The sequence below is a fragment of the Salvia hispanica genome, chromosome 4 (genome assembly GCF_029641045.1).
Source record: "Salvia hispanica isolate PSC_SH4W2 chromosome 4, Shi_PSC_v1, whole genome shotgun sequence".
NCBI lineage: Eukaryota > Viridiplantae > Streptophyta > Magnoliopsida > Lamiales > Lamiaceae > Salvia > Salvia hispanica.
In genome coordinates this window covers 16,411,183-16,471,057 of record NC_142695.1, presented here as the reverse complement: position 1 = coordinate 16,471,057, position 59,875 = coordinate 16,411,183, and the positions used below count along the sequence as shown (strand labels likewise).

General features: G+C 36.2%; 5 protein-coding genes across 5 annotated transcripts; 3 read left to right on the top strand and 2 right to left on the bottom strand.

Annotated features, from left to right (window-relative positions):
* Positions 1-5,381: 5,381 nt before the first annotated feature.
* Positions 5,382-7,155, top strand: LOC125192306 (uncharacterized). The gene is made up of 3 exons (XM_048089843.2): positions 5,382-5,960; positions 6,406-6,591; positions 6,674-7,155. The coding sequence occupies exons 1-3, from the start codon at positions 5,466-5,468 to the stop codon at positions 6,953-6,955; spliced, it is 963 nt and encodes a 320-aa protein (XP_047945800.1). The 5' UTR covers positions 5,382-5,465; the 3' UTR covers positions 6,956-7,155.
* Positions 7,156-26,700: 19,545 nt separating this feature from the next.
* On the bottom strand, positions 26,701-28,224 carry LOC148927362 (uncharacterized). Its single transcript, XM_089069854.1, has 4 exons — positions 28,077-28,224; positions 27,524-27,574; positions 27,386-27,448; positions 26,701-27,135 (listed from the first exon to the last, which is right to left on the bottom strand). Exons 1-4 carry the CDS (start codon positions 28,108-28,110, stop codon positions 26,801-26,803), a joined length of 483 nt encoding a protein of 160 aa, XP_088925980.1. The 5' UTR covers positions 28,111-28,224; the 3' UTR covers positions 26,701-26,800.
* Positions 28,225-45,689: 17,465 nt separating this feature from the next.
* LOC125196861 (putative BOI-related E3 ubiquitin-protein ligase 2) lies at positions 45,690-48,184 on the top strand. The gene is made up of 4 exons (XM_048095520.2): positions 45,690-45,846; positions 45,962-46,062; positions 46,155-46,486; positions 47,594-48,184. Exons 1-4 carry the CDS (start codon positions 45,764-45,766, stop codon positions 48,119-48,121), a joined length of 1,044 nt encoding a protein of 347 aa, XP_047951477.1. The 5' UTR covers positions 45,690-45,763; the 3' UTR covers positions 48,122-48,184.
* A 1,193-nt stretch (positions 48,185-49,377) lies between these two features.
* Positions 49,378-52,462, top strand: LOC125193322 (receptor homology region, transmembrane domain- and RING domain-containing protein 2-like). Its single transcript, XM_048091093.2, has 4 exons — positions 49,378-49,772; positions 50,685-50,915; positions 51,239-51,643; positions 51,812-52,462. The coding sequence occupies exons 1-4, from the start codon at positions 49,646-49,648 to the stop codon at positions 52,207-52,209; spliced, it is 1,161 nt and encodes a 386-aa protein (XP_047947050.1). The 5' UTR covers positions 49,378-49,645; the 3' UTR covers positions 52,210-52,462.
* Positions 52,463-52,941: 479 nt separating this feature from the next.
* LOC125198961 (phenylalanine--tRNA ligase beta subunit, cytoplasmic-like) lies at positions 52,942-59,566 on the bottom strand. The gene is made up of 19 exons (XM_089069505.1): positions 59,425-59,566; positions 59,265-59,320; positions 59,065-59,165; positions 58,714-58,843; positions 58,497-58,612; positions 58,247-58,313; positions 57,933-57,974; positions 56,407-56,448; positions 56,170-56,246; positions 55,811-55,937; positions 55,556-55,723; positions 55,230-55,358; positions 55,033-55,134; positions 54,582-54,713; positions 54,427-54,501; positions 53,844-53,951; positions 53,561-53,656; positions 53,401-53,484; positions 52,942-53,276 (listed from the first exon to the last, which is right to left on the bottom strand). The coding sequence occupies exons 1-19, from the start codon at positions 59,480-59,482 to the stop codon at positions 53,208-53,210; spliced, it is 1,779 nt and encodes a 592-aa protein (XP_088925631.1). The 5' UTR covers positions 59,483-59,566; the 3' UTR covers positions 52,942-53,207.
* Between the last annotated feature and the right edge of the window lie 309 nt (positions 59,567-59,875).

The window sequence follows — 59,875 nt, the reverse complement described above, 5'->3', positions numbered from 1 at the left end:
TGGCCAGTTTTTGTGAAGACGATCAGGCACGCAAGTGATGACAAGAAGGCCTACTTTGCGGAACGGCAGGAGTCGGCGCGCAAGGACGTAGAGCGCGCATTTGGTGTGCTCCAGTGTCGATGGGCAGCAATCAAGGGTCCAACGCGTTTGTGTGATGTCGGCTGCATTGGTGATATAATGTACGCCTGCATTATCTTGCACAACATGATCGTCGAAGACGAAGGCGTACAACTGACTAATTGGGCCAATGACGATGAAGCCGATCCAAGCCACGGTGTGGCCACCCCTAACGTACGACGCGGGGTACCTCACGATGAAGCCGGCCGCCTCCAGGCACATGCCGACATGCGCCAAGTGAATGCTTATATTCAACTCCAAAAGGATATAATTGAAGAGTTGTGGGCACGGAAGACTGCACGGCGATAGTTTTTTTTATTATTATGTATTTTTATCTATGTCTCTTTTTTTTATTTAAATGAAATGAATTAATTTTTCCGTATATGTCTCGTAAATTTAATTCCGTAATTTATCGTAAATTTAATTCCGTAAAATGTAGTTGTTTTTTATTTATTTTTATTGCGGCTAGCCTGTGGCTGGCCTTAGGCTAGCCTATTTGCTTAAAATGATAATGTGGCAGGTGAATTTTTAGTGCTGACGACGTGGCAAGGAGAGAGAGTGGCTAGCCTGTGACTGACCTAAAGCCATTGGAGATGCTCTTACTAACATAAATTTTCAAATAATATGTCCTTCAGTCACTCCTTAAATCAGGTTTTAATAATTTATTGGTTTTATACAAAATACTTAAAACTATATTTTACTGATTTTGTTCTACTAGGGGAGTGATCAATTGCTAACGAATTGACAATCCCGAACTAAGACTAAATCTTAGCCATTAGATTAGAAGTTCTAGTGGTTGAAATAATACCACCTGAATTATATTTTTAATTAAGAAAATTAATAAATAAAATTAGAGGGTACTAATGTCAATTCCATCTTATTAAAATCATCTTAAAACTTTAAATTTATTTAACTCTCTCAATTTAAATTATTTTTTCGCAAAAAATATATCAAATTAAAGATAATTTTATAAGGATTCCAACGAGATCTCAATTGCATATGTTCCGACGACGTTCAGATGATGAAATTTGATATTTTTTTATTTTAGTTTTCGTAAATATTGATAACCGGATTTTTCTCAACAAATACATAAAAAAATCTCAATAAAACCATGTAAAAATCTCAATAAAAGCATGTAAAAATCTCAATAAATATGTGTTATATTTTCTTGTACTAGTGTTTGATATTTTTATGTCATATTGTTGATATTTGTAATACACTATGTTGATATAAAAAAAACATTCACGAAAATTATCATATGATAACATAATGGCGATATTACCCTTTTGTTGATATTTTGTCTACTATTTATTGAGATTCGCAAGATTTAATCTCATCCACTCATTTTAAAATCTAAAAGTAGAGATTTGGTCTTGATTTTGAATTAGAGTGCTATAAACGTTACAACTTATATTTAAATATATGGGACGATCAACCTACTCAAATTTATTGATATTTAAATATATGGGACGATCAACCTACTCAAATTTCAAAGCATTCACAATTCTTTTTATCTTTTCCCAAATACCTAATTAGTAACATATAAAATTAGGAGTATTATAATCTTTGTATGATTAATTAATTTCATCTAACCACCAATACAAATGACAAGCAAGAAATTGCTGATTAAACAAAAGAATCATTATTAACATATATTGCTGGTTATAAAAGAGTTGATTTTACAAGTCCAAAAACCAAAAGGACACAGCCCGAAAATCATAAATCAAATTATTACATTTATTGCTGTCCCAAGCATAAATGCATAATAATATGCCTTTGAACCGAAGAAAATTAAAGCAATTTTTGTTGAACACATGAGTATGGGATTCACGTTCCTACATGTGTTACATTTTTTTAAAGCTTATACCATCTTCTTTTCACATGGAGTATTACTTTAATATCGTAACAACTTACCAAATGGAGTATATGATTTGTACACTAAAAACCAACTTAAAGGTAAACGAACTCGACCATTCATTGACATTTTTAATAGTGACGATCTCGAGCTCTTTTCTTTTTAAAAATTTAGTGATATATAGCGGTTGGGAGGCGTCGAACCGTCTTAATTTCTTGTATTTTATCATCTAAAGATTTTTCTTCAAATCCAAACAAAGTCTCTACATATTGTTTATTCAATGTCTCTAACTCTCGACGACATCCAACTTTCCAATAATAAGAAATCCACCGCGATATTTGAGTTTCATACATTGTAAAGGAAAGCATGAGTCTCTTAGAAAACCACCGATGTGATCGTTGAAACCAAAAATATCGTATTTTTGGGATAAAGTTAATTTTGGTACGCACTTGATGAGCCTTGTCCCCAAAGCTAGCACATACATGTTTCAAGGCTATTTTGTTACTCGTATATAAGACCAGAAATATAAAGTTACAACAACTTTGAATCATGAAGAAGAAGTGGACCAAGTGATCACAATATTTTGAAAGTAGGATGTATTCATATCCTTTTTCTATATATTGTTCAAACATTCAACTGAATCTCAGCCCCACGATTTTGTCATCTAACGGTTAGATTAATGTCACGTATCATTTAATAATGCACATTTTCATTCTAATAATGTACACCGACTAATAATGTAGCATTATAATCTAATAATGTAGATTTTCATCCTAATAATGTAAACCGACTAATAATGCAACACTATAGTCTAATAATGCATTGATCACAACGATCTAATTCAAGAATCTAAGGCCTGTAATTTGTTTGAAGCTTAACACCAAAGAGCTGTGAAGGACCCTAATACACCCCTATCTTCATCTATCCCAAGTTAATTGATTTGTGTTTCTTTTGGGGATTTTACAAGCTAAATGGATCATTTTTATTTTGAACAAAATTTAAATGTTATTCAAACTTTTACTACCCTCTCTTCTCATTTCTACTATTTTATCTCATCTCCATATTTAATTTACTAAAACATTTATTTTAATTCTTGTTCCAACTAAAATGTCTTAGTTAAACTGAGACAGAGGACATATATAAAAATACAAAAATAAAAAAATAAAACCATGCATGTTCTCTCTCTCAGTGATCCATACGATATCGCTATGTGCTCTTTTATTAACAAATGACATTGGTCATTTGCCATATTCTAATTGGTGTATTAAAGATAAATCAATATATTATTTTAATTATATTGTAAGTATTAAATAAATTATACTAAAATTCACAATTTTTTATTCTCTATAAATGAAAGCCAAATTTGCTATAGTTTTACACACAAAAAGAATATTTTCTTTTCTCTACATATAGTCTTTCTTAATTACTACTATGTGTTAAAATCCATTTATGAATTTTTCAATTTTGTATCTCTGTAATTTATATATTTGAATTTTTTTATTTTTATATATCTGGTTTCTGTATTTTTCAATTTTTTGCCTTTTTACAAGTTTTGCAGTAATAGTATAATGTTATGATATGGACTAGTAGTTAAATGGTATTGATAAAAAGTGAAGACATTATTAATTAGAAGAAAGTGAAACTAATGAAATAGAACTAGTATAAAAAAGTGATTGACTAGATAGTGTATTTGATCTCTTATAAAAGAAAAAAAGGAAGTAGAAAAAAAGTGAGTTCAAATTTGAATGTAAGTGTAACGGATATTCAATGAAATTAACCAAAGAACAAAAGTATACTCCCTCCGTATCATAGTACTAGCAGAATCATTTTTTTCACATTTTAAGCGTATCATAGTAGTAGAGTTATTTTTATTTTTATTATCTTTACTTTATAGTCTCTCCTATTATTAATTATCTTTTTATTTAATACGTACATTACACACATTTTTGTTAATTTTCTTACCCAAAAAAAATCTCCACTACTATAAAACAAAGAGAGTAAAAAAATCTCCACTACTATAAAACAAAGAGAGTAATATATTACAATGTCCTTTTTCCGTTCTATAAACAGAGATAACTTTGTAATGATATAAATTTTAATACAAACTTAAAAAATAGAAAAAGTATAATAAAAAATAATTGAAATATTATCAATAGTAAACGAGGCTTAAAAGAAAAAATTATCTTAACAGACTAAAATGGAAGAAATCTTTTTTATATGGAGGAAGTTCTATTGTACTCTCTCCGTCTGCCGTTACTTGTTATTAGTTTTTTTCGTCTGTCCACCTATATTTGTCACAATTATTTACTTTTGGTAATAAATAGAATGAGATCTATATTTCAGTAATTCATTTTCATTTACATTTTATTAATAAAACTAAAACTCCGTCCATTTAAAAATATAATCTTATTTTGTCATTTTGGGATGTCCATAATAATTAGTCTCATTTCTAAAAATAAAAAAGTTTATCATCAAAATTTGTCATTAAAAGTTTACCAACTTTTTTGTTCTTTTCTTTCTTTTATTTTACTAATTTTTCATTAAAATTTGTGGCAAAATAAAACTATTTTTTATAGACATATGAAGTACTATAACAATAAAACTACTCCCTCCGTTTGTTATTAAGAATCTCATTTTTTGATAACACGTTTTTAAGAAAAATGAGTGGAAAAATGTGCCACTTATATAGTATATTAGTAGTTTTAAATAAAATGTGAGTGAAATGAATTACTGGAATGTGAGACCCTATTATTATTTATGATAAAAATAAATCGGAACACCTATTTGTAGATGGACTAAAATGTAAAACGAGACTCCTGTTAGCAGACGAATTTATTATATTTTATAGATGGGAGGAGTACTATAAAAATAAGATTTATATTTTATTAATTTTATCTTTATTGACTTTTTAAAAATTCGTGAGGGAGCATAAAATGGAGATTTATCCCAACTGATAAGCGCGGCGCAAACTCAGAAAGAACGCTGTATTGCCAACTCTAACGCAGCTGTCACGAACCAAACATTCATAATCACTTATTGCCATTTTTTTCTTGTCGGTGATATACTACTTTAACTAATCTAAGTTTTTGTCAAAACAAATTCTTCCTAATAACTGAAATCGATATAACATTAGTACTTATTGAAATAACTCATGGTCAACACAAACACTAATTACTCTACATTAATTAATTAATTAATTTAAGAATTTGGAGATGCAGTTTAACCAAGAGATCATGTATTTAAAGTAAAAATAAAAAAATCTTAAAACTCTTTCCTTTCAAGACTTCAGTGATAATACTAATTAAAACTGAAATTGAATAATTGCTGACAGCCATTTTAAAAAAATATAAAAATATTCCAAAAAAGTAGTAAATATTATTTCGATTAATATGAGTAGAAGAAGTAGAGAAAATCCGCTCTAGTCTCTTTCTTGAATATCAGAATCAGAAGTCTCCGAATTTTCACACACTCTTCACCCTCAGAAAAACACACAATGCACGCCAAGACGGATTCGGAAGTGACGAGTCTGGCGCCGTCGTCGCCGGACAACCGGCCGCCGGTGTACTACGTGCAGAGTCCGTCGCGCGACTCGCACGATGGGGAGAAGACGACGACGTCGTTCCACTCTACGCCGGTGCTGGGGAGCCCCATGGGGTCGCCGCCGCGATCGCACTCCTCTGTCGGCCACCACTCCAGGGAGTCGTCCACCAGCCGCTTCTCCGGATCGCTCAAGCCCGGATCGAGGAAGGTATCGCCCAACGACGTCGGATCTGGGGGCAGGGGGCCTCGCAAGGGCGGACAGGGGAATTGGAAGGACTTTGATGTGATTGAAGAAGAAGGATTGCTGGAAGATGAGGAGTCGCAGAAAGGTCTGCCGCGTAGATGCTATTTCCTTGCTTTTGTTGTCGGATTTTTTGTGCTGTTTTCGTTTTTCGCCTTGATTTTGTGGGGAGCTAGCAAACCGCAGAAGCCTAAGATCACGATGAAGGTGAGTTTCTCATTTCACCTCGCTTTTACTGATTTTTAATTGGTTGATTTCTGAGCTCAGAATTAAGTGGAATTGAGAAACAACGCTTGTTAGCTCTAGGATTTGATTACTTATTCTGGAGATATTATTTGTTGATTGTGATTTGTATGGATCAATCTGTATAGTGTTTATGTTTTGGGATGGTAGCAATGTAATTTGTTAGAATTTGAATTGCGTTGATGATGATGATGATATGCACAAATGTGAATATGTTGTGGAGCTGAGAAACAGAGCTAACAAGCTCTGTAATTAGGGTTTGGTTACTTATTGTGATGAAATTGTGTTGAATTGTGATTTGTATGAATCAATTTGCTTAGGGTTTATGATATTTGGGGGCGGTGGGATTGCAGTGTGATAGAATTCAGCTATTGAATTGAGTTAATGACATTTTATTGTCATCAATCAGAGCATTACATTTGAGAGATTCATGGTTCAAGCTGGTTCGGATTCAACGGGTGTATCGACAGACATGATCTCTGTTAACTCGACACTGAAGCTCACCTACCGTAACACAGGCACATTTTTTGGAGTTCACGTTACCTCAACTCCGGTCGCTCTCACCTACTCGCAGCTCACCATTGGCTCTGGCACCGTAAGTTACTACTCTGTAAAACCCTTTTGAGAAATGACTCTGAGTGCCTTTGGATGATTTTGTTCGTGACATTGCATTGCAGGTGAAGAAGTTCTATCAGTCACGGAAGAGCCAGAGGCACATGGTTGTGACCGTATTAGGCGACAAGATCCCGTTGTATGGTAGTGGAGCTAGTTTGAGCACCTCGACTGGGATCACCACGCTCCCTGTGCCGCTCAAACTGGAGTTCACAGTTCGGTCGAGGGCTTCTGTTCTGGGCAAACTGGTGAGGCCGAAATTCTACAAGAAGATCGAATGCCCCATCATTTACGACGTCAAGAAGCTCAATGTGCCCCTCTCCCTCAAGAATTGCACTTACAGTTAAGGGGAGGGGAGGGGAGATCATCATATTTTTCAGCTATTAATACATGGGCTTAGTTAATTAAATAAGAACGCTATCAATTATTCACGTGTCTGTTTATATATTACAGAGGCCATTGTATGGCTTATTAATTTAATTTATTTTTGGTACACATTGAATTTTGATGAATCTATGAACTTTTATAAAAGCAGCATTACCCATTATCAGCGATTCAAAACTGGTTGATCACTATAGTTTTCCTTTTTTTAGTAGTAGTATTGTTTTATTCAAATAGGTGCGTTCGATACATTCATGGTTGCAATGGTCGACGAAATCATGTGTCAGGTTTTTCGCATTTTGTGTTTTTGTACTGATTCAGTTTTCTCATGATGCTTTCCATATAACTGAAATCAATTGTATTATGCATAAATCTTTTTCAAAAAATTCGAACATATGCTGCTTGCAGACAACATGATGTTATCTAGTTGTGTCCGAAATGATCGAACGAACTACGTTTTTTCTTGTTAAATTTGAAGATGTTTAGATCATACTATGATTCAATTGTCCGTTTAAATCTAATAAAATTTCGGAAAATAAAGACAATATTTTTGTGTGAGGCAGCATAGTAATGTTTTTCTCCATTTTCACATTGTTCTGTTTTCATGATTCTTTTGTGAATTTTGGTTATTAAATAAATATGGTGTGTTAAATAATAATGACTCGGTTGTCTATTATTCTAATTAAATTAATTGTAGCATTTGGTTTCTTAAATTGTGTTCGGACATCTAGATAGTGATAAATTTATATAAATTCTACCCTCTCTCCGTCCCACAAAAGATGTCACATTTTCCTTTTTAGTTTGTCTCACAAAAGATGTCACATTTCTCTCTCCGTCCCACAAAAGATGTCACATTTTCCTTTTTAGTTTGTCTCACAAAAGATGTCACATTTCCCTTTCTGAAAAAAGTTATCTCTAACATAAATATAAAAATTATATTTTCTCTCCTCATTTAACACACAAAACAAAACCTCATAAAATCCCGTGCCTTCACAAGTGTGACATCTTTTGTGGGATGGAGGGAGTACATAATTGGATTTTTTTGGGTATTTTGTATTTAAAAATAATTCATTACTTTTAATTGATTTTAAATGAATTAGTATTTTACATCTTTATCCTTTTACATCCGTAATTTTTATCCTAGAGGAAGGTTGTTACTTGTTAGTGATACTCAGAGAATTCTGGTAGCAGACTCATATAATTGATCTTTTGCAGAGCTATACAAGGATTCCACTAGAACCATTACCGGTTTCAACTTATGCAAATTATTACTACATTCATTCAACATAATTTGTACGATACTGATTAAACTGCACAAAAACATGTAGTAAGGACGATCGAATGATCTACAAAATATATATGACTGAGAATCGTATAATTTATAAACTAATTTACAATCAATTTGTTGAATACATTCTCTTATTATCTTGTATTGTGAGTCGTATGTATCACTTCTATGCAAACTTTCGAAATCTAAAGTCGAATTCGGATCATTGTTTAGTTCATTTGCGAACAATGTTTCGTTTTCATCATGAAATCCGAATGTGTTCAAAATAATGTTAGCCATGATCATTACTCAAGTTCCTTCTATCTGTAACGATGTATCACGAGTTTAGTTATATTGTCGTACATGGCAGTGCAAAGATTTGATTACATCGCCAATATCACGTGCAATGTATTATTATACTCCCTCCGTCCCATGCTACTCGCACTTTTCATCTTAGGCCGTAAATTTGAGATTGATTTTTTTGTTTAATTAAATTAGAATTTTAAGTGTAATGAGACGTCACTTAATAAAGGACCTCTTAACTTAAACTAACATATTAATTAAATGCATTAATTCTAACTTAAACTATAAATAATGTAAGGAGTTTGTGACGTTCCGAAAAGTAAAAGTGCAAGTAACATGGGACGGAGGGAGTATAAAGTATAGTAATTCAGAGTAGCAATTGAGTGCGATGACATATTAGATAGGAAAATCGAAAGAATGGAAAAAATAAAAAATTCAGTTATTGCAAATGCCACATGACACCACCGGATTGGTCTTCATTGCGTTGGTCTTTGTCGTGCAGCATGGACAGCTATGCAAATCATGCATGTGGCCCATTTCTAGGTCCACGACCACTCTCACTGTCCATTGCAGGGTCTCACTTTCAAGTTCAACCCATTTTTACGGTAGCTTTTGAAAGCATTTTTACTTTTAGAATTTCTATTTCTATTTTTAATTGACACTACAAGTTTTTATGTATTTCTAGAATTTTTTAAAAATAGATTGTCACCCTATTAGGCATAAAATCATTTTATTTGACTTATGGACAAATCTAAACCAATTTATTTGAAATTAATCTTATGCTAATAACATCCACTAATTTGTCAATAATGATAGACTTGATTGTGGGATAACCAAGGGTTTCACCACCAAGGTGTATCTCCAGAGAGACCTTTGCACCAACCAATTGTCCAAAAAGTCACGGGTTAGACATCATAGTATTGATAATACTTGCCACATACTCCACAAGAATTGGATCACGAGGTATATTAAAATTCCAACATAATATAAAATAATCCAAAATGTTGACAAACCCACTTTTGGAAAGAAGGAACCACATAGTAAAATGTATACCAAACTTAATCAAAGATAATCCACACAACCACACGTCCAACGATCGGATGTGATTCGGGTCCAAGGGCGTTGGGGGTATAGGGCTTGTTAGCCTCCATCTATAAAATATCTGTCAAGTTCTTCATGAGGGATGGATCACCAACTAGTATCGTAAAATCTAAAAAAAGTAAAGAAATAATATCATTAAATTTTGAATAATCTTAAAGAATATATAAAAAAGTTAAATACTTACTACGTGGTATTGACTTGGTAACAGAGAGGAAATAATATAAGTACATTGTTGCACTTAATCCAACACCGAGTTCGTGCATTCTGTAAGAGTATTCAACAAATTCTCCTACCACCAATTGAGAGTAAGACACATCGTAATATCGGCAATAAGTTTTTATATCTTGTGTCATTGTCGTGTGATGTTCAAACATATAACAATATAGTACGTTAATATATATTGGAAATGAAACATCTTAAATGTAAATAATGATTACCTCATTCTCCTTTGATTAAAAAACAGACTCACTAATGGCTGGATCGTCAGCTGGATTACCACTATATTTAACAAGCTTTGTATTTGTGTTGAAGATCCCATGAACGTGGAATCTCTCCTCAAGTTGGGATATTTGGGATCCCGATGTCCCGTGGAGCCAAGAATATGCGAACTGTCCGCTAAAAGGTCATCCCCATATACGTCACAATCAAAATCAAATCGTCTCAAGCATGTACGGAGCCAGGTGGGGTTGCCCGACCCCACCATCTACCTCGTGCTGGGGTTTGGAGCCCCTTGCACAATGGAAGACTTGTACAAAACAAATAAATCAGATAAGGATCTATTTGACCGATTATGCGATTAATCAATTCACATGTTAAACATATAATTGCATGCTAGAGCGCAAATAATTCATGTTTAAAGAAATATAAATTCTAAACATGATTTCTACGGTTTAGGGTTACCGATTTGATTCTCCAAAGAATCGACGATTGCTCGCGCCTTCTCCACGTGATGATCTTCAATACTAGACCACGGATCTTCTCTCTGGTTCCCGAACTGTATCTCGATATCACGGTGGGCTGATCTTATCAAAATATTAGGGCTCGAATAAAGAAGACAGAAAATTCCTCATGGAGGAGGAGTTGAAATTCTCACGGAGGAGAAAATAAGAAAAATACTGTCCCTTCTCTAGAGAGAGATGGACGAAATTTCTCTCTAGTTCCCGAACTGTACTCCGATATCAGTGTGGGCTGATCTCACCAGAATACTAGGACTTAAATAAAGAAGACAGAAGAAATCCTTTTTGGAATAGGAGAAATTTCGAGCTCCTCTTAGACAGAGGGGGACGAAAATTATAGTATATAAAATTATTATTTATGTCTCCTTTATTCCCCTATTTATATTAAGTTCCTTTTGGGCCCAGATAGGGATCTATGGAAGGTTTTAGATATGGGCTCCCCCAATTAGCTTTTTACTAATTAAATTGAACCCACAATTTAATACAAGCTTATATTGGAATATTACGAGCAGCCACTACAGAAGTAATATTGAACTCTCCCCATCCAAATCCGAAATTACAAGTAATCCGGGTTTCCGTAATTCATATTATTATTTCTCACGCTTAAGATATAAATGTCCATTAATCAATTAATGTCTGCTATGGACTTAATTAATTAACATCTTATTAATTCCAAGAGTGGACTTAGCAAGAAACATTTATTTATTATTCATAGAGCGATAAAACTCCAACCGGCTAGTTTTCTGAATAATAAAACCTTGTTCGAGCTCCTCTTGAGGACATTATCAAACGAGACTCACCTCGCGCACGATTCGACATAATAGCAATCCTAGCACCGCTAGATATTAATCACCACTACCCAATATATCAGGATTATTGGGTTGCGAAAAACCCGCACCATTTGATAAGTCAAAGTAGTGCATAATCAATACCGTATGCTCAATGCTAACATATGTAGATTAAGAAATAGTATTTATCAAGACCTAGTCTTTCAGTAGATAGCATAAAGACACGTCTTGCTGTTAGATCCGTTCAGTGCTATACCACACCAATGTCATCTTATTTCAGTAAGGCTTAGAAATATGCGGACTAACATTACAACCTTTCACGATAGGTAGCCAAAGCCTATCTAGGTTGTGAAATTCTTCCTTTTCTTTTGTAAAGCATTGCATAGATCTGACCGTGTTACCTTAAAGTGGACGACGCCCACAACCGGTCTACTAAGCAAAAGACTTAGACTTTGTTTGCTTCTTATACATTTAAATGTTTATAAAACATCTTATAAATGCACAAGTAAACACAATGTAATAATATACTGATTATATTCGTGTGAAACTGCTCGAATAATACGGAATCGGGTTAAAAGTGGATTGTAGAGTTTTTCGTATACAAGCAAGATTCCATTCACGCGAAACTGCTTGAAATCATGCTTTTCAGTATACCAAACCTAACACCCCGGAGTGCCGCCGAAAAGCTCATTCACGAGGAGAGAAGAATGTCATGGAAATAAAATGTCAATGTAGAGAAGAGAAAGAGGGGCAGTGGGTAGACGAGGGCGGATCATTTTGATCCCATAACTTTCACCCGTAACATTCACCGGTGACTTCCACAAAGCATGGGATACGACCGGATTGTGGATAACCAAGGATTTCAACACCAAAGTGTATCTCCGGACAAAACTTTGCATCAACCGGTTATCCAAAAAGTCACAAGTTAGACATCATAGTAGTGAGAATATTTGTCAACTTCTTCACGAGGATTGGATCACCAACTAGTATCGTAAAATCTAAAAAAATGTAAAGAAATAATATCATTAAATTTTGAATAATCTTGAATATCATTAAGTACATTGTTGCACTTAATCCAACACCGAGTCCGTGCATTATGTAAGAGTATTCAACAAATTCTTCTACCGCCAATCGAGAGTGATAAGGCTAATTTCATGCATCGGTTATATGGTGAAAAACACTATATTTTACTGGGTCTAACACAGTTTTTAAGCCAGGTGTGTGAAGGAATCGCTAGATCCAGGAAAGCCGGAGGAAATGGACTAGACGAAGGAAATGAAGGAAAAGTGAGCAGAATTGAAGGAAAAGGAGGCTAGAAGAAGGGAGTCAATAGCTGAGGGCAACAAAGACTATCTATACCTCGCTGGGCCCCACTTCAACGCCTATAAATAAAGGAGCATGCAACACACAAAACACACACGATTTTCGCTCTTAGCTCACACACAACACACACACTTGGGAAATGGGAGTTCTGGGGTAGTTTAGGTTTTTAAGGGTCTCATCTTACGAAAGAAGTCAGTCGTAACACCGTCCGCGTGAAGGGCGAAGAAACAATCTATTTTCATTCTTCTTTTGCACTTTATTTCGCTTGAACTTCGCGTTTGGAAGTCAAATTTGGTTGTTGCTATTACAGATTATTTATGCATTCCTTTAGTTTCTGTTATATTGGTGTTATCTCGTGTTGATCTACGTTGATCCTGTTTGTTTGAAGTTTTATTTCGGCAAGTTGCGTGTTAATCTCTGTTTTTGTCACTTTGGTGCTTGATCTGGGGAATTTGGCTGTAGATATGTGTTGTTGTTGTTGATCGGAGGTTGTTTGTTGAATCTGAAGCTATGGATTTATTTTGGCCGGAGTTTGTGCCGGATGCTTGGATCCGGAGTGGATTTAGCATTCGAGGTTGGATCTAAACAGGGGATTCAAGTTGTGCATGGATTTTTGAGTTTTCTATTTCCTTTTTGTTTTACTTCGTCTAGTAGCCGTAGATCTGTTTAGTCCCTAATTGAGTTTTTTTTTGCTAAATTGTTTAATTCCAGTCTGCTCGTTTTCCGATTACGCTTCACGCCTGTTTCTGCTGAGTTTTGATGCAATTTGATTTGAAGAAGATGATGTCGCTGTTACTTAGTACTTTAGTTAGTTGTTTTCCCAGCTTTTCGTCCGTACTCTGCTTTTTCAGCCATGGTCCCCACCGTCAGTTTATTTCCCATCGTCCCCATCGTTAGTTTATTCTAGGTAATTTAGAATAGTTTCTTAGATCTAGTTATTGTCTCGATTTCAGTTTACATGCATGATTTCTGTTCTGCCTAGATCTAGCTGTTAGCGTAGCAGATTTCAATTCCAAGTTTACTCTAATTTCCTCAACCCAAAAAAATGCGTGGCAGCAGCCAAACCAAAAATAATTTCCAAATCCTTGAGCACATTTAAATTACGCATCCGTCTCTTGGGATCGATCCCTACTTCCCTGTGCTAATTTTTAGTATAAGTGGTTGAGGGTTTTTGAAGAAGTATTCTGTGTGTCCGACGACCGAGATTTTCCAACGACCAGTGAGCTCCTAGACCCTGTGATCTAGTGGATTTACTGGACCCAAGAAACTTGTTATTCTTTTTTGTGCACACAGTCCATACAAAGAGGATCTTCAATTGGCGCCGTTGCCGGGGAATGGATGGCGTTTATTGTTATTGCGTTTGAGGATTTGGTGTAAATAATCTAATTTCTGTTATTTTGTTCTCCTTGACAGTTTATGAACACGGGCTTCCATTCTGGAAGTTGGGCTAGTTCATCTGGGTCAGGGAGCGACCGATACAAGTGACAAGTCAAGGAGTCTACGTCCACTATCACCACCAGATCAGGTTTGAGGACAGTGGACCCATTCCCGTTTGAATCAGAAAGTGAGAAGGAGTGGAATTCGTCAGGAGAAGAAGACCCGAAGTCGTCAACAGAAACAGAGCATTCCGAGACTGAGGAGGAGGAAGACCCAAATTTGACTCATTTAGTAGATCCCGATCCGGAGATAGGGTCACTCACCGCGCATCTCGACGGTGAACCCGCCCATGCTATAGTCTCAAACCCGCGTCGGAGGTCTATTGATATCAAGACAAATGTGCTCGGAGTTTTGCCCACATTCTCTGGACGAAGGAACGAATGTCCTTACGAATTCTTGAACGAGTTTAGTAAGCTGTGTAGCATTCAAAAGCGCCCCAACGAGACGACTGAGGAGGACTACCGTTTACGTGCAGTTCCGTTTGCCCTCAAAGGGGAGGCTAATACTTGGCTGCTGAGGCTTCCACCAGACTCGATTAGCACATGGAAAGATTTCAAGCTGGAGTTCTTGGATTATTTTTTCCCTTCCAACAAGATGAATGCCTTGAAGAAGGAGATTCAGGAGTGCAAGCAGGAATATGATGAGTCTTTGAGTTCTTATTGGTCCCGGTTCAAAGGACTGTTGGATGCTTGCCCGATCCACATGATGATTGAAGCGGAGACTTACTATCTGTTTTACGAAGGAGCAAACCCTGAGTCAAAGGACTTGATAAATTCCTCGAGCGGGGGAAATTTTACCAAGAATAAAGCAAGTGAAGCCAGAGAGACTTTGGGAAGGCTGATTGAGGCGAAGAAGGCCTATGATAACCCGCGAAGCATATTGAGGAGGGGGTCAGCCAATGCAGTAACGGAACAAGATGACAAGAAGGTGGAAGACATGATAGATAAATTGGAGAAAGCACTGCTGAACGCAATTGAGAAATACAACCCTCATGCTCCAGCGGAAAGTGAGAAACCCCCTGGTCCAGAGGAAAGGCAACGTCAGCCTTATTTCGGTCAGCCTTGTGAAGGGGAATGCCAAGCCCAAGCAAATTCGATTGGGGGCTGGAATCCAGATGGAAGTTGGAACCAAGGAAGACAAAGGGATACCCCATGGAGGACTCACCCCAATTTTAGATGGACTGACAACGATCAAAGTCAGCCACCTCCACTGCAGACCACGAATTATGCACACCCTCCGGAGAGGCAGTCCAACTGGTCAGGGAAAAGTCAAGAGGGGCAATTGCAACTGGGGTACAGGAATCAGGACCATACTAATTGGGGAAATAGGAATCAGAACAATCCAGGGAGCTCCTATGTGCCACCTCACCAGAGAAATAACCAGGGGAACTATCAGAATTCCCAACCGAATCACCAAGGGAATCAAGGGTCTAGCAACCAGTACAATAACCACCAAGGAAATCAAGGGAACTATCGGCAGAACCAGGGGCAGAACCAAGGTCAAGGATCAAAGTTTAATCAATTCAACTCCAGGCCACAAAGGAGTTTGGATGACACGGTCCACGACCTAGTGAATTCATAGCAGTTCATGCAGAATAACTTGCATTCCAACAACGACGTGGTGCACAAGTTGCAAGACGCCCAGATGGAACATAAAGCCGCCATGGATATGATGGCGAAGCAACTGTCCCAAATCGTAGTTTCTTTGAATGAGATGCGGGGAAATGAAGGGAAACTTCCTGCCACGGTCAAACCACCGGACCGAGCAAACATTAGTCAAATCACCTTGAGATCCGGGCGGGGCTATTAAGGACCGACCCTGGAAATTGACGAGGAGGTACCCATACAGGCTAGTAAAGGGAAGGAAGGTCAAGTGTTTCAAGGGGATAGCCCTAGACCCAGAGAAGTCCTTGTTCCGGATGACCTCCAGAAGGGAGATTTAGGGGGATCTCTGCCTCGACCAAGTGACCCATTTTTCCTAGATCCAGAACCTGAGGTAGTAAGCAAGGAAGGAAGCAGGGAAGTTGGTGAAACCCAGGCTGGGACTTCCACAAATGCAATAAAGCGAGCAAAACCATTTCCATACTGGGGGGAAGCAAAGAAAAAGAAGGATGACACAGAGGATCTCATGGAAATTTTTAGCAAACTGGAAATCAACTTGCCATTCTTGCAAGCCCTGAAAATGCCTGCCTTTAGTAAGTTCATCAAGGAATTCTCCTGGGTCTGGGAAGGAGGCATTACCGGATATTGCAGAAAAAAATCCCTTGCCCCAGGAGACGAATGCAACAAAGAAGGAACTGAAGACACTTCCACCAGGCCTCAAGTATGCTTACTTGGAGGTGAATGAGACATTCCCAGTAATAGTCAACAGTAACCTGACCAAGGAGCAGGAGAAGGAATTGTTGGAAGTCATCAGACGAAACAAGAAAGCAATAGGGTGGACTCTCTCAGATTTAGTAGGAATCAGCCCTAATCTTTGTATGCACCACATCCGTCTAGAAGAAGGTGCAAAGGCTCATCGAGATGCACAACGGAAACTGAATCCGAACATGCGAGAGGAAGTTCTGAAGGAGGTGTTAAAATTGCTTGCTCTAGGGATCATCTACTCCATTCCGGACAGCGAGTGGGTCAGTCCTGTCCATATGGTACCCAAAAAGTCTGGAATACAAGTTGTCAGGAATGATAAGAACGAATTGGTACCCACTAGGCTGGTAACGGGGTGGAGGATGTGCATCGACTACAGGAAGCTGAATGAGGCCACAAAAAAAGATCACTTTCCTCTACCTTTCATTGATAAGATGTTAAAAAGATTGGCTGGCAAACAGTATTTTTGTTTCCTTGATGGATACAGTGGCTATTTCCAGATCTACGTTAACCCAGAGGACCAAGGGAAGACCACGTTTACGTGCCCCTTTGGTACATATGCGTACCGAAGAATGCCGTTTGGGTTGTGTAATGCACCAGGGACGTTCCAGCGGTGTATGATGAGTATTTTTTCGGATCTGCTGGAAGTATGCATTGAGATATTCATGGACGATTTTACCGTATACGAGAACTCATTCCATACTTGTTTGGCCAGCCTTGATCTAGTGTTGAAAAGATGCCAAGAGAAGCATTTAGTGTTGAATTTCGAAAAATGCCACTTCATGGTGACGAAAGGCATTGTCCTGGGTCACGTGGTTTTTGAGAGAGGAATACAAGTAGACAAAGCAAAGGTAGATGTGATATCAAAGTTACCATACCCCACGAACCAAAAAGAGGTTAGAGGCTTCCTAGGTCACGCAGGTTTTTATAGGAGGTTTATCAAGGATTTCGCGAAAATCGCGCAACCGCTCACTCATTTGTTGCACAACGAGGTGGAATTCGTCTTTGACGAAGGGTGCAAGAAGGCATTTCAGTTGCTCAAAGACAGACTCATGTCAGCACCAATTATCAGGGCGCCAGACTGGAATCACCCTTTTGAGATAATGTGCGACGCGAGTGATTTCGCTGTGGGAGCTGTCCTGGAACAGAAGATTGACGGAAAAAGTTACGTGATCTTCTATGATTCTAAGACTCTGAATCAGGCTCAGAAGAATTATGACACCACGGAGAAGGAAATGTTGGCTGTCGTATACTCGTTTGAAAAATTCCGACCCTACCTTCTTGGGTCGAGGGTTATAGTCTTCACAGATCACGCAGCAATAAAGTACTTACTGGCTAAGAAAGAGTCTAAGTCGAGGTTAATCCGTTGGGTGTTGCTCTTGCAGGAGTTTGATTGGGAAGTGAGAGACAAAAGAGGAACGGAGAATAGAGTAGCCGATCACTTGAGCAGAATATATCAAGGGGAAACAGGAGAGGCCATACTTGATGCTTTCCCTAAAGAACATTTGTATTTTCTGGAGAAATTTCCTAGACCAATTAGCTTGGAAGCAGTTTTGGCTTTAACCGGTCTAGGAGAATCCGATAAAGGAAAGCGCACAGTTAACGCAGAGCCGTGGTTTGCTGATTTAGCCAACTACTTGGTCACGGGAGAGGTGCCAAGTTCAGACGAAGTTTCCCGGGCCCAGAAAATGAAAATTAAAAGCGAAGCCAAATATTACTTTTGGGACGATCCTTACCTGTGGAAGATGTGTTCGGATCAAGTGATTAGGCGCTGCATTCCCGAATGGGAACAAAAAGATGTGCTAATTCATTGCCACACTTTGGCATGTGGAGGTTACTTTGGACCAAGGAAGACAGCAAGGAAGGTTCTGGACAGCGGTTTTTACTGGCCGACACTCAATAAAGATGCCTTTGAATTTTGTCAGTGTTGCGAGAGATACCAACAGACAGGGGGAATTTCAAGGAGGGACTAGATGCCTCAAGTCCCGGTGATTGTGTGCGAAATTTTCGACGTATGGGGGATGGACTTCATGGGACCATTTCCATCATCCTGTGGGAACACATATATATTGGTTGCAGTAGACTATGTGTCTAAGTGGATAGAAGCTAGGGCCACCACAACATTTGAATCAGAGGAGGTGGCAAAATTTCTGAAGGCCAATATTTTCAACAGATATAGAGTTCCTAGAGCCATCGTCTCAGATCAAGGAACACATTTCTGTAATCTCACCATCGAGGCCCTGATGAAGAAATATGGTGTTCACCATAGAGTGTCGACCCCGTACCACCCTCAGTCTAATGGCCAAGCGGAAATTTCTAACCACGAAATCAAGGCAATATTTACTTTGCTTTGTTTAGTTTGCTTTCGGTTTAAAGTACTTGTTGGTTTTTAAGTTTCATAACTCTAGTTCTTGCTTTGATCTACTGGATTCGAACCTATTTCTCGTTATTACGGAAGTCTATGTTGGTTTTTGTTGGATCTTGCTGAGTTGATGTTTATTTCTTGCCTTTTAACTTTCGTTATTGTTTATTGTTAGATATTCGGAGTTGAGATCTGTTGGTTTGTTGTTGGAGGTTATGGATTTGCGTCTGGAGGTGTCTGGAATTGTTGAATCGTGGTGTATTTGAGTTAGAGTTTCGCGTATCTGATGTTTGCTGTTTACGTTTGCATGATTATGGCTATTTACTTTCTGTTTCTGCATCCTTTAGGTCCAGTAGCGTAGATCTGTTAGTTTAGGCTTAAATTTCTCGTTTTAAGTTAGATCCGAAGTTTGCTCTGTTTTCATGGTGTTTAATACTCTGTTTTATCTGCTATTCTCGTTTGATTCCCGAAGAAGATGAAGTTATGGGTAGTTAGAACCAGATCTGCTTTATGTCAGTACTTTTCTGCATGTACTTTACTTTTCTGCATTGTTCTCCAGACCCTGTCAGTACTATCTTCTTTGTCTTTTTACTTTTCTGCATGCTTTTCCAGACCCTAGTAGTTTAAGGAAACTTGTCTCTACTTTTCGCTTTATACTTGTATGTCCAAATTAGGAAAGTTCGTCTAGTTAAGTTAACTCCAGTTGTCTTAGAATGATAAAATATCTCGTTTCTCTAAAGTCATGCATGTTCCGTACGTTCTCATTTCTTAGACCCAGTAGGTAGAGTAAAGTTTTTCTGTCTCTCAGACCCAGTAGTTTAAGTTCTCGACCCACAAAATTGCGTGGCAGCAGCCAACCCCCTTTTCCCAAAACATCCTCAAATGCAGTTTCGTAACACCTTCGTCCTCGTGGGATCGATCCTTTACTTCCCTGTGCTAGTTGTAGTATAGTGGGTTGAGGTTTTTGAAGAAATAGAGTGCACCCAACGATCCCTTTCTGATAGTTTCATGATCTTCTAGCCTCTGAGACCTAGTCGAATCCTCTGGACCTGTTAGATCGAGTGATATCACACACATCACGCACTGCACTCTGGCTGTGGTGTACTCATTTGAAAATTTCCGACCATATCTACTGGGGTCGAGGGCAATAGTGTTCACTAACCATGCAGCCATTAAATATCTCCTAGCCAAGAAGGAATCCAAGCCAAGACTAATCGGATGGGTGTTGCTATTGCAAGAGTTCGACTGGGAAGTCAGAGATAAGAGAGGGACCGAGAATAGAGTGGCTGACCACTTAAGCAGAATTACCCAATGAGAAGATGAGGAAGTTGTACCCGATGCTTTTCCAGAAGAGCATTTGTATTACTTAGGGGGATCCACTAGACCCATCAGATGGGTAGCAGAGTTAGCATTAACTGGGCCCGAGGAGTTAGAGAAACGGAAAGGCAAACCGAATGACGAGCCCTGGTTCGCAGACTTGGCGAATTATTTAGTTACTGGAGAACTACCTGCCTCACAAGAAATCACTAGGGCCCAGAGGATGAAAATTAAAAGTGAATCCAAGTACTACTTTTTGGATGACCCATACCTCTGGAAGATGGGTTCAGATCAAGTGATAAGAAGGTGTATTTCAGAGTGGGAGCAAAGAGACGTGCTAAACCATTGCCATGCACTAGCGTGTGGTGGCCATTTCGGCCCAAGGAAAACTGCAAGGAAAGTTCTGGATAGCGGTTTCTACTGGCCTTCGCTGAATAGGGATGCTTATGAGTTCTGCCAGAATTGCAATAGGTGCCAACTGACCGGAGGGATTTCTATGAGAGATGAGATGCCACAGACTCCGATAATAGTCTGCGAGATCTTTGATGTTTGGGGCATGGACTTCATGGGCCCATTCCCACCTTCATATGGAAATACGTATAATTGGTTGTTGTGGATTATGTGTCCAAATGGATAGAGGCCAAGGCTACAAGTTCAAGCGACGCGAAGGAAGTTTCAAAGTTTCTAAAGGCCAATATATTCAACCGATATGGAGTGCCCCGAGCGATCATCTCAGACCAAGGAACTCACTTCTGTAATAGGACGATTGAGGCACTGATGAGAAAATATGGAGTCCACCATCGGTTATCTACTCCGTATCATCCCCAGTCAAATGGGCAGGCTGAAATCTCAAATCGAGAGATCAAGAGCATCCTAGAGAAGACGGTGAATACCTCGAGGAAGGACTGGAGCAAGCGTCTAGATGATGCTCTCTGGGCCTATAGAACCGCTTATAAGACACCAATAGGAATGTCACCCTATATATTGGTATTTGGAAAAGGGTAATGCTATGCGGCCATATTATGGCGGGCCATAATTGGATATTTTGGTCATTATACGTAAAAAAAACAAATAATAAATTAATAAGTCTATTTAATGCTTACTTATCTTTACAGAATTGCCCTATACTAATAAAATTAATACAGTAATAATTTTTTTAATGAAGTTATGAGTTATGGACTTATGGGAATTCATGTCTAGGGAATGACGGGTCTTAGGAATGGCCGGAGTATTTATAAAGTTTAATCTTTTACTTAGCTTAATTTATTTCTTATTAGGCACTTCCACTGTACCGTTTAAAATAAAAATAACTTTGAAATTAATTTATAATATTAGTGTAATTCCTTATTTTATCATTATCAATTGTTTTAGAGATTATAAATATATCTTCATGGATTAATTAATATACTAGTACTAAGTATTTATATAGGTGTTTACGTGTGTATACTAGTATTTAGTATGAAAATTATAGTATATTATTATTTTATATTTTAATATATTTAAATTTTTATTTATATAATGAAATAGATATTAATCAAAATTTTCTCTGAAATTGAAATTTATATTAAAAATTTATATTTGAATCAGTATCAATTGAGACCCCAAATGTGTTGAATAATCTAATAGTAATATTATTATAACTGTGAAACGACACAACTTAGATTTTCAATTTATTATAATGATCATTATATTTTTTATGAACAGTTGAATTATAAATTGTAATATGTCTCAATGTACTGTAAATAGAGATATTTGCATATATTTTTCTATTTACATTATTATGTTATATTGTAACGAGGTATGTTTATTATGTTGATTCCAGTTAATCGGTTATAGATTTTCGCTCCATATTATCGAAGTCAAAATTGAATCTTAATCGGTTCCTACATTGACTTATCACTTGACAAGTGACTAATTAATATAGGAATCAAAATAATACTAAAAAACCAAACAGTAATATTTAATAATCAACACTTAGAATTCAATAACATACTATGGAATAATATGCAATAATCCCACCTAAAATCTAAAATAAATCAATAAAAACTTAGGAACAAATCCAAAATCATATAAAAATTACAATAGTATGGAAGATTAAATGAGATCTCCAATTGAATTAAAGATCAATCAAAGACTAATCATCGATTCAACAAAAAATAAAAAATTATACTCCCTCCATCTCAGCTTATGACTTATTTTTGCACGTGTTTTGACAAAATGATAATAAATAATTAAAGTGGATAGAAAGTAACGTAAGAGAGATAATAATGTATAGGAAGTCATCTTCTACATCATTATCCTTCTTACTTTCCTTTCGATCCACTTTAACTATTTATTATCGTTTTTTCAAAACAACGATAAAAAAAATTCAATCAGGAACGGAGAGAGTACTTGAATTAATTTCCACATGGAAATATCATTTATCTTTGATTGAGTTTTTGTAATTGGGAATTTCAATATATTATACTAGTATTATATTATATATTCAACTGTATATAATATTGTATTATTGAGTTTGTTTATAACAATAATGATTTGTTGCTTTATAGGAACTTATTGTATTATTTGTACCTTTAAATGACAACTCACTTAGTACAATTTACTAGTTACTATTACATCAGTCTAATATCACTTTCTTTTTTTTCGGCTTGTCCCAAACTACTTGCACTATTATTATTTTAATAGAGTTAATTAAGTATTTTCTTATTAAGTATCCCCTTATTACACTTAAAATATGAATTTAATTACACTAATTACTCAATTTAATTTACAACCAAAAAAAATGTGAATAACATGATACATAGAGAGTAGTATTTACTTTCAAAAATATTTTGATTTTTGAATAACAATTTATATACTGTAGTGTTTGTTGTGGTTTTGAACTTGTGAATTTGATTTACAAATGTAATAAAAGTTGTTCGACATAAATCAAAAGTGTGCACTAGCATAAGTACACAAGGTATAAATGGTTATGTTTTGGTCTATTGAATATTTGATTGATTTTATTTTTAATTTGTTAGTTAAGTATCTCAAATGATCTTCAATTGAGGGTTCAAATTCAATAAAATTAAACAACTGAGAGTTCCTGTTGATTTTTCAGATTTAATTAAAAATTATAAATTTATAATTGATCATTTATTCAATTAATGATTTAATTAATTTTTTATTTAGTTGAATTATTGAGGATTTTTTCAACCGATTTTTTTTCATTATGAACTACACAATAGTCCGTGTGTCAATTTATTTTATGAACTATTCAATATTTCAATTTATTTTAAAGATTTTAATTAATCTCCAACCATCAATTTTATAGTATATTATTTAATAATAATATATTTTCAATATATTCTTTTAATATTGGAATATTTTTTCCTCAAAAAGTTTTTTTTTTAATATTATATAAAATAATTTTATAGTATATTAGTTTACATGTATTTTTTATAAGTTATTTAAATATTAATGTCAAATATAATATAGTTTAAATTATTTCATTTTTAAATGAATCTAAATACATAATTACCAATTATAGAATTTTAATATCATGAAGATATTTATAATTTAATTTAAAAGCAGTTATATAAAAAAAATTAAATAATAATATAGGCCACCTTAATTAAAGTGACAATATAACACCATTTATAGCCATCCGATCTCAAATATAGATGGCTGAGATTGAATTGTAGGAACAGAGTACGGATTGCTTGGTTATTCACAAATTGTTGCTTACAAGGGTAATTCTGTCTTTTAGCTGAAATTAAAACTGATATGGGAATAGAAAATCCCGATATCCACTCCGCAATAACTCTCTCCCACTAAATTGAAAACTGAATCGACCATTCTCTCTCCCCAATTGACCTTTCTCTCTCCACATCATTGATCACCTACCGATTTCATTCCTAAATAACAATAAACCCTAGGTTGATGCTTGTTTCACTCAACTGCGGCACTTTTTGCTGGTGGCGCTGAATGAGCATGGTGGGATATCCATCACTAGTTTGACTTCCATTGCGGTGAAGCTCTGCATTGTTTTTTTTTTTCCGTCGCGTGAAATTCGTCGTCCGACATTGCTGCCCTGCGAATGATCCTTTGGTTCGATTTCCAATTGATTATTGCTTAGTCTGATTACTTAGTGATTATTTAGGTTTTATTGAGTTTTGATTGTTGTTATATTCCTTATTTTCGAACTGCTTAAGCAATCCAAATGTTATATTTGTTTATTGATTCTGTTGATTGGTTGTTGCTTCTATAGCCACGTTAATTGCTTATTGCCAGAACGGACTGTTGCTGGTTTGCATATTAATGTATTCAAAATTGCTTGTTTATTCCTAGTATTTGCTTTGTTTGTGGTTGCTTATTTTAGAATCTATAATTGATGTATAATTAATCAGTTTCTGGATTGCATTTGTATTACTCGGTTTTTGCTTGTTATGTCTTAGAAATTGCTTGATCAAAGGATTGCTACATTTAGAACTTATTCGTACTGGGTCAGATTCTTGTGCTGCAAATCTCGTCTGGTATGGTTTTTTATCAGATATATGTCTCTTGTTTTGAAAGTCAGGATGATGTTGGGTATGGTTCCTACAAACTAATTATGCTTGATCGAGTAGTAATTGTTTGGCTCTATTATATTGTATGCTTGGTTGAGCCATAGTAATTGCTTTGTAATTGCTTGATCGAGTCGTGTAATTACTTGATCAAGCCGGGTGCTATTATATTATTTGCTTGATAAAAGTTGTAGTAATTGCTTGGTTCTAATATAATGTTTGCTTGATCGAGCTGTAGTAATTGCTCCAACAAACTTATGACGCTTGATTGAGCCTTAGTAATTGCTTTGTTCTATTATGTTTTTTGCTTGGTTGAGCATTAGTAATTGCCTGGCTCTATTATATTGTTTGCTTGGTTGAGCCTTAGTAATTGCTTTGTAATTGCTTGATCGAGTCGTCTAATTGCTTGATCAAGCTGGGTGCTATTATATTGTTTGCTTGATAGAGTTGTAGTAATTGCTTGTTTCTAATATATTGTTTGCTTGATCAAGCTGTGTGCTATTATATTGTTTGCTTGATAGAGTTGTAGTAATTGCTTGGTTTTAATATATTGTCTGCTTGATTGAGCTTAGTAATTGCTCAAACAAACTTATGATGCTTGATTGAGTCTTAGTTGGCAATAGATTGAGTCTTATATTATTTTTTTGCTTGGTTGGCAATAGATTCAGTACAATTTGTAAATCTGGTGAGGTGTGCTTGCTTGACAGCACACAAAGTGGAGGCTTTTTGCAACTAGATATGACATTGTGGTTGAAAAACCGGTATGCGCCATGCAAAAAAATTAAGATGAAAATGCATATTGCAATTTGCATGTTGAGTTAACTTTTTTTTTTCTTGCTTGCAGACAACCTTTTTTATACAGTTTTTGGAGCACAACAAGTGTGTGAGCTATGGACGGATGCTGAGAAAAGCTATACCTGAACACCTTGAATTTAAGTGGAAAACAAAAGGTATTACCAACGACTATGGATTGTTCACTATGCGACATATGGAGACGTAGATGGGACTAAAGTTAATGATTGGAAGTGCGACCTTACTAACAAGCCATCCAAGTCATTCTAGTTGCACCTTGAAAAATTCCTCACAGCTGTGGTTTATAGTAATGAAAACAAGTTCGTGGATTACATGACGAGGAAAACAACAAGCCACCTTGAAGAGGCACAAAAGAAGGGACCCTTTGATGTTGAAAAGATGGCGGCAGAGTACCCCAAACCTTGAATGGTGAATGATTTTGTTTTAGAAAAATGAAAATAACTTTGTTCTATTTTGAATTTGTTAGGGATATTGGTTTGTTTTGGTGTAGTCATTGGTGGCTTTAGAATTTCTTTTTTGGTAGTGCCTTTTGCATAATAACATGCATAGAATAATATGTTACAACACTTAAATATAGGCAAGCAAAATAAAGTACTAATGATTTGCAAACCAAGCAAATGCTACAACATAGACAAGCAAAATAAACTTATAAACCAAGCATTGTGTAACACGAATTCAATGAAGATTATGGAAGTACATCAAGCACTAGTCAAATAGAATTAATTTCAAATTGACATGTTATATATGTTAAACAATTCAAAAAGAAGAAGCAAGCAACAAAATAAATGTAACCAAGCAATATGATATTAGAAATATCTAACACCTTCTAATACAAGTAATCTGTTGCACAAATTTTCTGTGTTAATCATAAAGCGGGATGAAGCAAAGTCGTATTAAACCAGATTAATGGGTAGTTGAATTGTATTGATAGTATGTGAAAGACCATTAGTAAAAACCAATACAGTATAAAATGTCATGCAATATGTGATTAATCATTTTGGTTAGAATATTATTGACGAATTCGGAATACAGACCACTGATAAGCAATTTTAAACTAATAATTAAGCAATAATAAACATGTAACCAAGCATGTTGATATTCTACAACTGAATTTAAATAAGAAAGCAAAGAACTAAATTAAGAAAGCAATCTATCACAATGATATACAACTGCGCATTCAGTGGTCAGCAATAAAAATAAAGTAACTTAGCAAACTGATATACGTAGTTCAATGTAATTATTGACTATTTTTTTTCTTTTTGTTTGCCACAATTCTTAGAGTCGTGGTGACATAATTCACGACATTCACACAACTACGCTTTGGTTTGCTTTGCAACATAATAGGCTTCTCTTTTTGCGACACAAGACGGTTGCCAGAGTCGTTGCACGAACCTTTGGTCCTCACCACATCCAGTGGCTGAACTTCAACTACATTCGGTCTTCCAATGAAATAGAAATCTTCAACTCTTTTCCTTTTCTCAGTAACAGGCAAAAACGGGGAGTTGCTCTTTATTCTTTTCCCAAAATCTTGCATTACGGCTGAAAATACTTCGATGGTTTCAACAACAAACACTGCCAAATTACTATAACACATCAAATATGAACTCCCTGAGATTTAGTCACAAATTCATAAACTTCATTTACGAATTCAACTAGGAAGATACAAATTCGATACTTCATATATCAAATTCTTGAAATTGATTTCACATATCAAAATTCACAATTGCACGATTACATAAAATTGAATCACATATCGAAAACCAACAAACTGTAAATATACAATTAGAAGTGCGGTAAGTACACAATTAGAGGTGCTTCTTACCGTCTGCGAAATCATTGAAAAGGATGTCAGCGGGAGCATCATTCTCCATGGATTGATTGATGACTGAAGATTGAATGAAGAATTACAGAGATTGAATATCCACTGAAATTGAAGAAACAAAATGAAAGTGCTTCTTACCGTCTGCAAAATCAGTGAAATGGACACCATTCTCCATGGATTGACTACTGACTGAAGATTGAAGGAAGAATTACAGAGATCAGAATGAAAATAACGCATGAGATTAAAATAATTGCAGAGATTGAAAATAACAATGGAGGTTTTTTTGCTAAAGATTTGATAGATTAATTCTAAAAACAGAAGAAAGAGGGAAGGAGGAAAGCACCCTAAGCTTATTTAATGACTAACACTACCATGCAATTCATGATCCATAAGTAAGCAATACTAATTATTTCACCAAGCATTCTGACATACGACTTCTCCATGGTGTACGAAAACAACTCATGACACAACTCAATACATTTACGAAATTTTAACCGAGAAGATACAAATTAGGTAGTTCAGATATTAAATTCATGAAATTTGGTTTCAAATATCAAAATTCACAATTACACAATTACATGAAATTGAATCACATAGCGAAATCATAAAATTGTAAATGCACAGTTACACGATTACAGATGATTAATCAGGGAGTTCATCTATATAATTCACGATTAAACGTGTTTCTTACCGTCTGGAAAAGCAGCAAAGCCATCATTCTCCATGGATTGAGTGATGATTGAAGATTTAAGGAAGAATTATAGAGATTGAAGTCTGAACGAAATGAAAGTAGCGCATGGATGAAAATGAATTACAGATATCGAGAATAGTGATGGCGATTTTTTGCTATAGAATTTATTGATTAATGCCGAAATAGAAGAAAGAGAGAAGAAGAAAGACCGTGATTTATGTTTTGGGAGAAACTGCTTGAACGTGATTTCCAGATATATCCTTTTGCATTTTTTAATTAATTTTTTTATTAAATTGACTCTGCCAAGTGGCTGGCTAGCAATGAATCTGGTCCAAAATCCAACAGCTCTAGTTGGTGGTATAGTGTCACTCAAAACAGCGTTGTCATCTTAGCATTTCCCTATAGGAATATAAAACATAAATAAAAGTAAAAATTAAAAAGAAAAACCGGAAAGAAATACTATGACACAAAAGAAACGTAATTAGTTACATACACATAGTTCAATGTTTCCAAGATTATTTATTACTCTTTTAATTGTACTCTACTACTATTTATGCACAAGGATAAATTAGTATTTAAAAATTGATACTTTTAAGGTGAATTAGTATCTAGTAAATTAGCAATAAATGTACAAAATTTTATTACTCCCTCCATCCCGTTTTAGGAGTCCCGTTTTACCATTTTTAGATGTCTCACTTTAGAGGTCCCGGTTGAAATATTCCATAAATGGTATTATGCCCCACATTCCACTAACCTTTTCCCACTCACATTTTATTATAAAACTAATATAAAAAAGTAGGACCCACATTCCATTATCTTTTTTCACCTACATTCCTTTGTATTTCTTAAAACCCGTGCCAAACTCAATCGGGACTCCTAAAGTGAGACGGAGGGAGTAATATTTTATTTTTACACATTATGACCATTTAGCATCACTCAAGAGAAAAACACCTAGGGTTCATGGCATTCACTCCAAGCCGCTACAAAAACATTGCCACACTCCTCCAAGAATTTGAGAGAGAGAATTGAAGATTGAAGATTTTATATCGGATGATTGAAGCTTCACTCCATAGATCTGTCTCAGAGGAGCACTTAGTATCTTTTATTCATGTATTCTTATTCATTGGAATTCTTTGTGTTAAACTTGGTTTTCTCCATGGACATGAGTAACTAAACCCTTTTTTTAGAATTCTTGGTTATGATGCACTAATCTCATAGTTTTTATCCGATTAATTTTGTTCTTACCTTGCTCCTATAGTTGTTTGATTATTCTTGGGTTTATTCCTTCCAATTGCTTGATCACCACTTGATTGTGTTGGATTAATTAGATTAATTGGGAGATGAAACAATTAATTTGTAAATAAGAATATTTTACACCTTAATACAATAGAACTCGGAGAGTTGAGGTTTTGAGTCTGGTCTTTGATCTCATCGTGCTTTTGGAGTTAGGGGTTTAGGGTTAGATGGAGAATTCAAATCCTATCATCTAATTCTCATTTCAGGAGGGGGTTTAATCTATAATTATGATCGACTTAATAACTCTAGGGACACTAAAAGGTAAAGCAAATAGATTGGACAAGAGTTAATTGTGCATAGGATCCTTGAGTTCTACATTTCTCCATATAATCTTTTCATATCTCTTTTACTTGTTCGTATCTGTTTACTTGCTTATTATATGTTTTTATTAGTTGTTAGAACAAACCAAACCTTTTCCGTTTGTCTAGATAGTTAATATTTGTTCGTGGTACTTAAAAGTTGGTACAAATTTGTCTATGTGGAATACGATACTATTGCTTACTAACTATTGCACTAGCCTTGTACACTTGTGGGTATTTCTTATGTTAAAATAAGTTGAGTCAATATCCTTGTGCTTACACTTAGCTATACTGCACATCTGCACCTATCTTGTATACTTGCAAGTAGTTGTAGTGCTACAAAATAATGCATCAACCATTAACGTGGTTTTGCCCCCGCCACCACTGGGCCAACATCTTTTTTAATTTCTTGTTAAATTTGATGTTAAAAAAAAGTTAAATTAAAAAATATCATCTGTTATAATTTAAATAATGTGTATCTTAAAATTATTTTATGAATTTTCTAAAATCAACAATATATAAATACTCTCTCCATTTAGAAAAAAAATTTCATTTGTGAATGACACGAGTTTTAATGAGAAATTGGTAAAATAAGAGAAAATGAGAAAAGGTAGGTATAGTAAGAAAAATAGTGAAAAAAGTGGGTAAAGTATAAGAGATTAGGAAAAAATTGGTAAGGTATGAGAAATAAACTTTCTATTTTTAGAAATGAGATTTTTTTTTTGGATATCTTAAAAAAAATAAAATGAGACTACTTTTTGTAGACTAATAGAGTATAATTTTTAAAATAGAAATCCATCACGTCACTTAATCTACTTTATACTATCCTCTTAAAATATGAAACAACCATTAACAATTAATACTTTCTTAAATCTCGTCCAGGAAAAAAAATCGATAACATGTGAAGGGACAGAGGGAGTAGAAGAAGTTTTCCATTTTTTGAGCATAGGTTGTACCATTCGTCCACAATTTAAAGATCCATTTTGGGATATCCATAATTTAAAGAACCATTTGCTTGTTTCCACTTTTTGTATTCGGACCACATATTTTACTAACTTTTTCATATTAATACTAAAATAAGACACACATCCTATTAATTTTTATTTTTTATTTTACATAAAGTCAAACAATTTATTAAAATTTATCAATCAAATAAATATTTAAATGATGAATAGATGGATTATTTGATTCCCCTTTTGGTAGTGTTTATTACTCACTCTCCATTATTATTTGATTCCCCTTTTGGTAGTGTTTATTACTCACTCTCCATTAGTAGTTCCATTTCTTTTTCAGTCCATGCGTGAGTATTTGAGATTGCTCGTTTATCTATGATTAATTGTGATAAGTTGGTTGATATGGGATGCCAAATACCACCCAATAATTGACGCGGGTAAAATAAGACATTAAAATTGTCAATGAAGTAATCAATTACATGCAACAAATATATCGTCGTTGTAAATTGTTATTTTTATGTTCAGAATCTTGGATATGGCATCGAAATAGGAAGCTTGAAAATCGTAGTTCATCTCGAACAAATATGGAGTATCTCTTTCTAGTTTACTTACAAAACATTGAAGTTATTAAAGTAAAATCATAAACTCCGTAGATAAAATTTCTTGTAAATAAAAAATGACAGGAAAAAACAAATTTATTAATATTAAAAAATTTAATTTATCCATAAAATCAATTTATATGACTGTATTTATTCATCAGAATTAGGTACTTTGTGTCCTTAATTAATTTTTTACAAAATTTATTAAACTATTAAAAGATTAAATTACAAAGAAATAGTTTGATACTCACCTTCATTATTATCTAACTAATCTATGTTTTGTGAAATTATTAAACAACTGGTTTGATAATACCGTCAGTACGTAATTCTACCTTCATCCACCATTAGAAATTCTGATTTATTATTTTAGTCTGCATGGCATTAGTAGTCCCAATTCATTTTGCTATAGACAATAAGTATACTTCATATTCAACTAACTCATTCACTTTCATACTTTATTTTAAAACTTATGTTTATAAAATAAGTCTTATACTCCACTACCCTTTTTTCAAATTCATGAACTCAAATGAAAATCTTAATTACAGACAAAGAAAGTAATTAATGTTGTGGCCCATTTCTAGGTCCAGTCCAGCCCATTTTTTCATGAGTGCTTTTTTTCTTTTTAGAACTTTTTTTTATCTATTTTTGATTGAAACTACTCCCTCATTATAATATTTTCATTTTTGCTTAAAAAATCGTTTTATATAGATGTATGGACAGATCTGAACCAATATATTTGTAATTAACATCCACTAATTTATCAATAATGATGACTGGATTTGGATTCACTATGAAAAAGCCTCTCAACTTTATTCCAGAATCAACCACTCCAGCTAATCATTGATCTTAATTCGTTTCAATTTTTTTAAATTCTGAATATCATCGCCAGTAACAAAATCACACTTCAACTTCAACTGCAACATTCATTCCCATTCTCGACAATAAAAAAAAAATAATAAACGTAGACAAACACTCAGATCTAGAAAAATGAAAAGCAAACGAAAGCAAGCAGTAATTGAACAATTCATCGCATTAATGAAAAGGAAAATTGAGGATCGAATGCAGTGAGCAGCTCATCTCCTGCATCTGGTGATGGCGGAGCAGCCTCTGGTGTAGGGATGGACGGGGCCACGGGCTCTGAAGCAGTTGTGAGTGTAGTACGATCTGCCGGAGCGCGGCGGGCACGGCACTCGATTCGCCGACAGCGCGCCATAGGAAATGTAGTACTTCTTCGCGTGCCAGTACAGAGATCTACGCTCTCCGGTTTCTTCTTCCTCCTCGAACTCGAACGGCGATTCCAGCTGGAATTCTAGGGTTTCGTTCCTCAATTGGAGGCCGCCGTCCGCCTCCGCCATTGCGGAGGACAGAGTGAAGAGGAGAGCGAGGATGGGAATTAAGAGTAGCTTTGATTCCATGGCAATGTGTGTGTGATGGTGAAGAGAGAGAGAGAGAGAGAGAATGAAATGAGGAGAGGAGTCACATGGAAGAAGAAAATAATGCGCCGACGGTATTATCTGCTGTACTTGGTTTGTTTTTTCCTTGATTACCGCTTTTTCTGTCTCCTTTTTTTTCAAGTTTAATTGAAGATGAAATTAGGTTGGTTATTAATTTAATTTTTGTTAGATTTATCAAAACGAAATAATTTATGGGCCGAAAAAAATGTTGGTGAAATCTATTTATTGATTATTATGGTCGAACTATTGAGCAGTTTCTGTTTTGTGGTGTTAGCTTTTAATTCAATTGTTTTATAATGTCGAACTATAACAAGTTTTAACAATAAAATGCATTCCCATATCTTGAAAAATGTTACGTGCAAGCAATGAAGCAACTCCTTAATAATATTGACAGCTCATAAATCTTGTGGCATTTAGATTTGAATGGCCGGGTTTTCATTGAGACTATTTTTTTGTTTATTATAGATGAAATTGAAATTATTAATTAATTTTATAAATTTTAAAGATTAAAACTTAATTTACTATAGAACTAGTAGTATTATTTTTCATTTATTGGAGTTATAAAGAAAATAATAAATGGAGCTTTGAGGGAGAATTTAGTTTAAAGTAAAATTGATATAAGACCATCCACAATGCCAGCTAGCCGATTCGCGTCGCTAGCCGGTCGGCTAGCCGAACCATTGTAATCGACCAGCGGCATTTCGGCGAAAAAACCGGCGAGCGCTAGCCGATTTGTAGGCGCTGACTGCCATTGCAGGCTGGCGATCGGCGAGCGATCGGCCAGTGCAATTTTATTTTATTTTTTTGAAATTTTTTGAAACACTATATATACGCGATTTTAGTTTCATTTTCATTCGCACCACTTGTTTTAACGAGTTTTCTCTCTCTCTAACTTTCTGTACAAGAGCAAAATCGAGCGATGGACAACAACGAGTCCAGTCCGGCGACGAGCGGGTCTCAGACTCCCACGGTACCCGTGGGGTTTGGATGGGGGCAGATGGGCGGGGGGTACAACATGTATCATTGGCAACAGTTGATGGGATTGATGGCGGGCGGGCAGGCAATGCCGGGGTGGGGAGGTATGACGCAGATGACGTCGCAGATGATACAACAGATGATGGGGATGATGGCGGTATGGCAGGGGGGGATGCAGCCCGGGGTGCAGGGGTCACCGAGAGGGGGACACGGTCTATCGTCCCACTCTTGACTTTTTGACGGCTTCGTCTCACACATCGACCCCAGTAGAGACGCAGTTCACTGGGGATGACCGTTTGTCATTACATGAGCTGGGGATCGATATCGGGGAGGCGGACACTGCCGTTCCAGCGGAGGGAATAGGGGGGTCGGGTCGCGCCGAAGAAGAAGAAGAAGAGCAAGGGGAAGAGCATGGTGGTCGGCGAGTCATCGCAGCCGGCTGTTGACGACACCACCGCACGGAGGAAGTGGACGGACGATGAGAAAGTCGCCATGTCCAAGGCATGGTTGTCGGTTTGCAAAGATCCTCTGGTTGCGAACAACCAGAGGATCGTCAATATGCGGAGAGTCCGTTCCCCATGCCGGAGAAATATAAGGAGTTCACCTACTGGAACTGTTATCTGGTACTGAAGGACTCCGAGAAGTTCCAGGCGGGGGTCGACGCTGGGTGGCCGAAGAAGCAGAAGCTGAACTATTCCGACGATTACAGCGGCAGCAGCGGCAATTCCCACGACCTCCCCCCGGATGCTGAGGAGTTTCCGTCCCATCCATCGTTTGCTCGCCGCACTCGCCCGGTTGGCCAAAAGCGGGCGCAACGGGCAGCGAGGGGATCCTCCCCCCCTATCGCCCCAGGAGGTCCAGTCGGCACCCTCTCCACCCGCGTACACCTTATTCTCGCGTCAAAAAACATGGGAACAGATGTACAAGGTCTTCCAAGATTGGAGGGCCGCAACTGACCCACGGAGAAGGGGTTTCTTCACTCGATGCTCGAGAGCATGCGAGTCGATTTGGATGCCGCGAGGGCACAGATGGGGGGCTCAGACGCGGGCTCAGATGCCACCGATGTGGAGGTCCCGGGTGGCAGCGGCAACGAGACAAGGACGGCGGCGACGGAGTATAGAGAGGCGGGGCTCGTGTGTGGAAGCCCGTTTTTTTTAATTATGTACTTTTTTTATCTATGTACCTTTTTTTATTTAAATGAAATGAATGAATTTTCCCGTATATGTCTCGTAAATTTAATTCCGTAATTTATCGTAAATTTAATTCCGTAAATGTAGTTGTTTTTGAATTATTTTTATTGCGGCTAGCCTGTGGCTAGCCTTATGCTAGCCTATTTGCTTAAAATGATGATGTGGCAAGTGGAATTTTAGTGTTGATGACGTGGCAGAGAGAGAGTGACTAGCTTGTGCCTGGTCTAAAGTCATTGTGGATGATCTAAGTGAGATGATACTCAACAAATTTCAAATAAGGATTCCACTGTAGTTTTCATTTAATGTACCTATGCTTTGCTACTTGTTAGCATCTTCACTTAATGAAGGCCAACGAAAAGGCATCTTTAAATTTAGAGTAGAAAAACACAGGAATTTCAAGCAGAAAAAATTTATGGTAATGCAAACTCGAGATGTTGCTTATTTATTGCATGAGATGACCAAACCACATCTTATTTACTTCATCAACAAAATCACATCTTAACGAAAAATATAGGACATATTTAACTTTTAAGGGTTAATATTAGAGCATTTTCATCCGTGCTCTTAAATAAAAGCATGGAGGTGGGCCCGGACCCACTTTTACTCTATGTCCATAGGTAAGAGCACAACACCCACATCCGTGTTCTTCCGCAAGGATAAACTCAAAGGTTCCACCATTCTATTATTCAATTTAAATACTTTAATTACTAAAAACATTTATACAATATAAAAAATACATTAAAAATAAAAGTTACATAATTAAAATCCCAAAAAATAAAAGTTACATAAATAAAATCCTAAAAAATAAACATACATAATTAAAATCCTAAAAAATAAAAATTACATAATTAAAATCCTACAAATTAAAAACTAGTACATAATTTTTAATGTTGAAGTGGGAGTATTTATAGATGAAAATGTGAATTTTGGGGAAAAAATTGAAAAATAAATTAAAAGTGTGTAGAAAACGGATATAATTTATTGGGAAGTGGGAAAATATTTTTTTTATTTAAAAATGATTTTTTAAATGAAATTCGAATTGAAAAAAAAAAAGAATTTCCAATGGTTAAGAGTATCCCCATCCGTGCTCTTAGCTAAGAGCACGGAAGTGGGTCCGGACCCACTTTTACTCCTTGTCCTTAGCTAAGAGCATAACACCCACATCCGTGCTCTTAGCTAAGGACAAGCTCAAGGGTCCCACCATTCTATTATTCAATTTAAATACTCCAATTATTAAAAACATTTCTACATTATAAAAATACATTAAAAAATAAAAAATTACTCCCTCCGTCCCAAGAAAGTTGATACAAAACTTTTGGGCACGGGGATTAAGAGTTTATATTAAATAAATAGGAGAGATGGAAAAAGTAGGAAAGATAAGAGAGAGTAAAGTAAATGATGGAATAAAGTAATAGTGATTAGATGTTTTGTCTTTTACTAAGAAAGAAATGACTCAACTTTGTTGGGACGGACTAAAAAGGAATACGGCTCAACTTTCTTGGGACGGAGGGAGTACATAATTAAAATCCTAAAAAATAAAAATTACATAACTAAAATACTAAAAAATAAAAATACATAATTAAAATCCTAGAAAATAAAAAAATACATAATTAAAATCCTACAAATTAAAAATTACACATGTGGAAGACTAGTCCTCTAACCCCAATTACCTCTTGAGACCCCGGATCATTTGCTCATGTGTTGCAAGTTGATCCGGAGTCATCTTAGATGTATCGTTCAAATAGAGTTGACCCAAGAGGGTCCACAACGAGTTGTTCGGGGGTGGAGGAGGCACAAAGGGAGCGGGGGCGGCTAGAGTCGGGCCGCGACGGCGGGTAGCCGTCGCCTTCTTCCTTCCTTGCGGCCGGCGGGAACTGCTCGGGCCAGCGTCGGGGCTACCCAAGTTAGTTCCGGCAAGCTGGGTAGCCACATCATCGGAGGCGCCGTCGGATAGGGCTACCGACCTCGACCGTTTGCTAGAGGAGCTAGAGGAGGATGCTACTACGCTGCCCCTATACTTCGGATGTCGGTGCCCCTCCTGCCAACAATCGAGGTACTTGAACGATATCATCTCCAAGCTTTGGTAGGTCACCAAGGCGGCACTGATGATGTCGAGCTCGCTCGTGCCGCTCCCCGCCACCCGCTCTTCCTGTTGGAAGTACCCCTGGAACTTACTGATTGATAAGTTGCATCTGTAGACGCAATTGCGCACCATACTCTCATTGCGATAGATGGTTCCCGCCGGCTGGGTTTCATTGTAAAGGCGAGTGATGCGCCACCAATACGTATCCCCGGTTTGGTTCGTGCCAACGTCCGGATCTTCGGAGACTGCCAAGTAGGCTTTGAACATCGCCATCATCTCACCCGGAGTGTACGGGGTGCGGGTGCCACGAACAGGAGGAGTAGGAGTAGGAGTAGAGCTGCTGCTCCCTCCCGATCCGGGTTCGGGTGCCTACCCGAACCCGGAGGAGTTTTGGTCGTGTACCAGGTAAGGACGGTAGCCACCTGAAAATTGCGTACCTTGTGTTTGAGGAGGGGCCGTAAATTGCGTTTCCAGATTAGGGAATTCGCCAGAGTCGGAACAAATCGTGGTTCCAACCGCGATTGCCGGAGGGGTGATCGCCGGAGCCGGACATTGTGTAGTGTGGTGGGAGTTTAGATGAGAGAATATGAGAAAAAAGATGAGAGAATGTAGATGATAGAATAGATGAGAATGTGATTTTTTTGTGTTGAAGTGGAGGTATTTATAGATGAAAATGTGAATTTTGGGGGGAAAAAAATTGAAAAATAAATTTAAAGTGGGTAGAAAACGGATATAATTTTTTGGGAAGTGGGAAAATATTTTTTTAAATAAATTTCGAATTTTAAAAAAATAAAAATAAAAAAATCAAATTTGCCAACAGCTATGCCGTTGGCCAATCAGAAGCTGTCACGTAATGGTGCTCAGCGGCACGGACGTGCTCTTAGCTAAAAGCAGCGCCGTGCCGCTGGCACGGACGGACGAGTTCCAGCGGAACGGACGGACGGACGCCAAAAAAATCACCGTTGCGGATGCTCTAAGTCGTTGGCCAATCACAGCCCGCCACGTCGAGCTGCTCAGCGGCACGGACGTGCTCTTAGCTAAGAGCACCGCCCTGCCGCTGGCAAGGACGGATAAGCTGCATTGGCGGACGAGCGGTCCCCGCTGCTGGCAAGGCGCGGACGGGGCACTAATATGGATGCTCTTAGTAGATGTTTTATATGAAAATAGCATTCTTAAAATCCAAATATCGTTCTAAAAGATTGTAGTCGTAATATCATAGACTCATAGTAATTCTGAAAATTGAAATAAAATCTTTTTGTGTCAAATCGTTCGCGGTGAATTAAAATTGTTTTTTTTTTAAATGAAGAATATGACTCTTCAAGATCTTTTGGATTAAAGTTTCAACCAATTTAAATTCAATTCAATATTTATGAAAATAATAAGTGATTTAAAATCTGGAGCCCTTAGAAACTGTAATACAGAACTATAGTGCTTATCTACTGCGTTCTAGAATAATATTGGTTGTAGACTTATGTGATCAATTAATATGATAGACCTTTTAGGTAACTATATTTATTTACATAAAACTAGCCACATTATTAAAATGTTATATATATATATTGATTATGGTGGCTATATACTGCATATAGCATTTATGTGTGGCCGGTCACACTCATGCAACTTTCGTGTTTCCTCTCTTTATTCATTTAACTTCCATTCCAATTTATTGTGTAAGGCCTTTTGATTTGATTACATTTTGAAAAGAGGTTAGAATTAGGTGAATGATTTGTTAGTGTTATACTACTAGTTGAAAATAGGTTATTTAAATATATTGGGTCAAATAATCAATGACCGGGATATCCAAATTTGCATCATACTGTGTAACCATGTGTGATTATTGTTAGTAGCGGGGCTAGAAATTTGACTTGGGATTTCAAGTTACTGTTACTAATTATAAGATATTCATAATAAAGCCACTGTGAAAGATGTGTAATAAAAGATAATTAAATAATTAGATTATAAGCGACAAAAACAAGAGACACGTAGAATTGCTATGTTAAAAGCAATATCAACATCGAAAAAACGACAATAACAATATCAAAACCACTATTAATAACATTCATTCTTTAAACTAAATATGTGTATCACCAATTAAAGTATATATAATATGTTTATCTTTACACCTCAATTGCTAATGTTTCAAACATCAAACTCTACAATATTATTTTGATCATTTTTATAGACATTTTAAAATTAAATTTACTGATATTTAAAAATTGAAGTATCGATTGCATATGAGGTCCCCCTCAAGTTCGAGTAGGGCTGACGGGCCCCTCAAACCGAGACCACATCGAGATACATATATTACGGGCCCGTAAGCCCTACTCGAACTTGGGTCTCTCAAATTGGACAGACCCGACGCCAACCTGGCTCTGATACCAGTTTGTTGTTACAGAGTAGAGCAATTGTGTAATCGAGACAAACAGAAACGTAAAGAAGTCACAAATTTATGTGGTTCACCAACGTTGTTGGCTACGTCCACGGGCAGGAAACAGAGAATAAATTTTATTCAGAGTGTTTTCAGATTATGGCTACAGATTGGATCTGATTGGATTTTAGATCACAGAATAATGTGTCCTACTCCCATATAAATAGGCATACATGAGACAGACTGGGCTTAGGAAACATAATCATATCCCAATTAGGAAACATAATCTATACAGATTCAAGGCATACTAACAAATCTCCACCTTGACTTGAATTCTCCCTTGCAGATGCATCATTACAATGCAGACAAACAGACTTCTCCTTCCTTGCCTCATATTTGCCATAAACCAAAACTATTTCTCCCACTGAATTTGTCGACCTACACATTCAGAGCAGACATCTTGATCGATTAACACAGAAACCCTAACATATGCGGAATTCAAAACCCTAGTCCGAGAACCAGGCTTTGATACCAGTTTGTTGTGACAAAATAGAGCAATTGTGTAATCGAGACAAACAGAAACGTAAAGAAGACACATATTTATGTGGTTCACCAACGTTGTTGGCTACGTCCACGGGCAGCAAACGGAGAACAGATTGTATTCAGAGTGTTTTCAGATTATGGCTACAGATTGGATCTGATTGGATTTCAGATCAGAGAGTTATGTGCCCCTACTCCCATATAAATAGAGTTATGTGCCCCTACTCCCATATAAATAGGCACACATGAGACAGATTGGACCTAGGAAACATAATTCTATCCCAAATAGGAAACATAATCTTATACCGATTCAAGGCATACTAACACTTTAGGTCATCCAAAACGGATGAGATTTTTTTTCTCACAAGCTCATCTCGACTAACTGAGATACGAGAGAGACGCGCTGCAAGCATCTCTTCCCAGCGAGCATCGTGCGACGAAGAAGGGGTCCAACGACCCCCCTCTCCATGTTGCATGCTCTCATTTGGCACGAATGGACATTTGTATAGCTCTTGACTACTCATTACAAAAATAGAAATTAATAACACCCCCCCCCCTAAAAATAGTACTCCATAGTAACTATTTCACTTTGGTTCGTTCCCTAAAAATAGAAATTTTAGAATCTTTCTATTTTAGGACATGGACCCCACAATCCACTAACTCTACTTTCACTACTTTTTCTCTTCCTCTCTCTTACTTAACTCATTTTTCTTTACCCATCTTACTTTACCAATTCTCTTCACTTACTTTACCAATTGTACATTAAAACACGTGTCGTTTCAAATGTTTCTATTTTATTAATACGGAGCGAGTAACAATTATAAAATTATCTCGTTTCTCCCAATATAAACATTATATTATCATTTTTCATTTTTAGTTTTTTCATTATTGTAGCCTCCAATTAACTTCAAAATCTATAATGCCCCATTCATCACATAAAATTTTTCACTATGATACGGGGTGTTCAGGCTCCATTATAGAGGTCGGGAGCCGGTTCACGACGCCGTCTGATTGGGACGAAGACGACAAAGACTCTAAGCAAAAGACGAGACGGACCAAACCAAGCCGTAAATGCCGACACTCGTTGCAAGCCGTAAATGCCGACACTATCCGTATGACGCCAAAAAGAATTAGCACATGACGAGCTTGTTGCATATCTCCAAAGTCAACTGAGTTTTGTCTCGTTGCTGCAACCATAATTTTAAATATGTATTTATTAGAATTTTCAATAATGTTTTTTTCAATTTTTAGGGATTTTAATTATATAATTTTTTATTTTTAATTAAGTAAGTAAATTAAATAAAACATTTTTTAATTAATTGTATTCTTGAATTAAAAGTAAAGTAGTGTGACCCTAAATAGTTAAGAGAAGAAATGGTAGAGAGATGATGAATTGTCGGTATTATCTCTTGAATAAGAATAGTTAACGGAAGAGATGATAGAATGATGGTGGATTGTAGGTGTTATCTCTTTTAATACTCCGTCCCAAGTTTGTTGAACCATTTCTTTTTTATATGTGATTTAAGAAATTGCTTTGTTAAAGGTTGAAGTGTAGAGAGTAACGTACGAGAGGAAAATATAGTAAAATATGAGAGATGATAAAGTTTTTGCCGAAAAAGAAAATGGCTCAACTACCATAGGACAACCCAAAAAGGAATACGACTTAACTATCTTGGAACGAAACCGAGAGACTAAGATAAAAAAAGTGGTATACGGCCCATAAATAATTAAGAGAGAGTGGAGTGATGATAGTTATGAATGCTTTTATTTTTATTAAATGAATAAAGTATACATGAATTTTTTTGGGAGGGGTGAGAGGGCGCCCTTGCTAACGCATTGGCTCCACCTTGATTAAATAATGGGATATTGACATCTAATATCATGAAATTTTTAAAAAGTTGAGATTTTTCCACGAATTTTGAACTGGCAAATAATATCACGGGCTTTATCCCGAGTTTGTTATTTCCTACCAATGAAAAAATTCCAACTATATTAGATTGAATAACAATTTTGGAGGGTGTACTTCAAGAAAAACTATCATCAAAGATTGAAAAACTTGAAGCTCTCGAAGTTGTTGTCGAGAAATTACGAAAAAAAATTTGTATCATGATATTATTTGCCGGAATTTTTTCATTGGTGGAAAATAATAACCCAGGGTAAAGTTCGTGATATTATTTGCCAATTTCAAAGTTCGTGGAAAAAACTCAACTTTTTGAAAGTTTCGTGATATTAGGTGTCAATATCACTTAGGAATAAATAATTTGTTTTATCAGGTTATATACGATCCTACCTAAACAAAAACAAATACTTCATTCGTTTTATATTAGAGGTTCTGATTGAATCTAACATGAGTTTGAAGAAGTACAAAGAAAAATTGATGAAAAAATAGTGAGATGAATGTCAAAGTTTTATATAGTGTGATGTGATTCAATGACAGATCCAGAAAGCATTCGTCGCGAGGTCGAACAAAATAATAACAAATATAGAAATTTGATAAAAATGCAAAACTAATTTTAAATACAAAAACTAAACCTAAACACAAACACTCATTGTTTAATATACGCGAAGTTCATTAATAATTTTTTTAGTTTATTAACTGCAATATGTTTGACACTCATGAGACGAATAAACCATAAAACATAATTTTCTAAAATAAACTAAATACAAATTAATAATGAACTTCGTATTACTTTATAACAATGACCTCCGTGTTATAAATTATGCATTCTACATTTAAAACTAGTTTTTGCAAATAATACATACTGCGTATTAAATAATTATATAATAGTAGTATTAATTTTGATGGGATACTAGGAAGGAGACATTTGAACATAGTAGTTCGATGATACTCCCTCCGTCTCTGATAGTTTATCCGTCAAAATGAGACAAACTATCTAAAACGGAAGGAGTATATAATAAGAATTGAAGAATGTTAAATAAAAAAAGCAAAACAAAATATCACATATTAGCAGTAATACAAAATAATTTTTAAAGTAAATGACAAAAGAAACCAAAATTAGAAACTTGTTAGCATTCACTTTAATGGATCGATAATGAATTAGTTTGATTTTGCCTCATTTGAGCCTCTTAAGAAAATAAACATTAACTAGGTCATTAACCCTACCCCTATCTATTGATAATTGAAACTAAAAAACTACTACTCCCTTCGTCCCGGCTAAGATGACACATTTCTTAGCCGGCACAGGATTTTAGGAGTTGTTGGTTAAAGTGTTTAATTGGAGACAGAAAAGGTGGGTGTAAGTATTAAAATAGAGAGATAAAGAAAGATGGATATTTTAATAGGAGTGAGAAAAGGTGGTTGAGTATATTAATTGGAGAGAGAGAGTTTCCAAAAAAGGAAATGTGTCATCTTAGTTGGGACAAACTAAAAAGGAAAACGTGTCATCTTAAGCGGGACGGAGGAAGTAATATATAATCATTCCACATTAATGTCAAAAGAAAATTAAAATTACTATATAAATATTTTGACACACTAGTCCTATCACCAATTTGTTTTAGAATGCAATTTATAGATTTCTGTCAAAACTCTCCCACGTGGTATCATCTTCTTGTTTCCAAACAACATCCATCTTTTCTATGGCTTCTAATCCTTCTCTAAGAAATAGCGTGGGTCAGAATCACCTTACTATTAAATAGGTGAAACCGTGAAAGGTCTAAAGGCCGAGTGCCGGCCCTCATAGCTGGCGGCAGGGTCGGTCGTGTTAGAGTTTGTATACTAGAAATCACGTTTCGAGTGATTGAATGCTGTAAAACTCTTATTTTATTTTCCAAGGAATAAAACAGATTATTTTTGTCATAATGTTTGTTATGTTTTACATTTAATGGATGTTATTGCATGTTTAAATGTATAAGTTAACTTAACAAAGTCTAAGTCTTTGTTTTAGTAGACCGGTGTAGGCGACGTCCACTTTAAGGTAACACGGTCAGTCCTGAACAAAGAAAAAGAAGAATTTAATGACGTAGATGGAATTAGACTATCCATCGTGAAAGATTGCAATGTTAGTCCGCATATTTCTAAGCCTTACTGAAATAAGATGACATTGGTGTGGTAAAGCACTGAACAGATCTAACAGCAAGATGAGTCTTTATGCTATTTACTGAAAGGCGAGGTCTTGATAAATATTTGTTTCTTAATCAATGTAGGTTAGCATTGAGCATACGGTATTGATTATGCATTACTTTGACTTATCAAATGGTGCGGGTTTTTCGCAACCCAATAATTCTGATATATTGGGTAGTGGTGATTAATATCTAGCAGTGCTAGGATTGCTATTATATTGAATCGTGCGCGAGGCGAGTCTTGTTTGATAATGTCCTCAAGAGGAGCGCGAAACAATGTTTTATTATTCGGAACCTAGCTAGTTGGAGTTTGATTACTCTAAGAATAATAAATAAGCGTTTCATGCTAAGTCCATTCTTGGAATTAATAAGAAGTTAATTAATTAAGTCCATGACAGACATTAATTAATTAATGGATATTTTTATCTTAAGTGCGGGAAATAAAAGTTAAAACGGAAACCCGGATTACTTATAATTTCAGATTTGGATGGGGAGAGTTCAATATTACTTCTGTAGTGGCTGCTCGTAATATTCCAATTAAAGCTTGTATTAAATTGTTGGTTCAATTTAATTAGTAAAAAGTGAATTGGATGAGCCTATATCCAAAACCTTCTATAGATCCCTGTTTGGGCCCAAAAGGAACTTAATATAAATAGGAGACAAAAAATAACATTGTTATTTTCCAAAAATTCCCCCCCCCCCTAGTGTTTTTCGAATTTTTCCTCTCCTTCGTGGAGTCGAATTTCTTTCTCTTTTATTTAAGTCCTAGTATTCCGGTGAGATCAGCCCACACTGATATTGGAGTAGAAGATCCGTGGCCTAGTATTCAAAGCGTCACGTGGAGAAGTAGCTAGCCATCGTCGATTCTTTGGAGAATCAACAAGGTATTATTTCTGCTCCGTAAAAAAGCATGTTTTAGGTTTCAATTATACTTAAAGCATGATTAATTCAAGTTATGAGCATGATACATGTGAAAATTACGCGAATAGAATTTGTCTAATTAATCTGCTAAATAAATCTGAATTTTATGTGATTTATTTGTTTGATATATTTCGAACGCTTCCGTGCTGCCAGTTCCTTCAATTGGAGACGAGCCATTTCTCGTTTTCACGTCGCCGCAAGATCGCTCCTTGCATGACCCCAACTAAATATGTCGTTAGGTATATTACCTTTTATGGAACGAATGAACGACCGACCCTGCCCGACCCCAACTAGATCTGTCAGATTTATTACTCCCTCCGTCCCAAGGAAGATGACCCCTTCCTTGGGCGGCACGAGATTTTATGCAACTTTATTTTGTGTGTTAAGTGGAGAGAGTAAAGTAAGAGAGAAGGAATAAAATAGAGATGAAGGAATTTTCATTTTAAGTAATGAGTCATCTTGATTGGGACAAATCAAAAAGGAAAGTGAGTCATCTTCAATGGGACGGAGGGAGTACTTTTTATAGAATATCCCGACCCTCCCGACCCCAATTAGATCTGTCAGATTTATTACTTTTTATAGAATAGTCCGACCCTGTCTGATTCCAACTAAATCTGTCGTTAGGTATATTACCTTTTATGGAATGAGTGAACCGAGATTCTTACTTGGGACGGGCTAAAATGGATTATCGACTCTCTTGATATAGAATTAAGGGAGTACTACTTGTTATTGCAAACTTTGGATCATACATGTAGGAATAGTATGAGACGACAATTTCCAATTTATTTTAGAAAATGGGATGAGAAGCAGCAATATCTAGAATTCTCCTATACTAGAAGGATCAGCCTGCAAATACAATAGATTCTCTCTCATCCTTCGCAATATTACTTGCAAGAAAACCCCTTTCTTCTTCTCTCTAGGCGTCAGCCATGGCATCTCTCCCCCAAAATCACTTTCAGCAATTTCTTCAGCAGCCATCCTCTCAGCCGCAGCAGCAATCAAATTCATACAGGTATTTACTCAATCATTCAAAATACTAAAACATAACCTTTACAAAAATCAATTCATTTTCTCTTTCACATTCAAAACCCCTCATTTAATCAATTCGCTTCTTTACTTCCTTTCAGGGATATGTATAACGGCAACGTCGACGGCCAGATTTCTCAGCAAGTGCCCTACTTCAATACCCCCAATCTTCTTGATCAGCACCCCCCTTACATTCCTCCTTGTAATTTACCCTAATCTCTCTCTTATTGCCGATTGCTTTCTCTTTTAGTGCGATTTTATTTCAATTTCCTAATTTCTTCTCTAATTTTTCAGTTCAAGTTGCGGGCTTGGCTCTTGGCCCGACCCACGATGAGAACGGGCTGGAATCTCAGTGGAATTTAGGGCTCGAGGCCAAGAAAAAGCGCCCAATTGAACAAGTTTTTCTGGAGAATAATTTGAATAACAACAGCAGCAACAACAATTCCCAGATATCCTCTGTGGATTTGTTGCAGGCCCGCTCAGTGTCAACCGGGCTGGGCCTTTCGTTGGAGAATCCCCGATTGACATCTTCTGGTGACTCGGCGTTGCTAGGACTGGTCGGTGACTCTCTTGATCGTGAGTTGATGAGACAAGATGCTGAGATTGATAGATACATTAAACTTCAGGTGAGAATTTTGGTTTCTTGAAAAACAGTTCCTCCTCTTTTCAGTGTTCAATTGTTTGGTTGAGTTGACTGTGTGTCATGATATCGATGGTCTATAATGGATTGTCATTGCTGGTGTGGATGATTTATGCTTCAATTTTGTAAAATTACGGATCTTTTTAGCTATATGAATAGAATCAAGAGATCATATTTTGGTTGTGTATTGAATTGAGTTAGGTTTAACTTTTAAGCCTAATGTTGTATTGTTGTTGAAGGCATTTTTTTTCTTGTTTTGATGAGAACTGTAATTTTTGACTTTCTATTGCAAAATCACAATCATTTGGACTTGAGTTAGGTTTTGTTTCAAGGCAATCTGGTAATTGTAGATCCTTTCAAAGTGATATTATTTCTTCCTTTTTGGCATTTGATCATTCCTTGCTGCTGTGAAGGTTGTATTTTGCATGCAAAGTGAGATAGAAATATAGAATTAACTTTAGACATCTACCATTGTTTAAATATCATGCCGGATCCATTGTAATTTTCTGCATTCTCCTCAGCTGTGCACTGCTATTTTTTGGTTATGTTGCATGGTAATGCAAGAAACTCTTGTCTTTTAAGTTTTTATTCAAGTTTATGTAGTACTGTAACAAACATACACATGCTTGATACTAGTAAACATTGTGAACATGTCCAAACCTTTGAAATGGACATGGCTGTTTGATTATAATCCTATTGAAGGACCAAAGATCTCGATATCCTTTTTATTCATCTCTCTTGATCTGCAGAGTTCTTTTTTTTTTGCAAATCCTAGAAATATCATATGGATATCACAGCCTTAAAAGTTGCAAACTTCATCTCAGACAAAGAAATGTGCTACTATAAGTTTCATAGCCTGTGTATGTAGTATCACACAAGGAAATTCTTGAGCATGTATAGTTTTCCAATCATTGCTACTGGTAAGATCCAGATTCAAGGCGGAAGTGCTACTCTTTTGCAACTGATTTAATTAACACTGATTGTTTGTTGAACCTTAAACATACTACTACGATTTCGTTAACGTTTTTTTGTGTATATTGCCATTACAAGGAATTCTGTGTCATTAGACAACGGTTTGTTTATTTTTTGACAGGGTGAACGCTTGCGACAAGCTATTCTGGAAAAATTCCAAGCAACCAAAGTCCAGACCATGTCATATGTTGAAGAGAAGGTTCTACAGAAGCTCCGGGAGAAAGAGGCTGAGATGGAAGATATTAACAAAAAGAATGTGGAACTTGAATTACGTTTGGAGCAGCTCGCTCTGGAGGCAAACGCTTGGCAACAACGGGCAAAATATAGCGAGAACATGGTTAACACCCTCAAGCACAACCTACAGCAGGTATACGCACAAAGCAGGGACAGTAAAGAAGGGTGTGGCGATAGCGAGGTTGATGACACAGCATCGTGCTGCAATGGCCAACCGGTCGACTTCCACCTCCTCCGCAAGGACAACAACGAGATGAAGGAGTTGATGACGTGTAAGGTGTGCAGAGCAAACGAAGTGTGCATGCTTTTGTTACCTTGTAAACATGTATGTTTGTGTAAAGATTGTGAAAGCAAGTTGAGTGTGTGTCCCTTGTGTCAGTCCTCCAAGTACATAGGCATGGAGGTTTATATGTAATGGAATTATATGAATCTAACGCTGACTCTGTCTTAATTCTAATAGACTTGGTTCTTGCCTTTAGGACTTGATCATCACCTTTACCATATTTCTCTCTTGGTAATTGGTAACAATATATATTTCTTGTATTCAGTCGATATGTAATTGGTAAAATGTTTTACCAACTAAATTGGAGATTTATGATTTTGTGGTGCATAAATTTGTAGATTCTTTTATAAGTGCATCAATCATTATACACGTTGGAAATTATTTACTCATTATTATAAATTACTCCATATTGAAAGTTGAAAAACCAACCTTCAGAAATGTTGCACCATCGCATATGGGATCCTGATTTTTAAAATATAGTAGTAGCATCCAAATTATTTACTCATTGTAATCTTGCATTTATAATAATAAAAAAAATAATTTGATATATTATATTATACTAATTATAAATTTCAATTTTCAAATTTAACATATTAATGCTGCCATTTATCTCCCTTTCCCGAATATCTTCTTCGATTTACCTTAGTGTCATTAAACAAAATATTTGTTCTAGGATAATGTCATTTTGGGGAATTAATTTATTAAGACCTCATTCCACAATGAATATTCACCAATTAACTTTGAATGTTATTTTGGGGAATTAATTTATTAAGACCTCACCCCACAATGAATATTCATGTGTTTTTTTTTTTTTTTTTGATCCGTGCAAAAAACTGATCAATTTTTGTACATGACTCGCTATTTTTTGATAATATGACCAAACTTCTTCGATCATTGGTGTTTTTTTTTTCTTTTTGGAGAATGAGTATATAAAATAAATTCTCTCTCTTTACTCTACTTATTTAAAAAACTCTTTACCCTACTTAATTAAAAAATACTACTATCTTTTCAATCAAACTGCGATTTATAATTTAAAAAATTTAACATAAGGCTTACATATTTATGCGTAGTAACTAGCCAGCACGTTTTAGTGTATAACAAAAAAAAAATGAAGTCAACTAGAAAAAAGTAAATAAATAAATGAAGTCTAGTAGTACTAACATTTAAAATGAAATTGATGATAGCAGTCCACTAACCAAAACAAGAGGATTTTTTTTACAAAATATCCCAACCAAAAATAATCTTGGTTCACGTTAAATTGTTTATAAATCGATTTTTAATGTTAATTTTTAAAAATAATTAATCCGAAATCTCAAATCTTTAATTTTCTTTTCATTAAGCATGGACCTTTAAGTGGTTGATAATATCTTTAAATAGTGAATCGTAATCTGAATTGATAATTCCCCAGAAATGACTCGCTGATCATATACGAGCATATGACTGATCCAAAATTCACGAAATTCTTTTGCAAAAGCCCTAAAAAGTATTGCTGCAGTATGGAAGTTGATGTTTTAATTTTATAAATTTGTTTGAATCTTGCATGAATTTTGGGAAAATAATAAGAAATAATCAATTTTTCTTTCAAGAGAGAATTAGGGCTGCGGATTTTGTTAAAATCCAAAGAAAAGATTGAAAATTTGCCAAGTTTAAGAGAGGATGTTGAATTTGTGGGTATTTTTGTGCTGCATTTCCTATTTCATGGGTTCTTTCGCAGCTGCTGGAAATGTGGTCATGATTGCAAAGAATGTAACTTTTTCTTTCGACGACATTGAAGCTAACTTTGGTGAGTTTTTATTTTATTTTATGAAATTTTTTCCTTTCCCCTTTTTTCTTTTCATATTTTGTATGGTTCATTTCGTGGAATTTGGTAATTTGGTTTATGGGTGTATTTGAATAATAGTTTCATAAACTTTGCCACTGGTTATTCCTATGCCAAAGGTTATGGTTAACATTTGTTTCAATTTCAAATTATGTTTCTTCTTACATTTCATTGTTTGTGGTTGAAAAATGTATAATGGTGCAACATTTAATCTGTATGGGAAAGAATATATTATAAGTATGCAGTACTTTTGGTACTTGAATTGATTGAGCCTCTTTCATTCTGTTCATTCTACTCATGTGGGTGTTTGTGTGTAGTTTTAAACTTGTGTTGTATCTCGTTTCACGACAGAATTCTCTTAAGTTTACGAACTGTATCTGAGGAGGGAGTTTCAACTGTGATTAAATACTTTTTTTATTGCTGATTGAATAATCAAGAATGTTGTTTTTGCGCCTCTGCATATCCATAGCTTGTGATGGTTTCTCTTTGGTAAACAAAATGATCAAGAATGCTGTTTTTGTGTCTTAGGTATGTCCATAGCTTGTGATGGTTTCTCTTTAGTAGACAAAATGATCAAGAACGCCGTTTTTTGTGCCTGTTGATACATAGCTTCTGATGGTTGCTCTTTAGTTTACAAAATGATCAAGAACCTCGTTTTTGAATCCGTGTATCCATAGCTTCTGACGGTTGCTCTTTAGTAAACAAAGTGACCAAGAATGTTGTTTTGTGTCTCTTGTGTATCCATAGCTTCTGATGGTTTCTCCTTATAAACGAAATGATCAAGAGCATCATTTTTGTCTGTATATATATCCATAGCTTGTGATTGTTTCGCTTTAGTGTACAAAATGGACTGATGATAGATTTCTGTGGTTCTAGCACCCTCGGTGAGAGAGTCTGGAATATGTGGGACAGTGAGCATTGCAGATCCTTTGGATGCTTGCTCGCTGCTGACCAACGAGATAGTTTCGAGTATGAATGGCACCAGATATCCATTCGTGTTGATAATCAGAGGTGGATGTAGCTTTGAGGACAAAATTAGACGAGCACAAGCTGCTGGATTTGAAGCAGCCATTGTCTATGACAACGGAACCAGCGATTTAGTTGCAAGTAATCTTCTCTTTTTCAGCAACTTTTTTAATGAGAAATTCATGGATTTGATGTTGTGTTTTCATTATATAGTGACTATAGTCTTATATCTTATGTGGAATGGCTGGTGGATGAGATTTCAGAGGTTGAAAATTGAGCCATTATGTTTTTTTGTTCATGAATTAAGCTAATTAAGGGGGTTTGAAACTTTATCCCTACCCCTCTCCTACTAAGTGGTAATCACCGGAACCACAGACCTTCCTTTTGCTTTATTCTTTGGTTTTTGACTGCTTGTGAGGTTCAAGCATGTGAAAATATGATTTGTACTTCAATTTAAAATGCAGTGGCTGGAAATCCCGTTGGTATAAATATCAATGCAGTGTTTATCTCGAAAGTTTCCGGGGAAACACTTGCTACATATGCTGGTACAGCTGATTTGCAGCTGTGGATTGTCCCAAGCTATGAGAATCCGTCTTGGTCTATGATAGCTCTGTCATTCATCTCTTTACTCGGTGTCTCAGCCGTGTTAGCTACTTGCTTCTTCGTGAGAAGGCACCGGTTCAGAAGTGAAAGGCCACTAGCACCCCGTGTGAGAGAGTTCCACGGGATAAGCAGTCGTCTGGTGAAGGCGATGCCCAGCCTGATCTTCACAGCTGTTCTTGAGGACAACTGTACCTCTCAAACGTGCGCTATATGTCTCGAAGACTACAGTGTCGGAGAAAAGCTCAGAGTCCTTCCATGTCAACACAGTAAGTCTTCAACTGAAATACTCCTTCCGTCCCATTGATCTTGGCATGTTTCCTTTTTGCGCAATCACTTACACTAACCTAAATAACCGTATGGAAATGAAAGAAGCCTAGTGTAATAATTTTTCGCTAGGCCATCTGCTCAAGTGATTTTTACGTTGCTTTTGACAGAATTCCACGCTGCCTGTGTCGACACCTGGTTAACGTCATGGAGAACCTTCTGCCCCGTCTGCAAGCGAGATGCAAAAACAAAAACCACGAAGCCTCCAGCATCAGAGTCCACACCCTTGCTACCAGCTTCCCTCTCTCCATCTTCGGCTTCTTCACCGGAGTCATCATCGCCTATGCAGATACGGCCATCAGTTTCACTCATCTACAACCTGCATTCTCATCAACCGCCCCAGAGTGATACACCTCCTCTCCAACCCGATAGTGCTTGTGCAGTGACGTCTAACCCAACCACCTACACATCGTTGTCGACTCTCAGTTCCATATACGTCCTGCCCTATGTTCCGGCTGCAGGTAATGTTTCATCGACCTACTTTGGTTCTTCAAGTCACGCGTCGTAGGGAGTCGTTTGCAGCGACTATTGCAAATTGTACATGGTATTATAGGGAAATGTTTTAGCATCTAGAAGTGGATGGAAGGTTGTGACAGTGTATGTATATGTAGGTTGTTCTCGCTCATATCTGTCAATTTTATTCTTCTTTTTTTCATTTTTTTTTCATTTCTTCTTTGTTTGTGTAATTATGTTGTAATTATTGTTGTTGTAACTTTTTTTACTGGGATGATGAAATAAAATGTTTATAGTACCATACTGAAGCAGATTTTTGTAACTTTTTGGCGCTTATTTCACTTTGTTTAGAGATCATATCTAAACTTATTTTTTGGGTAAAACTGAACCTCATTGTTTTATCACGTGAATTTATGACTCTTTTAGAGACAAAATGCAATCTTTTCTTAACCACCCTATTTCATTTCATAATTTGATATTCCATATGCAATCATATAAAACATTTTTTAGTTGAATACTGCTGGATCTATGAGTGTTCTTGCATGAGTGTTCTTGCAGTTGTCTTCTAGCATTTTAATGGTAATCTTTAATAAGTGATGATAGATTATTTTATTGCATTGTGAGGGGTGGATGAGGAGTGGAGTAGGAAAAGTGGATGAGGAGATCCTTACCGCATTTTAATGGCTATTTCTAAAAATAATTTGTGACAATGACAAAGTCAAAAACCATAAAAGACAAATGATTATAGCATTTTTTGCTCTACAACTAGTACAATATGCAGACCAAGTGCAGAAACAATTTTTCACCATAAATAATTTTACATATGGACCAAACATAGTAGTATGGAATAATCTGATGAACACAATCTTCCCAAATTTTTGTTTTCATGTCAAAAAAGCATACAATTAATTCCAGCAAAATCATGAATTATCCCAAATACTAAAGTAGGTGAGAAATATAACTGCATGGGCATAAATTTAAATCAAAATATTACAGAAAATGAAAACCGTATGTCCTCCTTTGATGCTACAAGTATAAGATTTTTGTTATGCTTTAGAGGAATTTCTCAATGTCGATTTCCACAAAGGAGCATGGGTCTGGAATGTCGAAGTTATGCAACACCTGAGTCGAACATGATTTAACACATTTAACAGTTGAAGAATCATATACCCTCAAAACTAGTAAAAAAGCCAAAAATCTGGAAAAGAGAGAGTAATTGGGGAAATGGACCGAATAATCAGCGTACCTGTGGGTGCACAATTCCAAAAGTGCCAATTTTATCTCCTTTGTATATGATGTGTGCTTGTCTACCTTTAAGATACTCCGGTTCCTGCACCCAGGATATTATAGTGAGGATATCATTCGAAAGAAGATCTATACAACAGTCGAGCTAAAACAAGACATACATTTGAACTTTCTATGTAGTAGCCTGTCTTGTCTCCAGGTGATACAAATGGAGTTCCCAACACTTCCATGATTCTATCTACAAGGCCATGTATCAGCTGGAAAAAAAAAGAATCTCATTCAATTACAACGTGGCACGAATAAAGTGACAATCTTTTGTATCTGACAAGCAAACTATCAGATTTTGGAGTTGGATTAAGAAAAAAAGAAAAGGCATAGACAGTGACAAAGCTGAATAGAGGTTACAAATAGGTTGAGGTAATTAAGAGGTTAGATATGGGTTACCTCAAATCCAGAAGTAGATCCACAATGCAAAGCTGCAAGCTTTCGGCGATTGGATGCACCAACATCTTTTTTCTCATCCAATAGCACCACATCACCCACTTCAAAGATCTAAAGCAATACGGCAGTCATGCTCTTTAGCAACGTATAGTGGGAATTTTGTAGAATGGCATTACATGAATGCATATGGACCGTGTCTAAACCACATGATCACAAAGAGTATTGAAATTCATACATGCATAAAAATAGACAGATACAGGCATGCAACACCACCTTCCTTACGGGTAATTATCTAAGGGGATTAAGATACTCATCATTCACATCATCAAAATATTGCATTTGGCAGATAAAACAAACTTTTATTCTTTACTTAGCCACAGCAACATACAAGGGAAAAGTAATTTAATGTTGCACAAAATATATAAAAAGCAGCTGCCACTTTTTTTGCAGACTATATAAGTCAACTGCTTTATCTATTTATTTTTCTTTTTTTGCCTACTCTAGAAGTGGTTCTGTCATTATGAGGCAACTATTCTTGCTAATGTATGCAGAAGAAGCAAGAATGTGGAGTAGAAGTTATCATTACTTTGATTGGTTTTGGATGATCTTTATTGTGCCCAACTGTTTTCAATATGCCGGGCATGAGAGTGGTGCGAACAACCTGTAACAAGTAGATCAAAAAATTAACAAACCAAAATATATATAAGTGGGAAAGAAGTAGGCATTGGAAATTAACTGAACCTCAAAATCAGCTGAGCGAGGATTCCCGTTAATCACTGCAGTTTTGTCTTCCTCCCTGTTAAGCATGGTGGAAATTTCTTTGCTTGAGCATAATATCCAAGTCAAAACCTCCGTGTAGCCAACCGTTGCAATCTAAGAGGTATAAGTACAACATCAGGTCAAAAGCAAGAAACTCCAACTGAAAGTGCTCAACTAACAAGCAGAAAAGACATGTGACAGAATGAATAAAAAATACAAAGAAAAGCATGAATCAGGATGATTAGCTGCAGTTTGCAGAATCGACTTAAGCAGTAAACTGCTGATATAATTTTGTATATCAAGAAAAAGAAACATACGGACTAAGCAGGCATCAAATGTAAGAAGATTATATGGTATTAATCTTTAGAACTAAACATCTAATAAGTAGGTATAAGCAATAGAATACATAATTATAAGATCTGTATCATCCTACCTGTTCTCGAATAAGATCACTGAACTTATTCAATAATTGTGGCTTCACAGATGGAAATGTTATCTTTGGAATTTCATTGTAGCCATAAGCAATAGCCACATCCTAAAACAGAAGGGAAAGGGAAACAATAGTCAGGTAAGTACACAGGCCACAAGGAGAGATATAATCTTGCATAAGATAAAGACGGAACTGGATACCTCAGCCACATCACAAGGATGAAGAATGTCACTTCTAGTGGGAGGAACTGATATTGTGAAGCTGGCTTCATTCTTCTCTGATACTGAGTGCTTGGCATGTAATTGCATTTTATTCAACAGACGAGCAGACTGAAATTTGATATATGTATGTTAGTCTTAAGTGCTTTTTGCTCACTTAGCAGTATCAACATTATAGTTAAATTGGAGCCATTCAGATGAAGAAACACTTAAGATAGAGCCATTCAGATGAAGGGACAAAGGAAAGCAAAGAGAGGCATAAATGACAACAATCAGGAGGGAAATTGATCACCAACAGTATCAAATACCTCATGTGCTGGCAGGGATACCCCAATAAGCTTGGTGATGTAAGATATAGGAACCTCCATTTGGTAAAGAGACAGATCTGGTGACACATATGATCTTCCATCGGTGTATGTCACTTCGACTGGCTCAACCTCATACTTCCTTTCACAATACATAGAGAACATGGTAACCTGCATAAAAGGAAACAATACAACTACTAAGATAAATAGAGATGTCACAATTCAAAAGTTAGACCAGCAGATCTGTTCTACATATACCATTGTGTTCAAAACAATATTGGCCTTTGTTAGGTCTGTGGCAGTGCATTCAATAAAAACATTCTTTGTCTTCAAGGTAATGGCCGAATGTGCACCATTGATAATGGGAGGTAAGGACAAAACAGTTCTGCAGAAAGTGAAGTGGCATGTATCAGATCAAATGTTAATCAAGCAGAACAGCAGCCAGCAACACTAAAAATCTAAGCTTTGTAACTATTAGACATGAAATTTTGAGGAAGAAAGAATATTGGGCAAACAAACAAAGGTAAACAAACTAACATGTCTAGGACACATCAAGTACAGAAGAAGAGTAAAAGACTAACAACAAAATACCCTGTGATTGTGGAAAAGTAGACTACCTTTTCTGGTCATATATGACAGGGTAAACTGGTGAACCCTCAATTATATGCAAGAACTTCTTCAATTTCAGATCTTTCTGTAAAACAATTTAAAGGTATATGGTCACAAATCACAAAAGCATAATCATTTACTAGTGGATACATTCAAAAAGAATTGGTTGCCCAGGAGCAACTCACAACAAGAACTTGATGTGTATAGGTACAATATTACATGTAGTAATCAAGTGTAAGACTCACCTTATAAAATTCCATTAGCTCATCAGCTGAGAAGTTCCTCGTCTGGGAAATTGGAGATTCAACATATTCAGCTTACTATATGAAATGATATTTAAAACATTATCATGCAGCTATTCATAATTAGCAAAAATGGAACGGCTCTAGTCTGAGTCTACAAGTGGTTTTGAGTAATACTCCCTCCGTCCCAGTTTAAGAGTCACATTTTGCCATAAAAGTCCGTCCCAGTTTAGGAGTCACATTTAGAATCTTCCATATTTGGACATAAAATTTTACCCCACTATTCATCAAAACTACACCCAAATGCCATTATCTACATAAAAATAAACCAAAAAAAAGACAGAAAAACCCAAAAGTCAAACCATCTCACTTTCCACCAACTCACTTAATTTATTACACACTCACCATCTCACTTCATTTATTACACACTCCACCAATTTCTTAAAACCCGTGCCATAACTAATTGGCACTCCTAAACTGAGACGGAGGGAGTATTTTAATATGTGAAGGACAGGGGACTGGCAGGTATCTTTATTCCAGTTAGGTATGACGGGTAGCGGGTCCCTGCTACTCAAAGAAATCAGGTGTAAAGTTGGGATAGGGTGCTTGATATCTGAAGCTGTCAATCGGGTAATACCCGCAAACCCACCAGTATTACAGTAACACAGCAGACTTAATTTCTCTTCATCTCCTCTCTACTCTCAAACCCGCCAGGCAATCACCCACTCACGGCCAACACTCGTCGGTCGACGCCTCAACCGCCCTCAGCCCTCACCCGATGGTCGTCACCGCCACGCGCCACGTGTACAACGACGACGGTCCTCTCACAGTCGCACGGTCAGCCCTCACCTCTCACCCGTCGGTCTCCCCCAGCCATCTTCTCCGCCGCTGACGAGATACTGAACACTGAACCAACTCAAGCTTTCTAAAATCTACATGTCCAGCCCTCTCCTCTCACACGGTAGTTGACGACAAGTCATGAGAGGTATACTACTGTTTCCAATGGAACAGTAAATTAAAAGTTTTCATTTGAACTTCAAAAATTGGATTGTTTCATTTAAACTTGAAAATTGAAAACGAAAATTCTAAGCTTGAAGAATAGTGAACACCTCAGATTTTGTAACTTGGAAAATTTGCAAAACTGGAATGGTTAGTTACTCAGTAAAAAAAATTAAATAGGGTCGGGTACTCGGGTATGAGTAACCGGCTCGGATATCGGGACATGGAGGGTCGGTTATTGGGACAGAGATTTCCGGCAAAATCGGGTGTGGGTACCCGTTTCATCAGGGCTAATTCCATTAACACACTTTGATTATAGTATATATTTATCTTTGTAACAAATGTTACTATGTAAGTGGTTACCTTCTAATGCCAATAGTAACATTAAAAGATATGACAAATTGAACATAATCATTTTTACTGAAAAGCTATTTGTGAACTTTGAGACTTTGAGGCCTTTACTACTACCACAACATTCATGAAAATAATAGCTAGATTCACGATAACTCCAAATAAATAAATAGGAATACCTGTTTTAGTGGGGTGAAGTTTATGTCTTTCGGTGCTAATGCCTGAAAATCATTCAGAAAAATTGATTAAATGTTAATTTCATTTCCATCGGAAGGGAAGAGTGCCAACTGCAGTCAGGATGAGACCATCTTTTGGGGTTAAAAACTTGGACTGCAAACTTTACCTAGTTCTTATGTTCAAATTGGAAACAAACCAAAAAGGGTATTTAACCAGTCAAACTAGCACCCTAAAAATCAAGAACGAGTAAAGCAAGGTCATAACTATAAAAGCAGTAGGTCCCATGGGTATTGCAAAAATACGTATAAACTTATACCTCATATGTAAAAGGGCCTTCTATTGTATCCAAATCATGCGTTCCAATTGCAACCAATGTTCTTCGCCTATATACATGCAAGAATAAATGCAAAAGGACCATATGAGAAAATGCTGTAAAGCAGTGATGGTAGTTTTATCCAGCAAATGATACTGAAGGCATGCCAAACCCCACCTTGATAGAGTAACAATCCTAAAATATAATTCATAGAGATAAGCAGTCTGTCACGTCTCAGATAAGATAGCTTTACCGGCAAATATTCTGGTGAAGGCGGTCTTGAAGATCAATGAAGCTATTATATCGAGCTTCATCAAATGTAACACCTCTTAAAACAGCGCACACAACATATGGCCGGATTTGAGATGTCTGTATTGAAAGAAAATTAAATAATCAAGCAGCAATCCAACAAAGTAAATGATAAATAAATAAAAATTTGATGAAACCAACTAGTTTTATGCTGTTCGTACCTCTGGTTTTACATGCATTTTGAGCATAGATTCCTTGCTGATGTTTGCCACAATATAAGTAGGTATCGAATCAAGCCCCGCAAATATCCGCAGTGATTGTGACAACCCCTCAAGGCAAAGTAAATCATATCTGATGTATACATCAAATAAAGAAAATGATAACTCTCTCAATAACTTTCCAAATTACAGTGAATTTTGCTAATACAAATCAATTGAAACTGGTCACACTTAAGTAATCTACTCCACTAGCATGGACTATGTGATTTCCTCACAATAACTAGAAATGAACTCATTTAATCATCTAATTAGACCTACATTGCAGCATCTACATAGCATGATTACAAAAAATACCTATTAGCAGGAACTTCAATTTTGTAAATCACTTCCTCGTCTTCAGAAGGTTCCTCTTCTTCCAAATGCTTCTCTTTTCGTATAATTGCCTTTTCCGTAGTCTAATTTCACATTTATCCAAACAAAAAAAAAAGTCATCAAAACTGAAATACTCCAGTTGTTCTCAAATTTGACTCGTATTTATCAAAATTCATACACACCACATCGTCAAGCTCGATTCCGAACTGAAAGCACAAATCTTCAAACTCTTCTTGAGCTTTATCGTACCCAGAAGTGAAAAATGAGTCAAGATTTGACTAACTTCAACAAGCTTATACAAGTATGTGACGTAAATAGAGAGATAAAAGTGAAATTCCGTACTGTAGGTGCGTTCTAGAGCTGCGAACAGGCGATCTCGGCCTACGCTGACGGTGGGCATGGTGGTTTGCGGCGGCGATTGAATCTGTTTCAACTCTTTCAACGCTGTGAGTTTTTGGCATTATTATTTTCTGCGCTTTGATCAATTCGGGCTGAGAATTTTGGGCTTTGTTTTTATTTATTGGGCTTTCCAGTTAAACGGGCTCTAATTTAGGGCTTATATTTTAAGATGACAAGTCTTTTTCTTTTCTACTCAGTTTTTTCCTTTTAAAGCGTTTTTCGTCTTTAGTTATTCAACTTATAACTTTAATTGTTTTTGGTTCAAAGTAGTTTATAGAATGCAAACCTATTCAATGAAATTAAATATTTACGCGTGATTGCATTTGAACATATTGTATCAAATATTCAAACTACAATATATTATATAATACTGTAATAACATAAATAATAATAC

Excerpts from the sequence above, each read along its gene's own strand:
- LOC125192306 (XM_048089843.2), top strand. The coding sequence starts at position 5,466 with ATGCACGCCAAGACGGATTCGGAAGTGACGAGTCTGGCGCCGTCGTCG. Across the intron at positions 5,961-6,405 it reads AGCCTAAGATCACGATGAAG|AGCATTACATTTGAGAGATT; the intron begins GTGAGTTTCTCA and ends GTCATCAATCAG. Across the intron at positions 6,592-6,673 it reads TCACCATTGGCTCTGGCACC|GTGAAGAAGTTCTATCAGTC; the intron begins GTAAGTTACTAC and ends ATTGCATTGCAG.
- LOC148927362 (XM_089069854.1), bottom strand. The coding sequence starts at position 28,110 with ATGGAGAATGATGGCTTTGCTGCTTTTCCAGACG. Across the intron at positions 27,575-28,076 it reads CTTTGCTGCTTTTCCAGACG|TCAGTAGTCAATCCATGGAG; the intron begins GTAAGAAACACG and ends TTCAATCTTCAG. Across the intron at positions 27,449-27,523 it reads TTTCACTGATTTTGCAGACG|TCATCAATCAATCCATGGAG; the intron begins GTAAGAAGCACT and ends TTCAATCTTCAG.
- LOC125196861 (XM_048095520.2), top strand. The coding sequence starts at position 45,764 with ATGGCATCTCTCCCCCAAAATCACTTTCAGCAATTTCTTCAGCAGCCA. Across the intron at positions 46,063-46,154 it reads CCCCCCTTACATTCCTCCTT|TTCAAGTTGCGGGCTTGGCT; the intron begins GTAATTTACCCT and ends CTAATTTTTCAG. Across the intron at positions 46,487-47,593 it reads ATAGATACATTAAACTTCAG|GGTGAACGCTTGCGACAAGC; the intron begins GTGAGAATTTTG and ends ATTTTTTGACAG.
- LOC125193322 (XM_048091093.2), top strand. The coding sequence starts at position 49,646 with ATGTTGAATTTGTGGGTATTTTTGTGCTGCATTTCCTATTTCATGGGT. Across the intron at positions 50,916-51,238 it reads AACCAGCGATTTAGTTGCAA|TGGCTGGAAATCCCGTTGGT; the intron begins GTAATCTTCTCT and ends TTTAAAATGCAG. Across the intron at positions 51,644-51,811 it reads AGTCCTTCCATGTCAACACA|AATTCCACGCTGCCTGTGTC; the intron begins GTAAGTCTTCAA and ends TGCTTTTGACAG.
- LOC125198961 (XM_089069505.1), bottom strand. The coding sequence starts at position 59,482 with ATGCCCACCGTCAGCGTAGGCCGAGATCGCCTGTTCGCAGCTCTAGAA. Across the intron at positions 58,844-59,064 it reads ATTGAAGTTCCTGCTAATAG|ATATGATTTACTTTGCCTTG; the intron begins GTATTTTTTGTA and ends TGTATACATCAG. Across the intron at positions 53,952-54,426 it reads ATCATCCAAAACCAATCAAA|ATCTTTGAAGTGGGTGATGT; the intron begins GTAATGATAACT and ends GTATTGCTTTAG.